The sequence below is a fragment of the Tachypleus tridentatus genome, chromosome 6, assembly GCF_004210375.1.
Source record: "Tachypleus tridentatus isolate NWPU-2018 chromosome 6, ASM421037v1, whole genome shotgun sequence".
NCBI classification, from domain to species: domain Eukaryota; kingdom Metazoa; phylum Arthropoda; class Merostomata; order Xiphosura; family Limulidae; genus Tachypleus; species Tachypleus tridentatus.
Window position 1 is genome coordinate 37,837,420 of NC_134830.1, and position 72,089 is coordinate 37,909,508.

General features: G+C 33.6%; 2 protein-coding genes across 2 annotated transcripts; both read right to left on the reverse strand.

Annotated features, from left to right (window-relative positions):
• Positions 1 to 19,329: 19,329 nt before the first annotated feature.
• LOC143251585 (sodium- and chloride-dependent GABA transporter 2-like) lies at positions 19,330 to 27,715 on the reverse strand. Its single transcript, XM_076502856.1, has 9 exons — positions 27,671 to 27,715; positions 24,067 to 24,211; positions 23,829 to 23,960; positions 23,479 to 23,704; positions 21,276 to 21,408; positions 20,734 to 20,868; positions 20,028 to 20,131; positions 19,707 to 19,837; positions 19,330 to 19,421 (listed from the first exon to the last, which is right to left on the reverse strand). The coding sequence occupies exons 1-9, from the start codon at positions 27,713 to 27,715 to the stop codon at positions 19,330 to 19,332; spliced, it is 1,143 nt and encodes a 380-aa protein (XP_076358971.1).
• Positions 27,716 to 29,261: 1,546 nt separating this feature from the next.
• LOC143254522 (sodium- and chloride-dependent creatine transporter 1-like) lies at positions 29,262 to 29,971 on the reverse strand. The gene is made up of 2 exons (XM_076509697.1): positions 29,882 to 29,971; positions 29,262 to 29,555 (listed from the first exon to the last, which is right to left on the reverse strand). The coding sequence occupies exons 1-2, from the start codon at positions 29,948 to 29,950 to the stop codon at positions 29,403 to 29,405; spliced, it is 222 nt and encodes a 73-aa protein (XP_076365812.1). The 5' UTR covers positions 29,951 to 29,971; the 3' UTR covers positions 29,262 to 29,402.
• Between the last annotated feature and the right edge of the window lie 42,118 nt (positions 29,972 to 72,089).

The following is a 72,089-nucleotide window of genomic DNA, read 5'->3' on the forward strand; positions in this document are numbered from 1 at the left end:
AAGTGTTATATTGACATGAGTGTCTCTTGTTCTTTGAACAAGTGTTACATTAACACGAGTGTCTCTTGTTCTTTGTAACAAGTGTTACATAAACATGAGTCTCTCTTGTTCTTTGTAACAAGTGTTATATTAACATCAGTGTCTCTTGTTCTTTGTAACAAGTGTTACGTTAACATGAGTGTCACTTTTTCTTTGTAATAAGTGTTACATAAACACGAGTGTCTCTTGTTCTTTGTAATAAGTGTTATATTAACATGAGTGTCTCTTGTTCTTTGTAACAAGTGTTATATTAACACGAGTTCTCTTGTTTCTTTGTAACAAGTGTTATATAACATGATTGTCTGTTATTTCACGAGTTTTTGTAACAAGTGTTACATTAACATGAGTGTTCTCTTGTTCTTTGTAACAAGTGTTATATTAATATGAGTGTCTCTTTCTGTGTAACAAGTGTTACATTAACATGAGTGTCGTATGTTCTTTGTAACAAGTGTTATATTGACATCAGTGTCTCCTGTTATTTGAAACGTGTTAGATTAACATGATTGTTTCTTTTCTTTGTAACAAGTGTTACATAACACGTGAGTGTCGTATGTTCTTTGTAACAAGTGTTATATTGACATCAGTGTCTCCTGTAATTTGAAACATGTGTTAGATTAACATGATTGTTTTTTTCTTTGTAACAAGTGTTACATAAACATGAGTCTCTCTTGTTCTTTGTAACAAGTGTTATATTGACATGAGATTTCTTGTTCCTTTTAACAAGTGTTACATGAACACGAGTGTCTCTTGTTCTTTGTAACAAGTGTTATATTAACATGTCTCTTGTTCTTTGTAAGAAGTGTTACATAAACATGAGTATCTTGTTTTTTGTTACAAGTGTTATATTAAGATGAGTGTCTTTTTTTTAGCAAGTGTTATATTAACACAAGTTCTCTTGTTCTTTGTAACAAGTGTTATATTAACACGAGTTCTCTTGTTCTTTTAACAAGTGTTACATTAACATGTGTTTCTCTTGTTCTTTGTAACAAGTGTTATAGTAACATGAGTGTCTCTTGTTCTTTAAAACAAGTGTTACATTAACACGAGTTCTCTTGTTCTTTGTAACAAGTGTTATATTGACATGAGGTTTCTTGTTCCTTTTAACAAGTGTTACATGAACACGAGTGTCTCTTGTTCTTTGTAACAAGTGTTATATTAACATGTCTCTTGTTCTTTGTAAGAAGTGTTACATAAACATGAGTGTCTTGTTTTTTGTTACAAGTGTTATATTAAGATGAGTGTCTTTTTTTGTAGCAAGTGTTATATTAACACAAGTTCTCTTGTTCTTTGTAACAAGTGTTATATTTACACGAGTTCTCTTGTTCTTTTTAACATGTGTTACATTAACACGAGTTCTCTAGTTTTTTAACAAGTGTTAGATTAACATGAGTGTCTCTTGCTCTTTATAACAAATGTTATTTTAACACGAGTTCTCTTGTTTCTTGTAACAGGTGTTACATAAACATGAGTGTCTCTTTTTCTTTGTAACAAGTGTTACATTAACATGAGTGTCTCTTTTCTTTGTAACAAGTGTTACATTAACATGAGTGTCACTTTTTCTTTGTAATAAGTGTTATACAAACACGAGTTCTTTTGTTTTTTGTAAAAAGTGTTAAATTAACACGAGTGCCTCTTGTTCTTTGTAATAAGTGTTATATTAACACGAGTTCTCTTGTTTTTTTAACAAGTGTTAGATTAACATGTGTGTCTCTTGTTCTTTTTAACAAATGTTTCATTAACATGTGTGTCTCTTCTTCTTTGTAAAAAGTGTTATATTAATATGAGTGTCTTTTTCTGTGTAACAAGTGTTACATTAACATGAGTGTCGTATGTTCTTTATAACAAGTGTTATATTGACATCAGTGTCTCCTGTAATTTGAAACGTGTTAGATTAACATGATTGTTTTTTTCTTTGTAACAAGTGTTACATAAACATGAGTCTCTCTTGTTCTTTGTAACAAGTGTTATATTGACATGAGATTTCTTGTTCCTTTTTAACAAGTGTTACATGAACACGAGTGTCTCTTGTTCTTTGTAACAAGTGTTATATTAACATGTCTCTTGTTCTTTGTAAGAAGTGTTACATAAACATGAGTGTCTTGTTTTTTGTTACAAGTGTTATATTAAGATGAGTGTCTTTTTTTTTAGCAAGTGTTATATTAACACAAGTTCTCTTGTTCTTTGTAACAAGTGTTATATTAACACGAGTTCTCTTGTTCTTTTTAACAAGTGTTACATTAACATGTGTTTTTCTTGTTCTTTGTAATAAGTTTATAGTAACATCAGTGTCTCCTGTAAATTGAAACGTGTTAGATTAACATGATTGTTTTTTTCTTTGTAACAAGTGTTACATAAACGTGAGTCTCTCTTGTTCTTTCTAACAAGTGTTATATTGACATGAGTGTCACTTTTTTTGTAATAAGTGTTACACAAACACGAGTTCTGTTGTATTCTTTGAAATAAGTGTTAAACTAAGATGAGTGTTGTTTTTTTGTAACAAGTGTTATATTAAGACAAGAGTTCTCACGTTCTTTGTAACAAGTGTTACATTAACATGAGTGTCACTTTTTCTTTGTAATAAGTGTTATACAAACACGAGTTCTTTTGTTTTTTGTAAAAGTTAAATTAACACGAGTGCCTCTTGTTCTTTGTATTAAGTGTTATAGTAACATGAGTGTCTCTTGTGCTTTAAAACAAGTGTTACATTAACACGAGTTCTCTTGTTTTTTGTAACAAGTGTTAGATTAACATGAGTGTCTCTTGCTCTTTGTAACAAATGTTATATTAACACGAGTTCTCTTGTTTCTTGTAACAGGTGTTACATAAACATGAGTGTCTCTTGTTCTTTTTAACAAATGTTACATTAACATGTGTGTCTCTTGTTCTTTGTAAAAAGTGTTATATTAATATGAGTGTCTCTTTCTGTGTAACAAGTGTTACATTAACATGAGTGTCGTATGTTCTTTGTAACAAGTGTTATATTGACATCAGTGTCTCCTGTAATTTGAAACATGTGTTAGATTAATAGAATTCTTTTTTTTCTTTGTAACAAGTGTTACATAAACATGAGTCTCTCTTGTTCTTTGTAACAAGTGTTATATTGACATGAGATTTCTTGTTCCTTTTAACAAGTGTTACATGAACACGAGTGTCTCTTGTTCTTTGTAACAAGTGTTATATTAACATGTCTCTTGTTTTTTGTAAGAAGTGTTACCTAAACATCAGTGTCTTGTTTTTGTAACAAGTGTTATATTAACACAAGTTCTCTTGTTCTTTGTAACAAGTGTTATATTAACACAAGATATCTTGTTCTTTGTAACAAGTGTTATTTTGGCATCAGTGTTTCCATCTTTTAAACATGTGTTATGTTAACGTGAGTGTTTTTTGTTTTTTGGAACAAGTGGTATATTAACATGATTGTTTCTCGTTTTTTATAACAAGTGTTATATTAACACGAGTTCTCTTGTATTCTTTGTAATAAGTGTTACACTAACATGAGTGTCTTGTTTTTTGTAACTAGTGTTACATTAACACGAGTTCTCATGTTATTTGTAAAAAGTGTTAAACTAACACGAGTGGCTCTTGTTCTTTGTAATAAGTTATATTAACAAGAGTGTCTCTTGTTCTTTATAACAAGTGTTACATGAACACGAGTTCTCTTGTTTTTTGTAACAAGTGTTAGATTAACATGAGGGTCTTTTGCCCTTTGTAATAAATGTTATATTAACACGAGTGTCTTGTTCCTTGTAATAAGTGTTACATTAACATGAGTGACTTATTTTGTAACAAGTGTCATATTAACACGAGTTCTCATGTTATTTGTAAAAAGTGTTAAACTAACACGAGTGGCTCTTGTTCTTTGTAATAAGTTATATTAACATGAGTCTCTTCTTCTTTAAAACAAGTGTTACGTGAACACGAGTTATTTTGTTTTTTGTAACAACTGTTTGATTAACATGAGTGTCTCTTGCTCTTTGTAACAAATGACATATTAACACGAGTTCTCTTGTATTTTTTGTAATAAGTGCTACACTAACATGAGAGTCTCTTGTTCTTTGTAACAAGTGTTATTTTGGCATTAGTGTTTCGTTCTTTTAAACATGTGTTAGATTAATATGATTGTTTCTTGTTCTTTGTAACAAGTGTTATATTAACATGAGTTCTCTTGTTCTTTGGAAAACTGTTACATAAACATGTCTTTTGTTCTTTGAACAAGTGCTACAGAAACATGAGTCTCTTGTTCTTTGTTACAAGTGTTATATTTACACGAGTTCTCTTGTTTTTTGCAACAAATGTGATATTAACTCGAGTGTCTTGTTCTTTGTAACAAGTGTTATATTAACATGAGTGACTTTTTTGTAACAAGTGTTATATTAACACGAGATATCTTGTTCTTTTTAACAAGTGTTATTTTGGCATCAGTGTTTCGTTCTTTTAAACATGTGTTATGTTTACATGAGTGTTTTTTGTTTTTTGGAACAAGTGGTATATTAACATGATTGTTTCTCGTTTTTTGTAACAAGTGTTATATTAACACGAGTTCTCTTGTTTTTTGTAACAAGTGTTAGATTAACATGAGTGTCTCTTGCTCTTTGTAACAAATGTTATATTAACACGAGTTCTCTTGTTTCTTGTAACAGGTGTTACATAAACATGAGTGTCTCTTGTTCTTTTTAACAAATGTTACATTAACATGTGTGTCTCTTGTTCTTTGTAAAAAGTGTTATATTAATATGAGTGTCTCTTTCTGTGTAACAAGTGTTACATTAACATGAGTGTCGTATGTTCTTTGTAACAAGTGTTATATTGACATCAGTGTCTTTTGTAATTTGAAACATGTGTTAGATTAATATAATTGTTTTTTTCTTTGTAATAAGTGTTACATAAACATGAGATTTCTTGTTCCTTTTAACAAGTGTTGCATGAACACGAGTGTCTCTTGTTCTTTGTAACAAGTGTTATATTAACATGTCTCTTGTTTTTTGTAAGAAGTGTTACATAAACATGAGTGTCTTGTTCTTTGTAACAAGTGTTATATTAATATGAGTGTCTCTTTCTGTGTAACAAGTGTTACATTAACATGAGTGTCGTATGTTCTTTGTAACAAGTGTTATATTGACATCAGTGTCTCCTGTAATTTGAAACGTGTTAGATTAACATGATTGTTTTTTTCTTTGTAACAAGTGTTACATAAACATGAGTCTCTCTTGTTCTTTGTAACAAGTGTTATATTGATATGAGATTTCTTGTTCTTTTAACAAGTGTTACATGAACACGAGTGTCTCTTGTTCTTTGTAACAAGTGTTATATTAACATGTCTCTTGTTGTTTAAAACAAGTGTTACATTAACACGAGTTCTCTTGTTTTTTGTAACAAGTGTTAGATTAACATGAGGGTCTCTTGCCCTTTGTAATAAATGTTATATTAACACGAGTGTCTTGTTCCTTGTAATAAGTGTTACATTAACATGAGTGACTTATTTTGTAACAAGTGTTATATTGACATGAGATTTCTTGTTCCTTTTAACAAGTGTTACATGAACACGAGTGTCTCTTGTTCTTTTTGACAAGTGTTATATTAACGTAAGTGTTTTTTGTTCTTTGGAACAAGTGTTATATTAACATGATTGTTTCTCGTTTTTTATAACAAGTGTTATATTAACACGAGGTCTCTTGTATTTTTTGTAATAAGTACTACACTAATATGAGAGTCTCTTGTCCTTTGTAACAAATGTTAGATAAACACGAGTTCTTTTGTTCTTTGTAACAAATGTTACATAAACACGAGTTCTCTTGTTCTTTCTAACAAGTTCTTTATTAACGTGAGTGTTTCTTGTTTTTTATAACATGTGTTATGTTAACATGATTGTCTCTTGTTCTTTGTAACAAGTGTTTCATTAACACGAGTTCTCTTGTTCTTTGAAAAGAGTTACATAAACATGTCTTTTGTTCTTTGTAACAAGTGTTATATTGACGTGAGGTTTCTTGTTCTTTTTAAAAAGTGTTACATTAACACGAGTGTCTATTGTTCTTTGTAACAAGTGTTACATAAACATGAGTCTCTTGTTCTTTGTTACAAGTGTTATATTTACACGAGATCTCTTGTTCTTTTTGACAAGTGTTACATTAACATGAGTGTCACTTTTTCTTTGTAAGAAGTGTTACCCAAACACGAGTTCTCTTGTTCTTTGTAACAAGTGATATGTTAACATGAGTGTTTTTTGTACTTTGGAACAAGTGTTATATTAACATAATTGTTTCTAGTTTTTTATAACAAGTGTTATATTAACACGAGGTCTCTTGTTTAAAACAAGTGTTACATTAACACGAGTTTTCTTGTTTTTTGTAACAAGTATTATTTTAACACGAGTTCTCTTGTTCTTTTTGACAAGTGTTACATTAACATGAGTGTCGTATGTTCTTTCTAACAAGTGTTATATTGACATCAGTGTCCCCTGTTATTTCAAACATGTGTTAGATTAACATGATTGTTTCTTTTTTGTAAGAAGTGTTACATAAACATGAGTCTCTCTTGTTCTTTATAACAAGTGTTATATTGACATGAGGTCTCTTGTTCCTTTTTCAAGTGTTACATGAACACGAGTGTCTCTTGTTCTTTGTAACAAGTGTTATATTAACATGTCTGTTGTTCTTTGTAATAAGTGTTACATAAACATGAGTGTCTCTTTTTTTTGTTACAAATGTTATATTAACACGAGTTTTCTTGTTCTTTGTAACAAGTGTTATATTAACACGAGTTCTCTTGTCTTTTTAACAAGTGTTACATTGACATGAGGGTCTCTTTTTCTTTGTAACAAGTGTTATTTTGGCATCACTGTCTCGTTCTTTTAAACATGTGTTAGATTAATATGATTGTTTCTTGTTCTTTGTAACAAGTGTTACATTAACATGAGTGTCACATTTTTTTTGTTATAAGTGTTACGCAAACACGAGTTCTCTTGTTCTTTGTAACAAGTGTTATGTTAACATAAGTGTTTTTTGTTCTTTGGAACAAATGGTATATTAACATGATTGTTTCTCGTTTTTTATAACAAGTGTTATATTAACACGAGTTTTCTTGTATTCTTTATAATAAGTGTTACACTAACATGAGTGTCTTTTTTTTTTTGTAACAAGTGTTACATTAACACGAGTTCTCATGTTATTTGTAAAAAGTGTTAAATTAACACGAGTGGCTCTTATTCTTTGTAATAAGTTATATTAACATGAGTGTTTCTTGTTCTTTTTAACAATTGTTTCATTAACACGAGTTCTCTTGTTCTTTGTATAAGTGTTACATAAACATGTCTTTTGTTCTTTGTAACAAGTGTTATACTGACGTGAGGTTTCTTGTTCTTTTTAACAAGTGTTACATTAACACGAGTGTCTCTTGTTCTTTGTAACAAGTGTTATATTAACATTTCTTTTGTTCTTTGTAACAAGTGTTACAGAAATATGAGTTTCTTGTTCTTTGTTACAAGTGTTATATTTACACGAGTTCTCTTGTTCTTTGCAACAAATGTTATATTAACACGAGTGTCTTGTTCTTTGTAACAAGTGTTACATTAACATGAGTGACTTTTTTGTAACAAGTGTTATATTAACACGAGTTCTCTTGTTCTTTTTGACAAATGTTACATTAACATGAGTGTTTTTTGTACTTTGGAACAAGTGTTATATTAACATGATTGTTTCTCGTTTTTTATAACAAGTGTTATATTAATACGAGGTTTCTTGTATTCTTTGTAATAAGTGTTACACTAACACGAGTGTCTCTTGTTCTTTGCAATAAGTGTTATATTAACATGAGTGTCTCTTGTTTAAAACAAGTGTTACATGAACACGAGTTCTCTTGTTTTTTTTAACGAGTGTTAGATTAACATGAGTGTCTCTTGCTCTTTGTAACAAATGACATATTAACACGAGTTGTCTTGAGTTATTTGAAAGTTATATTAAAATCATTGTTTCTTGTTCTTTGTAACAAGTTATTTTAACACGAGTTCTTTTGTTCATTGTAATAAGTGTTCCATTTGCACGAGTTCTCTTGTTCGTTGAAACAAGTCTTATATTAACATGAGATTTCTTGTTCTTTGTAACAAGTGTTACATTAACACGAGTGTTTCTTGTTCTTTGTAGCAAGTGTAATATAAACACCAGTTCTCTTGTTCTTTGAAATTAGTGTTATATTAACATGATTGTTTCTTGTTCTTTGTGACAAGTGTTACATTAACATGAGTGTCTCTTTTTTTCTAACAAGTGTTACATTAACAAGTTTCTCTTGTTCTTTGTAACAAGTGTTATATTCACATGAATGTCTCTTGTTTTTGTAACAATTGTCATATAAACACTAGGTATCTTGTTTTTTCTAACAAGTGCTATAATAAAGTGAGTGTTTCTTGTTCTTTGTAACAAGTGTCATATTAACATATTTCTCTCTTGTTCTTTGTAACAAGTGTCATATTAACATATTTCTCTTTTGTTCTTTCTGACAAGTGTTACATTAATGAGTGTTTCTTGTTCTTTGTAACAAGTGTTACATTAACAAGAGTTTCTCTTTTTTTTCTAACATGTGCTACATTAACAAGAGTTTCTCTTGTTCTTTCTAACAAGAGTTACATAAACAACTCTTTTTCTTTTCCTTTCTTTGTAACAAGTGTTACATAAACAAGAGGTCCTTTGTTCTTTGTAACAAGTGTTATATTAAGATGAGTGTTTCTTGTTCTTTGTAACAAGTGTTATATTATCACGAGTTCTCTTGTTCTTTGAAACAAGTGTTATATTAGCATGAGTGTTATTTTCTTTGTAACAAGTGTTACATTAACACGAGTTGTCTTGTTTTTGTAACAAGTTTTATAATATGAGTGTTTCTTGTTATTTGAAAAAGTGATATTAAAATGATTGATTCTTGTTCTTTGTAACAAGCGTTACATAAACAAGAGTTTTTCTTTTGTTTCTAATAAGTCTTATATAAACTCGAGTTTTCTTGTTCTTTGTAACAAGTGTTAGATTTAGATGAGTGTCTTGTTCTTTGTAACAAGTGTTACATAAACAAGAGTTCTCTTGTTCTTTGTAACGAGTGATATAATAACGTGAGTGTTTCTTGTTCTTGTAACAAGTGTTACATTAACATGAGTGTCTGTTCTTTGTAACAAGTGTTGTATTATCAGTAGTTCTCTTGTTCTTTGAAACAAGTGTTATATTAGCATGAGTGTTATGTTCTTTGTAACAAGTGTTACATTAAGATGAGTTCTCTTGTTTTTTCTAACAAGTGTTATATTAACATCAGTGTCTTATTCTTTGTAGCAAGTGTTATATTAACACGACATCTTGTTCTTTGTAAGAAGTTTTACCTGAACATCTGTGTTTCTTGTTCTTTGTAACAAAGTGTTATATTAATATGATTGTCTCTTATTCTTTGTAGCAAGTGTTATATTAACACGACATCTTGTTCTTTGTAACAAGCGTTACATTAATACGAATTCTCTTTTAAAGAAGTGTTACATTAACACGAGTGTGTCTTATTCATTGTAACAAGTGTTATATTAACATGAGTGTCTCTTCTTTGTAACAAGTGTTATTTTAACACGAGTTTTGTTCTTTGTAACACGTGTTATATTAACGTGAGTTTCTTGTTTTTTGTAACATGTTATATAAACACGACTTTTGTTGTTCTTTCTATCAAGTGTTACATTAACATTGGTTCTCTTGTTCTTTGGAACAAGTGTTACATTAACATGACTGAACCTTGCTCTTTAACAAGTGTTACATTAACACGAGTTGTCTTGTTTTTTGTGACAAGTTTTATAATGTGAGTTTGTCTTGTTCTTTGAAACAAGTGTTATATTGACACGAGTTCTATTGTTCATTGTAATAAGTGTTCCATTAGCACGAGTTCTCTTGTTCTTTGTAACAAGTGTTACATTAACACGAGTGTTTCTTGTTCTTTGTGGCAAGTGTTACATAAACAAGAGTTTGTCTTTTTTTCTAACAAGTCTTATAAACTCGAGTCTTCTTGTTCTTTGTAACAAATATTACATTTACATGAGTGTCTTGTTCTTTGTAACAAGTGTTATATTATCACGAGTTCTCTTGTTCTTTGTAACAAGTGTTACATTTACATGAGTGTCTCTTGTTTTTGTAACAAGTGTTACATTTACATGAGTGTCTCTTGTTCTTTGTAACAAGTGTTACACTAACATGAGTGTCTCTTCTTTTTTGTAACAAGTGTTATATTATCACGAGTTTTCTTGATCTTTGTAACAAGTGCTATATTAACGTGAGTGTTTCTTGTTTTTTGTAACATGTGTTATATAAACACGAGTCCTCTTGTTCTTTGTAACGTGTTTCATTTACACGAGTGTCTTGTTATTTGTAACAAGTGTTACATAACACGAGTTTCTGAATCTTAAAGATTTATTTGTATATAGTAATAATATATATACATGTGTAATGTATTAGAATTGAATGTGATTGTATTATATACAAAATACTGGTCCTCTAGAACACAAGAAAAATAGTTGCACTTATTAAAGGTCAGTTATATACTATTTTATATCAGCTGTGTTTGTGCAATATGCACTGATTTGTGTATTAAAAATTAATGTGCTGTAACATAGTTAACACTTTAGATGTTTAACTTTGTTGTAAACTTATAATCAGTTAAACTACTCAACACTTTGTGTTATATTACTTTCATTGTTTAATTTACCTGTAACTACACTGCTAGTAACTTTAATAACAAAATGAATTAAATCGGCTACAGAATTCTTACGAGTAGATCGTATGAGTTATGATCAAGTGATTTCAAAGACTCTCCTTATTATTAGTAAGGTGATTTATATAAAAAAATAACAGTTTATGATAAGCATTTAAAATTTTGTAATTAAAATGCTCTGTTACATATGAATACATATATATATCTTATTTGTGGTAATGGAGGGTAAAAGGGATCCTGGATAATACAAAACAAAGAAAACTTGTATATCCGTGTATTTCTTAGCAAGATGAAAGTACTAGAAATTTAGTTTGACCTGATATTCAGCCTGACAGATTTCACAATATTCATTTAAATTCTCCTTTTGTTTTATTTGAGTTTTTGAATGGTAGAACACAGAATGTAAAAACTAGTTCTGAAGTTTTGTATAACAACTTGTGAGATTCTCAGGATTCTTTTAAAAGATAAACTGGATAATCTGTCCATGGATGACTGAGTTAACTATAGCTTCATGTAAAAAGATAATACTCTCTTTCTTTCTTGTTTGTCTGTAGGACACCCAGTTGAAAATCCCTTCCATTTCTTTCTCCACTCACGAACAAGTTATTTGAAACTGTCTGTGGTCTGTCATCTTGTGGATCAACTATATTCAAGCCTTAGAACAGTGGAAACAACCTTATCGTAAGGTCAAAGGTCAGTAATATATATATAAGTTATAAGCTAATAACTTTTACATGAAAAAGTAAAATAAATGTTGTAAAATGCAACAAAAAATTAAAAAATGTGCCTCATATAATTTTCTATGGATAATAACATCATATGTTTTATATGTGTCAGAATACAGTGTACCTTGGAATCTTTTTAATGTATTACTTCCCCCTGGAAATGCATCACTCATTTTGTCTTTATATTTGATAACTTAATGTTCTGGTAATCTTTACTTTTTGTGGTTTACCTTTAATTGTATGACAGAGTTAAATGTTCCTGGTATTGATTAAAAGTTAGTTACTATAATGCTTAAAACTCAGTGATGTTGAGAAAACCCACTTGTAGAAAAATATATATGCAAAAACGGCTTGTTTGGGTTGAGAAAATATTTTATGCAGAAGAGCGAACAACGTTTCGACCGAGAACCGAAGGGTTCTCCAGCCACTTCACCTACCCGTTCTTAAAAATGGCCACCTTGATACAATGGAACTGTCGAAGTTTACGTTCTAATCTAGATGATATCAAAACGCTGATTGCTTCCAACCATCCTGTTTGTCTTTCAAGAAACATTTCTCAAAACTGCTGATACTGTCTCCATTCGGCAGTTTTCTCTGTACAGAAATGACAGGTTGTGTGATGGTCGAGTACATGGAGGGGTGGCATTGTTGGTTGATCAACACGTGCCCACCCTGTCTTTGTCACTCAACACACCATCACTGTTTCTTCTCTGTACCTGTCCCCTGGAGAGACATATGATCAATCAGATCTTGATGCTCTCGTTGAACAGTTGCCATCTCCATTTCTAATCTTAGGGGATTTTAATGGACATCATCCCCTCTGGGGAAGTGCTATTATTGATGGGAGGGGCTCTGTAGAGCGGATGCTCTCTGATCACAATCTTTCTCTTTTCAATACTGGTTCTTCCACTTACTTTCATGCACCTAGTCAGTCCTTTACTGCTATTGATCTCTCAGTTTGCTCCCCTTCATTATTCTCCCATTTTTCATGGAGGGCTGACAGTAATCAACTAGGCAGTGATCATTTTCCGATCCTTTTGAGAGAGACTGGCCGTGGTCGATGCCACCCTACCCGCGTGCCCCGGTGGAGGCTGGATCAGGCAGACTGGTCCACTTTCACTGCTCTCGCAGAACTTGATCCTGCCATCGTAAATCAGCCATCAATAGACGACTGTGTAGCAGCGGTAACTAACTGTATTACACATTCAGTTGCTCAGTGTATTTCTAAAACCTCGAAACGTTTTCCACGATATCCTCGTCCGTGGCGGAATCCTGCTTGCCACTTAGTACGGAAGGCTCAAAAGCGGGCCTGGGATACTTTTCGTAGATATCCCACACTTTCAAACCGGGTTGCTTTCCAACGGGCCCATGCACATGCTAGGTGGGTAAGACGTCAAAGCCAGAAGGAATCTTGGATTAAGTTTACAACCAGCATATCTTCTACCACCAGTTCCAAGATCATGTGGGACAGGATTCGAAAGGTTAATGGGCACTACAATTCTGTCCCCCTCTCGACCTTACTCTCTGATGGTTTAGGAGGTGACTGATGTTCGGAACATCGCTAACACTCTAGGTGAAAGCTTTTGCCGGGTATCTAGCACTTCTGCTTGTTCCTCCACCTTCCTGGCCATCAAGACTCGGGCAGAGCGATCACCTCTTTCCTTTCGAACTGACTGTTTCTTTGACTATAATTGTCCCTTTACCCTGGTGGAACTAAAAATGGCCCTTCATCGGTCTGCCAGTACGTCTGTTGGACCTGATGATATTCATTATGACATGCTGCACCATCTATCTCCTGCTTCTCTTGATGTCCTTCTGATTGTTTTCAACCGGATCTGGCAGGAGAATGTTTTTCCTGATGCCTGGCGCCAGGCTATTATTTTACCTTTCTCTAAGCCAGGGAAAGATCCCAAGATTCCTTCAAACTACCGTCCAATTGCTTTGACGAGCTGTTTCTGTAAGACATTAGAAAGGATGGTTAATGCTCGTCTTGTTTGGTTCCTTGAATCAAACAACCTCCTCTCGCCCACCCAGTGTGGGTTCCGTCGACAGCACTCCACCACAGACCACCTAATTCGTCTTGAAACATCTATCAGAGAAGCCTTTCTCAACCGCCAACATTTTGTATCAATATTCTTTGACATAGAGAAGGCTTACGACACAACATGGATGTATGGCGTTTTGCGAGACCTCCATACATATGGGTTACGTGGCCATCTACCCATGTTTATTAAAAAAATTTTAATGGACAGGAGATTCCAAGTTTGTGTGGGTTCGACACTTTCCCGTTTTTTTGTACAGGAACTTGGAGTCCCTCAAGGCTGTGTATTGAGTGTTACACTCTTCAGTATAAAGATAAATGCCATCACTGAACAACTTCCTCTCACTGTTGCGAATGGGCTGTATGTCGACGACTTTCACATCTCATGTCAGTCATCAAACATGAGATATATTGAGCGGCAACTACAAACTGCCCTCAATTGTGTACGGAAGTGGACTCTGGCGAACGGTTTAATTTCTCTCTCTCCAAAACTGTATGCATGCACTTTTGCCGTCGACGGGGTATTCACCCTGATCCTGAACTTCATATCGGTGAAGTTTTGCTGCCAGTGGTCCCGGAGACCAAGTTCTTGGGGCTTATCTTTGATCGTAAACTGACCTTTATACCACACTTAAAGCAGCTTCGGGTCAAATGCACAAGAGCACTGAACATCCTCCGCGTTCTCTCTTCTACCAGTTGGGGGCAGATCGCTGTTCAATGTTAAAGGTATATCGTGCTCTTATTTGATCGAAACTCGATTATGGATCAATGGTCTATGGCTCTGCCAGACCCTCGGCCTTAAAGATGCTGGACCCCATTCATCACCAAGGACTTCGACTCTGCACTGGGGCTTTCCGTACCTCTCCAGTTCAAAGTATATACATTGAATCTCATGAACCTTCTCTACACCTTCGCCGTTTGCAACTATCTTTACAATATACTTCGAAACTTCTTTCCTTACCAAAGCATCCCACCTGGAAATGTGTTTTCCTTCCTCGGTGGGCAGTACTTTTTCAGAACAGACGATTTGTCATTGCTCCGTTTGGCCTTCGCATCCGGGCGCAATTGGATGAATTGGGTCTGTCCTTGGATAACATTGCAGATTCCACAGGTCGGCCCATCCCACCATGGCTTATTACAACCCCCAAATGTGACCTTTCTTTCAGTCACCTAAAAAAGGCAGATACTCCAGATTGAAAGTACCGTATTTTATTCAGTGAATATCTTTCAAACAATCATTCAGTTCCCATTTATACAGATGGTTCCAAATCAAGTAACTCAGTGGGCTCTGCTATGGTTTGCTATGGGTCAGTAGTTGCGCGCAGAATCCCTTTTACAGCTTCTGTGTTCACTGCTGAACTGTATGCCATATCTCTTGCCCTGGATCATATTGCAGCTGAGCAGTACTCCAACTGCACTATTTATACTGATTCGCTTAGTTCTATACTTGCCTTGGAATCGCTACACGTTAGCTCACATCCTATTCTCGCTGATATTCGAAACCGACTGGCCCATTTCTCATTAGCAGCTACTTCAATCCAGTTTTTCTGGATACCAGGCCATGTTGGTATTCGCGGGAACGAGCTTGCAGACATGGCAGCTAAATATGTCTGCTTCAGCAACATCACTCCTATACCTATTCCGTACATGGACTATGGTGTTATCTTCAAGGCTCGGCTCCGTGCCAGCTGGCAGTCCACTTGGAGTGAGCAACGCAACAACAAACTTTTTCAAATCAAACCCAAACTTGGACTTTGTCCATCTAGCTTCCGTATAGCTCGGAAGGAGGAAGTTGTTCTCACTAGGCTACGCATTGATCACAGTTTTTTAACTCAACATTTTCTTTTATCTGGAACTGATGCACCAATGTGTAGTTTGTGTAACACTCAAATCACTATCAGCCACGTTTTACTTTCTTGCCATCGTTACAATTCTCAACGACGGCAATATTTTAAACATATTTTTTCCCAGGGTTAGTCTGTAACATTGGACAGAGTTATTGGTGATGGTGACTCTGTCCACCTTGATAATGTTTTAAATTTTAATGGCCATTAATCTTTTTAATCTCATTTAAGTGTTGCATATTTATTCATTACACCTTTTTAATTGTGGTCCTTTTTTTACAGTTTTAATCTCTCTCATTCAATTTGACATTGGACAATGGCCAGAACATTAAATAACTTGACACCAGGACTGGAAAGGCCAACTTCAGGTGACTAACGCTACTGTTTGAACTGCTCGTTAGTCGTCCTGGCGAGTTGTTATACTTTTGCTGCATATCATTTCACACTTTTACTACTTTACTTTTTAGTACTGGCCATATTAACTCATAACCCGGAAACAGGACTGGAAAGACCAACTTCAGGTGACTGACGGTGGTTTTTATACTTACCTGTTAGTCTTCCTGGCGGGTTATGATCATTACCATTCTGCTACAGGTAGTCCTTTACAACTTTGTTGACTGGATGTCAACATTGGTTTTTACGCCATTTTCTGTTTTAATTACCGTTTTGCTTTTATCTTCAATTACTTTTACAAATTTTACTCCATTTACTTGACTTTTATCTTTTTACTAAGCATTTGACTACTCATTATTACGATTTTGCGGATTGTCTTTTAAAACTTTTATTCTTTTACATTTTGATAATAGCTGCCATGACACATAACCCGGAACCAGGACTGGAAAGGCCAACTTCAGGTGATTGACGGTGGTTCTTGAACTTACCTGTTAGTCTTCCTGGCGGGTTATGATCATTACCATTTTGCTAGAGTAAATACCTTACAACTTCTTATACTCTGCCTTCTATCTTAACATTGTAGACTAGGTGTCAACATTGGTTTTATACTCTTTTTGTTTTACCTTCATTTGCATTTATGTCTATTACTACATTTATTTTTTTATTTATTTTTTTTACATTTTTACCGAATGTCTGGCGCAGATAGTCTCGCTGCTTTGTGCCATAAAACACTAAATCAATCAATCAATCAATGACGCACAGAAATCAGACATTTTGAGACTAAGAACAGCAGGAAAAGCAAAACGTTTCATTGAGGCATTGCGTGAAACTGTAGATTTTCAGTTTGTAACACGTATGCTGACAAAGGAATATGGTAAACGAGAAAGGCCAAGCACAATCATGGCACAATTACGAAATATGAATCAAGAAAAAGGCGAGTCTGTTCGAGTGTTTGGACATAAGCTACAAGAGCAAGGTAATAGATTACGTAGAACTTAGAATAGATGATGATCCAAGATACACTAAAGTCTGAGTATGAGCGAAGGTCGCTTAGCGATAGAACTCTGAGTGATGTTAATGAATCCAATTCCCCACGAGCAACCTTATTAGATTTAATCAAGGAAACAAGAGAGCAACAGATATACAGGCACAAGCAGTCTGTAATAAGTATGATAAGTAAGAATACAAATGAAAAAGTAAACTGGCGAAACGGACAAAATAAGTGCGAGGACTTGTAGTGTTTTAAATGGGGTAAGGTTGGCCACATAACAAAAAATTGTTTTATAAAACAAAATGAGCCTGTAAGTTGTTTTGACTGTTGTATTTTACGTTCTTCTGTAAAAGTAAAACTGCTGTTGCAAATTTCTTGATCCTGAGGGATATGGAACGAGAATTTTAAGTGGTCAGCCCAAGAACATTTCGCCGACGTTGAGCAGGAGGATTCGACGGGTTGTCCGGCAAGACAATAGCCGATCGTCGAACCAGATTAAGGTTTTAACGGACAGAGAATGCAGCTCAAGAACAATAAGACGGCACCTACGAGAGAAAGGCTTTAAAAATGATAAACGTCTTCAAAGGCTACGCCTCCTTCCACACCACGAAACGCTCGGTTAAACTTTGCTGAGAAGCACCAAACACGGGTCGTAGAAAAGTGGAAGAATGTTTTGTTTTTCGATGAGAAAAAAGTTAACCTGGATGGTCCAGATGGCTTCCAACGTTGCTGGCACGATAAGGATATCCCACCGGAGAAATTTTCTACACGACACATTGGAGGAGGTTCCATCATGATCTGAGGTGCTTTCTTCTTCCATGGAACAATAGAGCTTCAGGTTATACAGGGGCGTCAAACAGCAGCTGGCTACATTGGCATGTTGGCGAGAGCAATTTTATTGACTGAAGGCCCCCGCTTGTGTGGAAATAACTGGATCTTTCAGCAGAACAACGCTGCAATCCACAATGCCCGTGATTTTTTGGGACCATCCAGCGTATTCGCCCGAACTGAACCCAAATTGAAAATATTTGGGGGTAGATGACAAAGAAAATCTATAGAAATAGACGTCAATTTCAAACAGTGCATGATATTCGTAAAGCCATCTTCACGACTTGGAGCAGTATACCAGCCAGCTTTCTGCGAAGTCTCATATCGACCATGCCAAAGCGAATGTTTGCAATTATTCGCAATGACGGCCGTGCAACTCACTACTGAGGCCTCTTGTTGGGCATTTCCTACCCTGTTTAGGACTTCTTTTTGGTATGGTCTTAAACTTTTGACCAGCTAGTATTTAGGTTAATTTCATAGTGTTCACATTTTCCCTCTTAAATGCTAAAAAGTTTTTTATTTTTATTTTCCCTTTTCTTATTTTCATCTTCTGAAACTCTATTCAAATAAGTGGATTTGTCTAACAACGCAAAATGCATATATTTTCCTTATGTTCATTGGCCTTAAGATTTCGGTCAGCCTTGTATATATATTTAGTGAATTAATGTTTTATATAATAAAGTTTCAAACACACGTGTTATTATTTAGTTTGATAACGTAATACTTCATCTTGCGTGAGAGGACGTTTTAAGTTATAAGTTTCTGTGTGTTACACGCACACCAGGGAATAATATATGGGAGTCATGGAGTAAAACAGTTCGTAGCTTCTACCGTTAGCTCATGTTGCTACTCAGGTGTCAGTGCAATTAATGACAATGATATCCTTTCATTTCATCAACTACAAGTTTCACAAATTTCACGTACTAGCCTTACGTTCATTGAGGGATTGGCAGAATTTCTAAATCCCAAAAAACAGTCGCAACTTGCTAATTGTTTTCCCCTTACCTATCGGTTCTCTCGTATATCTCTTGTTCTTCGTTGAAATGTGTAATTGGGTAAAATGTACCGGGCTTACTAAATAACACCCCCACGTTAACGTTACTCACGTTTTAATACTGCTGAAATTGTTTATTTCACTTCCAAGGAAATTCCATACGTTGAGCCACGCACAAGACGTTAAAACTCCCACCAAGCAAACGATAGCAGAAACGTATAAATTTGAAACAAAAACGAAAGACAGTGTTTAGTCTCTGAATATTTCACAATGTTGACGTACATTAACACACATCAACACATTATATGCTCACCTAGCTATCAAATAACACACATCAACATATTATATGTTCACCTGGCTATCAATTAACACACATCAACATATTATATGTTCACCTGGCTATCAATTAACACACATCAACATATTATATGCTCACCCGGCTGTCAATTAACACACATCAACATATTATATGTTCACCTGGCTATCAATTAACACACATCAACATATTATATGCTCACCTGGCTATCAATTAACACACATCAACGTATTATATGCTCACCTGGCTATCAATTAACACACATCAACGTATTATATGCTCACCTGGCTATCAATTAACACACATCAACATATTATATGCTCACTTGGCTATCAAATAACACACATCAACATATTATATGCTCACTTGGCTATCAAATAACACACATCAACATATTATATGCTCACCTGGCTATCAAATAACACACATCAACATATTATCTGAATTAACAGAATGAGGAAGAACACAATTGACCATAAAGGGGAGGTGGCAACTGTAGAACAACTTCTGGATAAACAAGGAAAGCCAACCCTGGACCTGAAGAAAATACACCATGTTAGATTATATTTGAACAAAGACCGTGTTTGTACTCTGAAAATAACACAGCAGGTCACTGTCTGATAATAACTAGTGTAAATTAAGATGTTGACATACTGTAACTTACCAATAGACGTTTCATTTTAAATGTTTTAGAACCAAGATTCAAGAAAATATTAATAAAGTTTGTTCTGAAATATTCTGTTACACGTTGATTTTGTACAGAAACAGAGCTTTTACTATTTATATAAACAACTGAAGCACTAGAAGACTGAATTATCTTACCGGACTTTACAAGATCAGCAACTTCAGTCCCGTCGCCTTTCAAATATGCCATGTGTCCGAGGACGGAAAATACAACGCTACCAGCAAATATACTGATAGCAGGATTAATAACACAAAGAATATATCCGTCTCTAGAAATAAAGATACAGAAACAATAATGAATGTGTGCAAAGTGTACAATAATATCCATGGAAACAGAAACACTGAAACAATAAGGAATACAGAGTATAGAGAATTATTACATGAACATTTTTGTGCGAATCATTGTTAAATAATTAAATTAACACATAAGAAAACATTTCTTAAGAGTTTGTTTGTTACCGGAAGAAGTTGTGGCTAAACTTGTTGTAACTTCCAAGAGTTACGACAGAACCGAAACCAATACCAAAGGTGAAAAACACTTGCGTTCCTGCTATCACCCAGATCTAATAACATTAATACAATAAATTAATACTGATTACAAAGAGTTCACTTCTTTAAATTTAACACTAATTTAGTTTCGTTTCGTTTTGATTAAAGAATTATTAACTAGTATTAAAACTTGATAGCAAATAAACGAAAAAAAAAGTCGCTTGACAGTTACTGATTAACAATGACACTGTTTTCACTAAAGACTAAACTACAGTTACATTAGATAGGAAGTTTTATTTGTTGTCCAGCCTGGTTGTTTGTGTTTGTTAGCGTCAGGGGCATTAAAATATACGGTTAATCCCACTATTCGTTGGTAAAAGAATATGCCATTGCTTCTGTCCAACAACCTTTAACATCTAACATTAATATTTACTAGTGTTTATATCGTATATGAATGTAATAATAATAACATTAGTATATTAATATAATGACAATAACATTTACATATGAATACAATAACAATAACATTAGTATATGAATATAATAACAATAACATTAGTATATGAATACAATAACAATAACATTAGTATATGAATGAATTAACAATAACATTAGTATATGAATATAATAACAATAACATTAGTATATGAATGTAATAACAATAACATAAACGAACCTTGGGATCCAAAAGTTTGTCGAATTGAGGAGTAACGTAAAAAAGTAGTCCGTCTCCAGCGCCCTCTAACGCCACTCCACGAATAAGAAGAATGATTCGAATGACGTATGGAGTGACTGCTGACACCTTAATAATCTGTAAACAATGAACAAATAATGAAGTAAAACAGTCAAAAGATATGAAATAATTAATGCTAGAAACATTAAAGATTATTGGATTAAATAAAAGGTGATGTTTTCTTATGATTACTGTAATGGTGTTTTATGTCATTAGGTGATGTTTTCTTATGATTACTGTAATGGTGTTTCATGTCATTAGGTGATTGTTTCTTATGATTACTGTAATGTTGTTTCATGTCATTAGGTGATGTTTCCTTATGATTACTGTAATGGTGTTTCATGTCATTAGGTGATGTTTTCTTATGGTTACTGTAATGGTTTTTATGTCATTAGGTTATCTTTCCTTGTGATTACTGTGACACTGTTTTATGCAATCTTTTCTTTTTCATTTGTTTCGAAGTTTTATTTTAGTTTATATCTCACCTTGCCACTACTCTGTAGTCCTTTCAAGATGACCAAATAAACTAGAAACCAGGCAAGTAACAAACACAAACTCAGTTCCATGTTCACACCTCCCAAGTCATGTATTTCTGAAGTAATTTGTAATGTTCGATGCCTTCAAAAGAGTAATAAATACTGTTTTATTGAAATGTACTATTGAACCAACTTCAGTCAGGGTTTCATAATTTTTTAATTTTTGAGTATTAAATGATAAAACTGTCTACTATGGTATTATAAGTACCTTTCAAGTCAATAATAGAAACAAGGAAGGTTATTTAAAAACCAATTATACCTAGAAATATATGTCCTAAAATTTATCTTACAAGATTAACAATAACGAGGTTAACTGGGTCACAAGGTACATGGTGCATCATAAACTGGCACATAAGGTGTCCATTATTATTACAGTCATTGTTAGTTAAGCCTATTCCTAGATGTAGCTGCAGTAAGCATCATCTGTTTTGAATAGAATTCTACACACTGACACATATTGTACTGAAATCACTGAGCTCATATTGTGAAAAGGAAGAGAAACAAAGGCAATGGTAGTTTGTGAGAATAGTGACTCACATGCAAAATAATTTTGAAACACTATTTCTAAACTTCCCTAATTAAAACATGTGTACCTCTGGAGGAAGTGTGCTTCCCCTGGAACAATTACCTTTTTACGTATAATGACTTTGAATGATGTGCTTGTATTTTTAACCAACTTCTACAAAATATACGTATAACAAACATTATAACAGAATTAAAATTAAACAGTTATTTTGAATTATCTATCTTATTTCTCAACCATGAGTCACAACAAATAATGTAAGTGGCCATTACATTATGTTATCAGACAAAATCCAGACACTGATGTCAGACTAGTCAGCAGGTATGTAAAATCATTTAAGGTTAGAATTTGAGTGCTTACAAACGTAATATCTCAACTCCTACTGCCTTTCATAGGGCTGCAGCCAATTGTGAGAAGGCAGTTACGCTTAATATTCAGATACAACCTTAAAAGCATCCTAAAAATTCTAAAAGTTGAATCTTCCAACCTCCACTCTTTTACTTAAAAAATGATATTAAACAAAATGTAATCAAATTTAAAATTAAACTTTTAATAGAAAGATGTTTGAATTCAAAATTTAACAATTATTTTACAAATATTTAAATTTTCTATCATTTATATAAAAAACAACTTCTATTATTATTAATTTTAGCTGTTAACATATCTGCTAAAAGAAGTATCTTACATTCTCATACAAATTATCAAAAGCAATCAATTTTTTTTTTATATTTTTACCTTTAACTTTGTCATTGTTAGTAGCTATTAAGCACAAAGTTACACATTGAGATATCTGTTTCTTGCATTATAAGTCTTCAGACAAACCGTTATGCCACTAGGAAGCCACCTTTACTTCTTTTTTTTTACTATTACAAGTATTTATTTCAATTAAAATTCTAATACAAATAATTTTATTTAAAAATCAGTAGTTTTGTTTTGAAAATCATTGTATAATTCATAAGAATAAGGAGTTTTTTCTTCAAAATATTTTCCTCTTTTTATTAGTAGATTTACATTGTATAATTTTCTAAGATAGTTATTTTGACGTTAGTTTGTTGTTGTTTTTAATTTCAAAAGCTAGATAGTTATTTTGACATTAGTAAATGAATGTTTGTTAATGGGATCAATTTCAATTACGACAATTGGGAGTAAATGAATGTTTGTTAATTTTATTTCAATAGTGATCTTTATTACTCTGAGATTTACCTAGATTGAAACTTAAATGTAAAGGATTAGTTGTTTGTTCTACACACTTAAACCACATATATTATAAGTTAATAAATAAATTATATTATCATTTTACATAGTGGTATATCTTAAAATAAATGTTGAAAATCCACTGTGGCTGGACAAGTTAAACATTTTGGACTATCGATAATATATTTTTCATAAATTAAAGTAGAAAATATAAATTACTGGTAAACAGTTAACTGGACTAAAACCAGTGTACAAATGTGGAAAATGAATAAATAATAACATTATGTCGATAGAAAATAGTTATATAATTGTACTATCATTGTAATATATGTAATACATAGAAAACAATATTTTGAAAACACTAGATCCAAATACGACTTTTATTTATTGATCGAAAATAAAAGATTAATCTGAAAAATAAAAAATTAAACCTACTCCCAGAATTCGGTTACAGGTGATTTTGCTTCGGTGGCTGTAATATTGAGATTCGTGATGTTGGTTCCCTCTTTCATACAGTATTTTGTGTTCCACCAATTACCACACGATTCCCAAGGCAGTGGTGACGTCATTGAGGAAAAGAAGTAGAATATAGTCCAAGCTATTATCACCACGTGGTAGATGTTATAAAGACAAACGATGGTCATTGAAGCAAAGCCAATTCCTAGTGAAAAGTGTAGATTACATAATATAAGAACTGTTGACATATTTGAGACACAAGTATGAGTTATATATATCCGGAAAAGGTGAAAAATACTAAGGCACTAGAAGTAAACAAAAATAGCTACCTTTAAAGATAGGAATCAAATTCCAGACCCCGATACCACCAATGCTGAGGTACTGACCAATGGCCACTTCCAGGAAGAATAGAAGAACAGCACACAAGACTAAACAAATGAGGTAGGGAAACAAAAATGCCCCTAAGTAACAAAAAACAACATATAATCTATCAGAACCATCGATTTAACATTTAGTAAGGTAAAGGTTTCATGTATATTATGTTGGATTAAACCACAAGACACATACCTCCACCATTTTCATAACACAAGTATGGAAATCGCCATACGTTGCCAAGACCGACAGCGGAGTTTATAGAACTTAAAACAAAGTCCAGTTTTCCTTCCCATTCCCAACGTTCTGGTTCTTTCTCCTTATCTGGACTTGTTACCGACTAGTTCATTTCACCAGCTATTGTGATCATTTCTACTTCATTTTCTACACTGACGGTTTCTAATATTTCATTGTCAGGAGATACTTTATTCAAGGACATAACTTTAACACAAACAAGTGCAAATTCACTGTCAAGATATATATGTATATATATATAGTTGAAAAAGCATACAGTTATATACATGTGTAGTTGAAGCGATGAAGAAATAAATACATCTAAGAAAACCAGTAAAATAAATTTGTTTAAATGTTCTGTTTCATTTAATCCATTAGACACAACTTCTATGTGCACCCACACCCTAAATTGTATCATTTAAAACCATTTTCATGTGCACATATACACAATAATTTATCTATGGAGACATTAATTCAGTACAATCAAATGCATTATGTAACTGTACGTTCCAAGAGATGTCACTTATGTATATTTACGTTTTATTCAAGTAGATCAATTTTTAAGTTTCGTTTGTTAAAATTTTTATATTTTAAACTGCCACAATTTCTTCTTTGTTTATATAGTTTTCTAAATTTCTTAAACAAACTTTCAAGCATAAAAAACCTAGAAATGAAATTCAGAAAGATAATATTAAAACTGACAATATATTTAACAAAATAATTCCAACATTGCATAGTCGTTGTTATCCTTATGTACATTTATTAAAGCCAGGATTGGTCAGAAATTAGGATATTTCTTCGTTCTGCACTTTTTTGGTTGATTTTCTGTTCACCCTTTGATTTAATAAAATTATGCTAGAGGCGCTTCCTACTGAATGGTTGGTTGTTGATTTGCTGCCTCAAGCAGTAAGTAAAAACCATGAACAGTAGAGTAGAAAGGTGTTTTCTGTTGTTTGTTGTTCGGTTGCTGTGTGAAGTTCATGTCCCGTGCTTCAAACGTCCACTCTTTTCCTAAGTTAGTTAATACAGTAGTCCTAAATATCCTAAAGTGAGTTTTGCCTCGTACAAATTTTTATTTCCTTGACGTCATGACAGGTCTGTTAAAGAAATGTTCGAATACCAAAAACCTGAAGGTCGTTTCGTCGGTCAGTTCTGTTTGTGTCTCAATAAAACGTACATCACAAATCTCACTCCAGTTTCCTTATTTTTATAAACATCAGTCACTTAAAAACCTCTTGGTGTTAAATGAAAAAATTAGTTACTTGCGATGCGATGGTGGTTTCCTCATTTTAAAATAATCGCGTAAGATATAATTTTCACCTTCAACTGTTATAACAACAACAAAAAACATTTACTTATGATTTGATAGTTCCTTCCATATGTTAGGATATCAATAGGTAGTCGCTTAAGGTGTAGTGTTCACTTCCAACCGTTATAACAACAACAAAACAACATTTACTTATGATTTGATTGTACCTTCTACATGTTAGAATATCAATAGGTAGTCGCTTAAGGTGTAATGTTGACCTCCAGTTGTTTGGAGAACAAAAAACAGTAATCTGAGAAGTGATATTGGCTATGTGTAGAGATAAAATATTCATTCAGTGTTGAGTTTATCAACAAGTGCGAATAATGAATGACGTGTAGTGATGTGTTTATAAAAAATGCGACGATTTGTCCTGATTTCTTTGAGTGTTACAATTTGAACAATTGTCAGTCAAGTCTAGCTATTCGACACTTGGAAATGTGTTTACAGTTATGAAACTTGAAATAGTGGTTATAAAATAAATTGAAACACTTAAAGTAAGTACATGTACCTCTTTTACTGTTCTGTGTGTTTTAGGTTAAGGTTAAAACATAGCCGGCTACCTTTCGATATTAACTGTGAATCGTCTTTGATTAACAGAGATATATAAAATAAACACGTCTTTCGCTTCATAACAAAACCTGTCACGTCATCTAATACATGGCCTCAAATGAAAATCTGGTGGACAAAAAGAATGGTGTGTCTTACTGTTAGACATACATTAATACTAAAATGTCACTTTTTTCCAGCTGATGTAATTAATACCATTTCCTTTCGTTTTAAAAAAAAAAACGACTCACTGAGCTATTTCCCAACTAAACAAAAAGCTGATTCATTAAAATTATTCCTACATAATGTAGAGAATGAACTTCGAAAATGTTAAACGACAAGATATCTGTAAAACAAAATTTGGCACAAGCAGGAAGGAGATGTTTGTTTATAGTTAACTTTGTAGGTCAGTATCAGGTAGGCGGTTTCAGGCGTTTTAAGTCCCCAGCCATACCTAGGAAGCCAGACGAAAAGCCTGACACTTCTTAACGCAAATTAAATCAAATATCTGTATCGATATCTGCTTATCTCAAATAAAAGTACATAACGTTTCCACTTCCATCATAAGTTGTATAATAGCATTTAAGGTAAGAATTACAGAGAGACTTCACAGTAAGATGTAAATGGAAAGACTGGTTGCGAAGAGACAAACGAAATAGTTTGATTTGTTTGTTTTGAATTTCGCGCAAAGCTATAACAGGGCTATCTGCGCTAGTCGCCCTAATTTAGCAGTGTAACACTAGAGAGAAAACAGTTAATCAGAACCACCCACCACCAACTCTTGAGCTACTCTTTTACCAACAAATAGCGGGATTGACCGTCACTTTATATCTCTCCCACGGCTGAAAGGGCATGTTTGGTGCGACGGGGATTCGAATCCGCAACGCTCGGATTACCAGTCGAGCGCCTTAACCACCTGACCAGTAGTAGAGAACACAGTGTTAACACTTGCATATCGTGTATAATAGTATAGAACACCGATATAACACTCGTGTGCTGTTTATAAATAGAAGATAAAGATTTAAATTTTGTGTATTGTGTATAACACAAGACAACACGGGTTTAATACTCGTGTGTTATATAATATTCTAAAGGATGCTGACTGAACATTGTTTATTTCTTAAGTTATTAATATTGGATTGTATATCCATTTGATATTATTTCGTGATTTATATTTTTCTATATTATACTGCTATTAATTGATAATAAAACCTGAAAACTGATCTTTTAATTGAAGTAATTATTTATACTATTTACTCCGAAGGCCTCCTTGGTTTACTCGACAATTTATGTTCCAATATAATATTGTTGTTATTACTGATAGTTATTGATAATATTTACTCTGAAGGCTTCCTTGGTTCACTCGACAATCTATGTTCTAATATAATATTGTTGTTATTACTGATAGTTATTGATAATATTTACTCTGAAGGCTTCCTTGGTTCACTCGACAATCTATGTTTTAATACAGCATTGTTCTACTATACTACTGGTAGTTTTTAGTATAGGAACTGATTTCTGTTTGTGATAGAGGAAAATCAGACTGTGTTCACCGTGGGAAATCAAAACCCGAATTTTAGCTCCATAAGTTTGTAGACTTACCGCAGAACCTCCGGAGGACACTAGACCAGAAATCTACATTAAAGACTCATCGTAAAATTAAATTTATTGTGATTATTACCCGCACGTGTACGAAGTCAAATCACTCACCGTCAATTCTATCTGTATATGGAATCTACATGGTAGTCTTTGCATTACATATACAGAGGATGAAATACACAAACACACAGTAGCTACAAATATTATTTAGAAATAAATCATTCCATTGTTTATTAATATGCATAGAAGTATGCTCAGAAATATGAGGTTAGTACTTTCATATTTTGTGTTAGGAAACTACATTCTTGAATTGTAAATAAAACATAACCTTTTATTACACATCTTGGCTTTTAAACGTAAATAAAACATAACATCTTTTGTTACACATCTCGGCTTTTAAACATTAATAAACTATTTATTTATTGTCCGTGTAAGGGTAAATTGCAATATCAGAAAATTATTAAATTTATCAAAGATTTTCATAAACGTGAAGTGTTCAGTAATTACTAATATAATAAAGGTAAAAAATTGTATTTACATACTATTTATAAGGTTTGAAAATGTAAAAAAAAAAATGTTCACTGAACACTAAATTACAAGTGTGTGTTGATAATAGACATATTTATGCAAAACAAATCGTGTTATTTCTAATATTTCAATATTTTCTTTTCTAATTATCACCTAACGTCTTAATTAAACTCAAAGTACAGAACCATTTGTATAAAATATACAGTCAAGTGTGAAATTAATATAACGAATAAATTCTTTATGACATTTTGAAGGGAGTTACAAATAATTCACTTTTATTTTACCTACTTTAATTGTTGGTTTTACTAGTAAACTAACTATCAATCATAACGACATAATATTTACAAATGTGCTAGAAAAAAGGGTAAAATGACATACGTTACATCTGTTGTTTATGGTAAACTAGAAACAATAACAAACATTGAACATAAACAATTGGATGCAGCTTGAGTAAGGCTTAATACACCTATGGCCATAGGTATTGTATCATAACTATCATAATTATAATCTAGTTCATCTTTACATGCTGTGAGTGTATTAGAGTCTAGTTTCCTCTATAATATAATATAAAACTTGCTTTTCTGATTTCATAGTCACCAATATTAAGTGCACAATAAAAACAGTTTTGGTGAGGTTTATACAGAAGTTTGATTATTTCAGTTTGTGAGAACTAAATATAATTAGTTTCATGATTTAACTCTTTTTTTTTTTTTGGCTTACATCACAAATTGTTATCAGATTTCTTAAAGTAACTTGGTATTGGCTCTTTATGAATAAATTTTTTATGTACATCTTTTGAGCTCTGTTTTTTAACTGTTGTTATTATATTCTGCTGTGCCTAAAGAAGGATCTAGTGTTAGTAATATGATCATGTACTAAAAGAGGATCTAGTGCTTGTAATATGATCACATAGACTTTTTAACAGTTAAATATGAAGTATGTCTTGGGCTGTCGACTTATAATCTTCAGAGTCTGCTGACAGTTTATTCTTTTTACTTCTGGGAAGCTCGTAATCTTGACCAAGTGTCTTGGTTAATTTCTGTTGAGGTATAAATTTCAAATCTGATTGTTAACTTCATTTATCATCGTATATATCATATATGGAAAGAATAACATACATAATGTTATATGTAAAAAAAAACTGAAGTACTTTACTAATATCTTGTTTGCAAATTTTAAGACTGTCTCAATAGTCAATACAAGTATTGAAAATTACTACAAAGGTAACAATAACCTAGTGTTGAGTTTCAATAGGTTTCAGTCTGAATAACTTGTCAATAATCTTTAAAATTTTACTTTTGATAAAGACTAAAAGCTACTCATGTCCTTCAGAGAACCTGGTGTGACTAGCATGAAATAAACAGCATAGGACGGAATCCACACCATGGAAGCCTAAGAGTTCTCCCCACCAAGGATAAACGTTAGGCTCTGCATACACCAGACTCATAACTGAAAACAGGAATATTCCCTAAAGGGAATATATATTTAGAATTAGAAATAGCATTATCTGAAAGAAACTGAAATAAAATTGAACATCATTTGTATATATATTAGGTACTGAAGATAAGATATTTATTTATATTATTTTGATACTGTGAGAAACGTAACTGAGTAAGTAGGATAAATGATCTGTTCTTACAGTTAACGTATAATATTCTCACGTGCTGCAAGTTCGAAGGCCACTTCATGACTTACAGAGAACCTATGTACAGATCCATGTCTTCCATTACACTCAATTATTTATTTAATTAAACCGTTGGATATTCTTTCTTTAAAACACAGCATTAAACTTACCAAACAAACGGCTGGAGAGACAAAGACCCAGGTGGCAAGGAAGTACCAGTTGGGCCGATGTCCTGTCATCTCTTCAATGTTGCTAGAAAACTTTTTACACCTGTAATAATTTACTAGTTTTATAAATTTGTTGGTTTACAAACTAGAATTTTCATGTGAAAAAACACTTGACATAAAACCTGAATTCAAAAGACAAACAAATCTACAAATTAAATGTCCAATTGTTAATTAATAATACTGGCTTACACTGAAAACATTTGAAAATCCCGCAATAAATGAAAAGAAATTAAATTGTGAAAAGTATTGGCTATTGAGTACAATAATACGCGGATTAAAGGTAATGAATAATTAAATAAACCTCCAAATAAAACAATAAAACACCATCTTCTAGAGTTAACCTGAGAATAATACAGCCCATTTTAGGGATAACTTGCATATAGTATAACAGTACGTTATTGAGTTAACTCGCATATACCATCTATTAGGGCTAGCTTGTGTACAACAGATCCCCGTACGTATAACACATCACCACATTTAACATAAAAATCTTACACCATAGAAATAAACAGATGTATTAGAAGTTGGAAGTGATGTATAAAACAATGGTCTATTTTATCAATGAAGGACATGCCATTTGAAACTTACCATAAACCCATGTAATAACTATAGTTTGAAAGAAAACAGTGAACACTAGAGTCATTCCACTGGCAGAATAATAATCCATCAGATGAAATATGTACATGCCCCTGAAAAGTAAAAAGATTATTTTAGTAAATAATACGATCAGTTTAACAAAATCCAGTCAGAATTATTACTTAACAGTTTCGTTTTTATTAAATATATATTATTACAAGTTACAGTCTCCATATTCTAGATACAAGATAACACCATGGTAAAGCCACAGAAATAAACAGATATATTAGAAGTGGAACGTTACTGAATAAATTTTATAGTATTGGGAGTTGTACTTATGGTAAGTTTTATTTATTTCGTCATTTTTACAGTAAATAAGATTTGATTTTATGTATGTTTTGAAAACAAATCTTACTGTAAAAGATGAAACGTGTAATAAAATATAATTATTACGGTACTGGTAAAAAATAATTCATCAACTGAAATGAATATAAGACCCTAAAATAAGAAACAAAAGAAAACAAGAAAGGTAATTAGTTTTAACAATAAAACTAAGGGAAAAATCAAACAAATTCAGGTTATGAATAACTGAAATATTATTGGACAGTTCTGTCATCAGTAAAATCATGAACATATACCTTGACCACAACAAAGAAACTGTTATTGTCTTGATATTGGGTATTTTACTAATTAAAATTAATATATTGGTAATTGACACTTGCTTGGTTAAACATTGCTGTTTTCAAGTATTCGCATTCGTATCCTAGTTCATTTTATTGCCATGATATAAAAGACTGTCTAGTTTCGATAATAGTAATTTTGTTTAGTTTTCGAAAGAATGTTTTAATGATTGTTTAGTTATTTACTTTTAATTACTTTATAAGAGATTTAAAAACAGACGTGTATTGGGTGTTGTGTTTATAAATCATTGATGCAGAGAATCAATGCCGTTTCTAATTTAGTAGTGAAAGACAAGAGGGAAGGCAGCTAATTATCACCATCCACCACCAACTCTTGGGCTACTCTTTTACCAACAAATAGTGGGATTGACCGTCACATTATAACGCCCCCACAGCTGAAAGGGCGAGCATGTTTGGCGCGACGGGGATGCGAACCCGCGGCCCTCGGATTACAAGTCGCACGCCTTAACACGCTTAGCCATGCCGGGCCCTGTTGAAATTTCTTACATATTAAAATACTTAACCAGCGATAAACAGTTAAACAATATGTGGTTACGCATCCATTCTTTGATTTGTTAGATATAAAATAGAACATAATAATGTAAGCTCAGGTGACAAGTGGAACACTTGTAGCATATAAACACATATATCAAGTAACGGTTGAAGGATATAACAATTTGAAGCTAGAACTACATTTATGTGACAAACATACGTAGCAGGTGTCAACCATATAATGCATAAGTGATTTATGACAAACAAATGTAGTACATTACAAAAAACGACAGCATCTGTTAACTAGTTAGTTGGTTATTGCCATGAGTAACAGATTACGCAAATGTAAAAGATTATAAAAATATTATTACTGATGCATGTAACAGGTATCGGAGAAAAGGAGCAGACAGCAACAAAGTAGCTGGTTGCCAGGATAAGCAGCATGCAAGAATATAACTACTACGACGTGCAGAAAGCATGCAAGAGTCCCGAATAGTCTTTTACTGCGAAAAAAACATGCACGCGTGTAAACAACCATGTTGCCATGCGACGCGTGGCTTGTGTCCTAACAAATAATAAGGCGGAAGTGGAAATAGAATCTTTGATAATAATAACATATCAGAAGGTTGTATTTTGTTGACATTAGTTAACACCACACATTTTGAGGTTAACTAAATAAGAAATTAACCACTAACTGCACGTCACATGATCATGTACATACGATTCTTAGATCAGAATTGTCCTTAGCTTCTGACACTGTTAACAGTATTGTTTCATAAGCCTCTGCCACTGCGCAGGTTTTGTTTGGTAAAACAATGAAGTTCAACACATTTAATAACAATGAACTGTATTATTTCTCCCATTACTAGTTCCACAGATTTCATGTACTAACCTTATATCTATCAAAGACAGGTCTAATTTCTAATAACACTAAACTGTCAGTTACTTGTTAATCTTTTTCTCATAGTGTTTCTCAAACTAATAAACTCACTAACTTAGTAATTAAGTGCAAACGTCACAGACTTATTAAATATTCAATTGTTGAAATGGTTAAAACGTGAAAACTCCCTCCAGATAAACAATAACACAAACGCGTAAATTAAAAAAAAATATAGTCTTCAAAAGTATTTTGAGCTCTGAAAATTTTCTCATTTTTAAAAGAATATTTGTGTCATTAAATGAAAATGAGAATACAAAATATGTACCTGGCTATCAAATAACACACATCAACATATTATATGCTCACCTGGCTATCAAATAACACACATCAACATATTATATGCTCACCTGGCTATCAAGTAACACACATCAACATATTATATGCTCACCTGGCTGTCAATTAATACACATCAACATATTATATGCTCACTTGGCTGTCAATTAACTCACATCAACATATTATATGCTCACCTGGCTGTCAATTAACACACATCAACATATTATATGCTCACCTGGCTATCAATTAATACACATCACATCATTATATTACCTGTTCAAATAACACACATCAACATATTATATGTTCACCTGGCTGTCAATTAACACACATCAACATATTATATGCTCACCTGGCTGTCAATTAACTCACATCAACATATTATATGCTCACTTGGCTGTCAATTAACACACATCAACATATTATATGCTCACCTGGCATCAAATTACACACATCAACATATTATATGCTCACCTGGCTATCAAATAACACACATCAACATATTATATGCTCACCTGGCTATCAAATAACACACATCAACATATTATCTGAATTAACAGAATGAGGAAGAACACAATTGACCATAAAGGGGGAGGTGGCAACTATAGAACAACTTCTGGATAAACAAGGAAAGCTAACCCTGGACCTGAAGAAAATACACCATGTTAGATTATTTCTGAACAAGGACCGTGTTTGTACTCTGAAAATAACACAGCAGGTCACTGTCTGATAATACTTAGTTTATATTAAGATGTTGATACACTGTAACTTACCAATAGACGTTTCATTTTAAATGTTTTAGAACCAAGATTCAAGAAAATATTAATAAAGTTTGTTCTGAAATATTCTGTTACACGTTGATTTTGTACAGAAACAGAGCTTTTAGTGTTTATATAAACAACTGAAGCACAAGAAGACTGAATTATCTAACCGGACTTCACAACGTCAGCAACTTCAGTCCCGTCGCCTTTCAAGTAGGCCATGTGACCGAGGACGGAAAATATCACAGTACCAGCAAATATACTGGTAGCAGGGTTAACAATACATAGAATATATCCGTCTCTAGAAATAAAGATATAGAAACAATAATGAATGTGTGCAAAGAATAACATCCATTGAAAAAATAACGAATACAGAGTATAGAGAATTATTACATTGAACATTTTTGTGCGAATCATTGTTAAATAATTAAATTAACACATAAGAAAACATTTCTCAAGAGTTTTTTTGTTGTTGTTGTTGTTACCGGAAGAAGTTGTGGCCAAACTTGTTGTAACTTCCAAGAGTTACGACAGAACCGAAACCAATACCAAAGGTGAAACACACTTGCGTTCCTGCTGTCACCCAGACCTAATAACATTAATACAATAAATTAATACTGATTACAAAGAGTTCACTTCTTTAAATGTAACACTAATTTAGTTTGGTTACGTTTTGATTAAAGAATTATTAACTAGTATTAAAGCTTGATAGCAAATAAACGAAAAAAAAAAGTCGCTTGACAGTTACTGATTAACAATGACACTGTTTTCACTAAAGACTAAACTACAGTTACATTAGATAGGAAGTTTTATTTGTTGTCCAGCCTGGTTGTTTGTGTTTGTTAGCGTCAGGGGCATTAAAATGTACGGTTAATCCCACTATTCGTTGGTAAAAGAATATGCCATTGGTTCTGTCCAACAACCTTTAACATCTAACATTAATATTTACTAGTGTTTATATCGTATATGAATGTAATAATGATAACATTGGTATATTAATATAATGACAATAACATTTAAATCTGAATATAATGACGATAACATTTATATATGAATGTAATAATAACATTTATATATATTCGTTGGTAAAAGATTATGCGATGGGCTCTGTACAACAACTACCTTCTGTCTTTTCAACAGATTAAAATTACTTACCATAAATATATATAAACAAAAGCAATTGTTCATCTCACGAGGAGAAAGGTCAGGAAAAACTGAAGATATGTGATAAGTATTCAGGAAACATAATTATTGTGTTCAAAGTTATCAAAACATTGCTGTAGTATAGTGTAATGCATAATTAGTAATTATGTAATAACCGGTTCTATCAAGTAGAAATGTTCATTATTATAGTGTAGTGTGCTATTAAATCGAAATGTAGTGTATTTTGCTTCAGTACTGCACCCAAAGTAATAAAAAGGCTTTTTTTTTAAATAACAGAATTGAGGAAAAGTAGTAGTAGTATCATCTACTGACAATTCTCGACACATCATTCTTGTTCTAAAATTGGGATCTGACTGTCACTCTTATAACACACACACGGTACAAAAGCGTATAATGCGATTTATGATAACTTTGCGTGACTCAAAAGTCTCCGGTTTAACAGTTAGGCAAATTAACCACAAGGCCATTCTCGGCCATATGTAAAGTACTAAGGGCACGTTAACAACAAAGCCACTCTCGGCCATATGTAAAGTACTAAGGGCACATTAACAACAAGGCCACTCTCGGCCATATATAAAGTACTAAGGACACATTAACCACAAGGCCACTCTCGGCCATATGTAAAGTACTAAGGGCACGTTAACAACAAAGCCACTCTCGGCCATATGTAAAGTACTAAGGGTACGTTAACAACAAATCCACTCTCGGCCATATGTAAAGTACTAAGGGCACATTAACCACAAGGCCACTCTTGGCCATATGTAAAGTACCATCAGATTAAATTGTTCTTAATTTAATTCAGTGTCTCCCAGTGTCTGGATGCTTATAACAGTTAATCCTAAAAAAATGAGTAATTAAAACAGTTGACCAGGATCAGAGAAATACATTTAACATAATAACCTCACGATTCCCAAAACAGTTGTGTCGTCATTGAGAACACGAAGTAGAATAAAGTCCAAGCTATTATCACCACATGGTAGATATTATAGAGACAAACGATGGTCATTGAAGCAAAGCCAATTCCTAGTGAAAGTATAGATTACATAATATAAGAACTGTTGACATATTTGAGACACAAGTATGAGTTATATATATCCGGAAAAGGTGAAAAATACTAAGGCACTAGAAGTAAACAACAATAGCTACCTTTAAAGATAGGAACTAAATTCCAGACCCCGATACCACCAACGCTGAGGTACTGACCAATGGCCACTTCCAGGATGAATAGAGGAGCAGCACACAAGACTAAACAGATGAGGTAGGAAAACAAAAATGCCCCTAAATAACAAACAACAACATATAATCCATCAGAACCATCGATTTAACATTTAGTAAGGTCAAGGTTTCATGTATATTATGTTGGATTAAACCACAAGACACATACCTCGACCATTTTCATAACACAAGTATGGAAATCGCCATACGTTTCCAAGACCGACAGCGTAGTTTATAGAACTTAAAGTCCAGTTTTCCTTCCCATTCCCAACGTTCTGGTTCTTTCTCCTTATCTGACTTTCTTACCGACTGGTTCATTTCATCAGGTGTTGTAATCATTTTCACTCCTTTTTCTACACTGACGATTTCTGATGTTTCATTTTTGGGAGCCATTTCTTGAATAAAGTCACAAATTTTCTACATTTTAATAAAAAGTGAAACTGTAAAAAAACAAGAGCATAATAATGTATTTACTAAAAAATATTACATGAAGGTAAACGTAATTATTATAAGAAATAATTAATTAATAGGTTTTATTTGTATTACAGTTAGTACTTAAGAATGCTAACATAGTATTGGTGATATTAAATATGTATATATATATCATCAGAGATATTACGTAGAACTATACTGATGGAGGCATTACTTAATATCATAAGAGGTATCTATATTTTATCAGAAATATTACTTATGCAGAATTATATATTATTATAGATATGCGTAACTAATGCCAATAATAATGCAATAATTCACAGCCGTCGGCCAAGATACACCACTGATATACATTGTGTAATATTTATCAAAACATAAAAATATCCAAAAAATCCCGAAAAATGTGTAACGTAACTAAAACTAACATTTAGCCTAATAGATAACACTAAATTAACACCCTTTGGTATTTACTACCCTACTTTGCACGGCAATTATAAGCGGTATACTTCCAAGATGTTTAACGTACGCTAATAGGTCGTACTGGCTTTGTCGCACCAATCAGTATTGACACAGTCACTGTGGTCAGCCATAGCTGTATCTTACGTAAATGACATCTTCTGTCACTGCGTTTTTAAAATTGCAGTAATTATATATTTGTAATTGATGAGATTCAAACATTTGTAAACTGAATACAACACTATTTTTTATGATTCACTGAAGACTAGTTTATCTCTGGTAAATGCGCTACTGCTGTATATACCTCTATATCAGCAGATATAGAGAAGTCGGTTTTTAAATTGATATTGATCAAATTTTTATTTCCTTTCACAGTGAGGTGTGAAAGCAGAGGCATCGCTAGAAATAGGCACGTTCCCATATTCTATTTGACCGTGCCCATAATTCCTAGTTGGCGTTTTTAAAAATAAAAATTGAAAATCATGATCGACAAATTGAAACGTCAAAAATTTCTGAAGATACATATGGGTCCGTTCTAGAAATCTTCTAGACACCTAGTGATACCTGTCCAGTCTATCCATTAGTTAGTTTGATTAGTTAATATAAATGTCACAACCTAATTCATTATTGAGTCTGATCAGTTAATATAATAGTCCCATCCTATCTATTAGGGTCTGATTGATCAATATAATGACACAAACCTATCCAATAGTGAGTTTGATCACGAGAAGAGTTCGAGATAGAACTAAACATCGACCAACTGCTCGAAGCAACACAAATAGTTTGAACTCACCAATGATACTGTGAGCGAAACTAACTGCGAATCATTCAGATAACTATTAGCGCCTTCTAGTGATAAAGTCCGATTTTCTGTAAATATTTATCTATGCATATTTCGAGAAGTTGCATTTATAATGGTTAGTTTATATAACTGCTTAAAGGTATTCACGTATTTCAACAGAGTACAGTGCGATAATAATTATAAAAACTATGACAGTCCGTCTATGTCAATAAAATATTTTTTTTTTACTTTGTTGTAAATTGGTCTTTCACAATACAGGAGTGTGTATGTGTTTTCCAATAGCAAAGCTACATCGTGCTATCTGCTGTGTCCACCGAGTGGAATCGAACCTCTTATTTTAGCGTTGTAAGTCTAAAGACTTACTGCTGTCCCAGAGGGGGGATTATACATACATTATTCAGATACAAATGTAAGATGGATACAAAATAAAAATGTTTATTTTATAGTAGAATGAACCATCCTCACACTTAGAGTTGAAAGTCAAGAATGGACATCACTCTTATTAATATTTAACAATTCATTGCGTAAACAGTGTATTGTATGTTAAGTAATTGTGTGCAACATACTGTAAGCCTTATTAGTATCAAATAATACATGATGTTAAAAGTGTATTATGCGTCAATTATTCTTGTCAAAGTATAAACCTTATTCATATCTAATAATACACGGTGTTAACAATGTGCTGTGTTAAGTAATCTTGTAAAAAATACTATAAACCTAGTAATATTTAATAATACATCGTGTTAACAGTGTGCTACATGTTCACTATTCTTGTGAAACATGCTATAAATCTTTTTAATATATAGAAATAGATGCTGCTAAAAATGTGCTATCTAACCTATAAACAGAAATATTAAGTTATAAAAATACACGATTTAAATCTGTGATACTTTATTAATTTTTAAGCAGTACTGTCAATGACGAAAGTATAAATTTGACTACAGAAGCTATGAATAAAACCAAACATGAAAGTCTTCAAGGGCAATATAAAGTAGGCGTAAAAAAGTTTAATCCAGTTTATTTTAGTAGAGTCAGACTGTATAATTATTTCTGGTCAAATGCCAAGGACTGCTGGCCAAGATTAATCTATCGATTTTTCCATTGGTACTCAGTGTCTTAAGGCCATTGATTACAGAGTTAAATAGTTTCTTGTCTATGACAAAAACTCGTTTAATTCGCATGATTTTCATTAGAAAGTGATTTTAAAGAGCTTTGGAAAAATGATTTTTGATTAAAAATTATTAGAGAAAGATAGTTAGAAATATTATATCCTAACGATATTAAGTAAGGAATAATGTTATTAATATCATAATTATAGATCGTTATCCTTGACCCTTCTCTTTCTGGGACGAAGGTATTACAATCGGGTCCGTGTGTGTGTATCTGTATTTCTTTAAAACTAATAGAAAGATAAAACAAGCTGACAAATCAGTTTGGGACAGCCCCTCTTAAATTTGATCACATAAAAATCCAGGTCAAGATTCTGGATAACTTCGAAGTTGTTGGGTTTTTTTAATAGTTGGAAGATAGGGTATTTTTGCAACTTGGGGTTAATAACTTTGTGAAGTGTGATCGAATTTGTATCAAATTTCATCAGTACATTATGGCTGAGAATCATCATCACACTACAAGAAGTGATGCATGATTATGGATCTTAGAAGGATTTTCTGAGTTTTCAAAATCCCGGAAAGGGATGGGGGAAGTGCAATTTCTTTAATTGCTGTTCTTTTAATTTAGGCTCTACGCTAGTACAGCGGTATGTCTCCGGATTTACAACGCTAAAATCAGGGGTTCGTTTGCCGTCGGTGGGCTCAGCAGATCGCCCGATGTGATTTTGCTATAAGAAAACACACATTTTAATTTAGTTTACAAAAATACATTCTAATGTACCTTTAAATGTCTATAAATGCATTAGTTTTAACTGTTGTCTTTCCCCAAGTGACTCTGCGGTATGTCTGGTAAATTATAACGTAGAAAACCGAGGTTCGATATCCGCTTGGCCACTGTGTAGTTTTGTATGCTTAATAGCAAATAAATATAATTACTTGTTGATTTAGAATTTAGGTTACATGTATCTCACGTGCGTCATGACACAGTTATCTAATTCCCTGCGATGTCTGTCCACATTTTTATTCTTTATCAAAGAGGTATTGCATCTGCTAAAGTAGACTTACGTCTGGGTATAAACAATCTATCGGGCGAACTTAGTAATATCCCTGTTGGAAACTTTCTCTGTAGAGACGTAATAAAGAGAAGTAAGCTATCTTACAGGGACTAAATCTTCAGAACACAAGTACTTAAAAACCGAAAATTGGAATACGTGTGGAGCAACTTCCAAAATAATTTCTAAGAAAACCAATGTGATAAGGGGAATGGAAAAATACAAATTTATTGTAGAATTAGAAGCACGTGATGATATTATACTTACAGCGATAATGATATGATCTGATATGCACGAGAACCTAGGCATCACACTCTATTGATACTAAAGAACTGTTCATTTGTTTGTTTGTTTTGAATTTTGCGCAAAGCTACGCGAGGGCTATCTGTGCTAGCCGTTTCTAATTTAGCAGTGTAAGGCTAGAGGGAAAGCAACTAGTCATCACCACCCACCGCCATCTCTTGGGCTACTCTTTTAACAATGAATAGTGGGATTGACCGTCACATTATAACGTATCCGCAGCTGAAAGGGCGAGCATGTTTGATGTCGATCGGGATTCGAACTCGTGACCCTCAGATTACGAGTCGAGTGCCTTAACCATCTGGCTATGTCGGGCCGACTAACGAAACAGAAGAGGTGAAAAATGTATCAATAAAAAAAAACACGTATTATCAAACAAATCAAAATAATTATTTTTTATTCGAGGATGGTCACGTAAAAAACAGTATTTGAGAATATTTTGGTATGTTTCGGACTATAAACAATTTAAAATTGTAAGTCACAGCTTGAAATTGCATATTCTATGACAGTTTCCTTAGGATATCTATTCCTTGCTCATAAGGCAAATAAATGAATAGGAAAACAAAACTCGGTCACTGTGAAATAAACAACCATAAAGGGTGCTAATTATTAAATAGTTGTTCAGGATCTTCTCTACGCTATAGATACCAGTGCGATCTAAAACATTTATATAAATCAATAAAAAGTAAGCATTTGAAAGAGCAAGCTGTATAGACAGGGAAAATAAGGTATATCTTGTGGAAAGAATCACAATGTAACACCAGCTACATTATCTCAGGTATAACACAAACTCTAGATATATGGTCTAACGTACAATTCCAACAAAAAAAAACAAGTACATTCTAAACTGTAACAAAGTAACGTTCCAAAAATCAAAACTGATACAAAATTTACGAATTAAAATAGATCACAGTTACTATTTTTTACTTTATTTTTATTTCAGATTCAAAATAGTGTTGTGATGAGAAGATATTATTTAAGCGTTTTTATTTTTAAAAAAAACAGCCCCCTGGTTAAGTATTTAAAAATTATTACATCAAGAAAAATTTTAAAATTAACTATGGTGCATGGATGTTTCAGTTACATTCTAATTTATCGATTTCAAGACACTTAAAATATTCTAAGGTGGAATAATGGTTATTAAACGTCTTGTTTTAAAGAAAAAAATGTTAAATTATTTAGTACCAACATTTTAATAATTAGATAAGAGAGAATCGTTTACTTATGATTTAAAATATAAAAACATGTTAAAACAAAATACTTAAAGTCACTCACCTGTTTAATGTTACTCTTCAAAAATAACTAAATTCCGAAGTCGATGATACTGCTAATAATGAAACAAACTGGTGTAAACACTTCTTAGTTCTTATACAGCTAATATTAAAACTGGTATCAACACTTCTTAGTTCTTATACAGCTAATATTAAAACTGGTATAAACACTTCTTAGTTCTTATACAGCTAATAATGAAACAAACTGGTGTAAATACTTCTTAGTTCTTATACAGCTAATAATGAAACAAACTGGTATCAACACTTCTTAGTTCTTATACAATTAATAATGGAACAAACTTGTGTAAATACTTCTTAGTTCTTATACAGCTAATAATGAAACAAACTGGTGTAAACACTTCTTAGTTCTTATACAGCTAATAATAAAACACTTGTGTAAACACTTCTTAGTTCTTATACAGCTAATAATGAAACAAACTGGTATCAACACTTCTTAGTTCTTATACAGCTAATAATGAAACAAACTGGTGTAAATACTTCTTAGTTCTTATACAGCTAATAATGAAACAAACTGGTATCAACACTTCTTAGTTCTTATACAGCTAATAATGTAACAAACTTGTATAAATATTTCTTAGTTCTTATACAATTAATAATGGAACAAACTGGTATCAACACTTCTTAGTTCTTATACAGCTAATAATAAAACAAACTTGTATAAATATTTCTTTAGTTTGTTTTTTTAGAATTTCGCTACTCGATGGCTATCTACGATATCCGTCCATAATTTAGCAGTGTAAGGCTAGAGGGAAGGCAGCTAGTCATCACCACCCACCGCCAACTCTTGGGCTACTATTTCATCAACGAACAGTGGGATTGATCTTCACATTATAATGCCCCCACGGCTGAAAGAGCGAGTATATTTGGCGTAACGGTGAGAATACCAGAAGCTCTTTTTCTATTATTTCTATATGTGATATTCAGATATTTTCCTATACCAGAGATATATTTTTGTTATGTAGACTCATTTGTCAGAAACTTGCTTAATGATTTGGCACTGTGGAATTCATAACATTTTAGGAAGCTCTTATAACTTTCTTATTTGTTAGTGGAATATGATGAGAAATGCACAACTTTTGTATGATAATATGACAGTTAATATGTACAAATTTCATCTAAATCAAACTATACTTTTTGAAATATATGTGAAAACAAAACTTTCGTAATAATTTTGTATGCTGTATATGTTATTGCTTGTACCAGAAGCTTTTATATACATATATATATATCTTAGGATAGGATTGTTTGTTTGTTTTTTGGAATTTCGCACAAAGCTACTCGAGGACTATCTGTGCTAGCAGTCCCTAATTTAGCAGTGTAAGACTAGAGGGAAGGCAGCTAGTCATCACCACCCACCGCCAACTCTTGGGCTACTCTTTTACTACTGAAAAGTGGGATTGACCGTCACATTATAACGCCCCCACGGCTAGGAGGGTGAGCATGTTTGGCGCGACTCGGGCGCGAACCCGCGACCCTCAGATTACGAAGCGCACGCCTTAACAATGCCAGGCCCCTTAGGAAAGGAATTCCCAAACGTTCAGACCTGCGGAGTTTCACATCAGAAAATAAACAAAACATTTTGGAGCATTAATAAAAAAAAATACACTAAAAATAGAAACAATCGGTCGCTAGCTTTTAGAATATAAATTTATTAAAATATCACTATTTAAAGAAAATATTTTACTTCTACTTACTTGTTCAAAAATTTTTGCTTGAAAATGTTATATCAGTAAAAGTACAGTGTACTTATTTATTTATTAGTGGCTCCGACTGGCTCGATTTTGTTCACAAAGTAGTTCAATATTTGGAGTTATGGCTGTTACCTGTAAGCGCAGATCATCTTCAGTATTTAGCCTGTTTCTAAATTTGGTCTTTGTAGCTGTATACAGTGAAAATGTTTGCTCTCAAAGATATGTTGTTAAAAAATGCGTTAAAATTTTCAAAGCTCTGTAACTTATTTCAATGTTTCCCATGGCCATTTGAATCCAAAATTTTGTAATTTCTTTCTGCTGAAATTTTGAGTTTAGGGTGTAATGAGTTGAAATTTCGTCCTCCGCTCGTACGGCGGTAAGTTTATGAATTTACAATGCTAAAATCAGGGGTTTGATTCCACTCGGTGGGCTCAGCAGATAGCCCCATATGGCTTTACTATAAGAAAAAAACATACACACGCAGTTGAAATTTCTAAAAGCTGTTTTTTCTCTTTCAAGGACAATTATTGGTATTTGAAGAGTCAACAAAGGGATTTTGAATTCACAATATTTTTTTTTTTAATTAGAGGTGAAGTACTCCTCAACAGTTGTACACAAATCAGATACGTGCTGCAAGACTGAAACTTTTGTATCTTCACTTAAGGAAATTTCATTCATAATTAAAAAAAAAAAAGAGATTTCCGAAGCAATCAAGTTCTTTCATAAGTATACATTCACCCCAAAGTTTAGCTTACGTTGAAGCACTTTCATTTTACTCTGAACTTTGAAGTACGTTACCCTGGTACCATGCATTGTAACATTCATTTCATTTAGACAGGCAAATACATCCTAAAGGTAAGCCACTTTCTGCACCCAGCATTTGTCTCTTAATTTGTATGCAAGTTCAAAATGGCATTCAGATAAAAAGAAATCTATCTCCTCACGCAATTCGTAAAACAGAGCAAGCACTTTGCTCCGACAAAGCCATCGGACTTCAGTATGAAACAGCAAATTTTTATACAAACTTCCCATATCCTTAAAGACTAAACTGAAAATCCTCACATTGAGCGGTCTTCATTTTATAAACTTAACTATTTTTAGGACATCTCCAATACCTCTTTCAAGTATTCTGGCATTCGTTTCGTTGCAAGTACATGACTATGAAGACAGCAGTGGATACTCTGGATGTCAGCGTTTTTCTTTTTTATGTGTGCCACTGTGCATGAAAATTTTTCAATCATAGCTGCAGCCCCATTATTGAAATACTTGATCAAAGCTGCCATTGGATATCATGTTCTTCCATAAATAAATCGATCAGTTTAAATATTTCTTCGCCTGTTGTTTCAGAAGGCAAAGGTTTGCAAATTAGCATGTCTTTTTTCAAAATTAGCTTCATGAATATAGCGAACAAACACAATCAGCATCGCATAACCTGCGACATCTGTTGATTCATCCATCTGAAGCTATAAAGTTGGTCTCGCTTTTACTCGCCTTATTAACTCCGTTAAGTAATTTGCTGACATATCTTTGATTTTTCGAGAAAACGAGTTGTCAGAAAGGGGCACAGAGTTAATATTTTTAAGAAATTTCTCATCAGTCTTGCACTCTACCAAATCTTTTGCACATGGTTTTATCGAATCTTCAGCAATTGTATGAGTTTCATTTGCTTTTTCAATACGGTAATTAACAAGACATGAAGCAATAAGAGAAACTCTGTTGTCCTGATGGACAAACGAACGAAATGTAGCTTTACTTGTATTTAATCGCAAACACTTTCTTTTGAAATACTAGGAAGTTGGATTTTTTAATTGGAAGTGTTTGGTTTCTAGATGCCGTTTTAACTTAGCTGGATGCAAACTGCTGTTACTCAATACTGTTCCATATTCAACACACAACCCATTAGGTCCATCTTCATTACCTGTTCATGTGAAACCATATTGAACAAAACTTTCACCATACTTTCATTTCTTTCTTGTTTCAGTACCCCATGCATCATCCTGTATTGAAATGCTTGCACGCGACTATAACGCTGATGAATTATTATTAGGGCTAAACCTAGAAAGAATTTTACTAGTGTAAGATTTATTACTGATATTGAGCCACTAATCATTAATGACAACTAATCATTAATTATATCTTATATCTTTTGCACTTCAAACAAAAGTATTTTCACAAACACAAAATAGCTTCTTAATGAAAACTCGTTCAAGCACTTATGTTTCATCATCATACAATGACATGCTGACCTTGGATCAGTGCTGCCATAACGAAGTCAGAAATAAAGATTTGTGGAAAAAAGGCTAGACCATTAGAATAATATATTTTTCTGAAGGAAAAGGATAACCTATTATTTTTACAATTTTTAACAGACGTTTTTACACCAAGTAACAAATTACAAAGCCAGAACGAAATGAAACAAAACAAAACATGACGTCATGTGGACGTATGACGTCATGAAGCTTATTGGTACCAAGTTTGTCTAATTAAACAACAATGAATCTAACCTAACCTAATAAATACCAATTATAATTGTCATAAATATAATTATAGTTCATACAAATATACTTTGAAATTGCATCTAATTGTATCACAACGTTTCAAATTTGGACAAGTTTCAGTTATGACGTCATGTTTCACTTTGTGAAATCTACACTTGACTACGAACAGTGTTTGATAACTACGATCAAAAGAAAAGCTGTACTGAGAGTTGAAGAAAGAAGATTAAAGAGGGATTTATCCTTAAACTACAAGATTATCTTCAATGACCAGTGTTTCCTCTTTGATTGTACGTGTTTGTTTATGTGTAATACTGCTTTAACTATTATCCCCCTCATGACTACCGAATAGGTTGTGTATTGTTGTGTTTACATGTGAAATATTCCTTCGACTATTACCCCACGTGGTGACTCTACTGAATAGGTTCTGTTTTGTTGTGTTTATATGTGAAATATTCCTTCGACTATTACCCCGCTTGGTGACTATGTGAGATATACATTCCAGTGGTTTTTACCAAATTACCTAAACTTCTTGACAGACAATTAGAAACTGTGTTTTATACCATCCAGTCTTTTTCTTTGTTAGTTTATTTGTTTCTGTGAGATAAATTCTGATGTATTACGCATTTTATCCTTATGTTAAAAGCCATGAAGTCAAAATCTTCTCCATGTAAATATTGCGTGAGAAGACGCTCTGAATTAGTACTTGACTGTTATCTGAAACAAAATTGCTACGTTAAGTTATAGTTTTGGTCTCACATTTTTTCTAGCAACAACAAAACAAGGATCGCCAAAGCTACTAGAGTCTCCTAAGAGCAAGTGAGATGTGTATGCGGATAAATATGTGGACAGGAGTTTTTGTGACAAATGACTGTAACTTGTTGGTCATAAATGTTTAATAATAAATATACAACGCACGGTCCATTTGTTTTAAAATAGTAGTTATTACAATAAAACCTGCGGTTATTACATTTTAAAAGTCACCACTATACACACTTTCTGGCTGAACTCACCATCAATATCTATCTCTGTTTTTTAGTAACTTCTTATCACATTTTGTACACATACTTATCAATAGGCCAAATGAGGCCTAGAACCTTTTACACTGAACCAGATAATATATGGTTCATCAATAATCGATTACATTAATGAGAAGAATTCAGAATATTTGAGTAACCTGATCTCAGTTCACAACAATTGAACTACACGACAAATGACTAATAAACCATTACTTAATCAAACTTGCCATAACTATTGTTTACTTTAACGTTCACACAATGTAAGTTAAATAACATTTTCAAATTAAACTTAAAACGACACAGCGGTATATATCTAACAAACTGGTACTTTTATAACGTGATCACAACTGAAAATAAGGAGCGTATTGTTTGGTCGAGTTATAAGTGTAACTTTGCACCTACCAATATGCAGTTCAACACATTAACTGCGCGATCTAAGATAACTAGTACAACAGAAAGAAGGAATGTATATCTTATTTCACTCAAATTATCCATGGATAATATTGCTGAAAAATGATTATAGGTATAGACACACGTTATCCAAATGCGATACTGTTTAATTTAATTTATATGTGTGTGTAGTCGTCAGAATTTAAAGAATGTCATAATTAATGCCCTTTTAACAGGGTCATCTAGTAGCTACGCCATTGATGTAAATCAAAAGTGGAAAAGACCCGCCACCGAGCTTGTGACATTAACCCAGTTTGACTGAATTAATTTATTACACCTATGCTTTCTACCATCTAACCAGTTTTCTACCTAGTGATACAATATATTTCCTCCAACACACACAGAAATAATTTGTACAAGAAAGACTTTCATGTGGTACCATGTCAAAGGTTTTATAAATATCTTAAAATCTAAATTCACCAAATCCACACCCGTTTCCTCTTTCACATAAGCATTAACCTCTTCAAAGAGTGTCGTAAGATTTGTAAAGCAATATTTTTACCTAGTGGAACAATACTAACTATCGAATAACATTTTACACTTCGTAAATCATTTCCCATCAGACTTTCCCAAACGTTTCCCACAACTGACGTTAAAATTAATGAATGGGCTTATAATTACAGTGACAATGTTTATTCTTTCCCTAGAAAAGAGGAGTCCATTAGGTGACTTCCAATCCTCTGGTTCCTGCCCACTATTCAAGGACTTTGAAAAAATAGAAGCCAAAAAACAATATAAGTGCATTTACTTATTAACTTTCGAGTTCGTTTGATGATTTGTAAAGTCTTTTCCATCCTTTGAATCTCGATATTTACCCTCACAAATTTTTATCACAGTAAGTAAACTACTAATTGACGTTAAGGTTACTATTTCTAACTATAGTTTTGTATTTACTGTGGGAATTTCTTGAAAGAAAGTAGAGTGAAAGAGAAATGCAAACAGAAACAAGCCAATGCTATAACCTCGTGGTGGACAGAGCTCTTTGTGTAACTTTGTGGTTAACTACAAACAAACATATTATCAGGCCAATGAGATGTAGTAGTAGTCTGGATGCTTTTATTTTTTTTATCATTGCATTTTAAGAACAACGAGTACTATCGCGAGAATAAGATTAAGTGAGTGAATTATAATTATTATCGATTTTATTTACGTCACTACCGAACCTGTGAGTCAGTGACCAATATTCATAGGTTCACTATAACACATATTTAATACGTGAAGTGCTACTTTACATTTTGTCAGTCTAAAGATAATTTGCGCTATCAAACATGGTGTATAAGAAGTGTCCCATCGTACTGATATAGTTCTTTTTTCTATGCTCTCAATTTGTGCCTTTCTTCCATACTGGGGGCTGGAATATTAACCTCAGACAGAACAAGCTTGCTTTAAATATGATTGTAATACAGGTTTGAAAATATAAATCAACTTTGAATCTCAGAACTTTACAAAAGATTATTATTACATCAACAAAACAATTATCCGAAATATACTGATAGAAACAACTCACTCACCCATTACTCATACAGTAGACTTCACTCAGCAACTCACATATTACTCATACAGTAGACTTCACTCAGCAACTCACATATTACTCATACAGTAGACTTCACTCAGTAACTCACATATTACTCACACAGTAAACTTCACTCAGTAACTCACATATTACTCATACAGTAGACTTCACTCAACAACTCACATATTACTCATACAGTAGACTACACTCAGTAACTCACATATTACTCATACAGTAGACTTCACTCAGTAACTCACGTATTACTCATACAGTAGACTTCACTCAGTAACTCACATATTACTCACACAGTAGACTTCACTCAGCAACTCACATATTACTCACACAGTAAACTTCACTCAGCAACTCACATATTACTCATACAGTAGACCTCACTCAGCAACTCACATATTACTCATACAGTAGACTTCACTCAACAACTCACATATTACTCATACAGTAGACTTTATTCAGTAACTCACATATTACTCATACAGTAGACTTCACTCAGTAAATCACAAAAATTACTCATACAGTAGACTTCACTCAGTAACTCACATATTATTCATACAGTAGACTTCACTCAGCAACTCACATATCACTCATACAGTGGACTTCAATCAATAAATCACATATTATTCATACAGTAGACTTCACTCAGTAAATCAATATAACTCCTACAGTAGACTTCACTCAGTAAATCACACATTACTCATACAGTAGACTTCACTCAGTAAATCAATATTACTCATACAGCAGACTTCACTCAGTAAATCAATATAACTCATACAGTAGACTTCACTCAGTAAATCACAAAAATTACTCATACAGTAGACTTCACTCAGTAAATCACAAAAATTACTCATACAGTAGACTTCACTCAGTAAATCAATATAACTCATACAGTAGACTTCACTCAGCAACTCACATATTACTCATACAGTAGACTTCACTCAGTAACTCACATATTATTCATACAGTAGACTTCACTCAGCAACTCACATATCACTCAATCAATAAATCACATATTATTCATACACTAGACTTCACTCAGTCAATATAACTCATAAGTAGACTCACTCAGTAAATCATTCATACAGTAGACTTCACTAAATCAGTAGACTTCAACTCACATATAACTCATACATATTAAACAGTAGACTTTTATAACTCATACAGTTAAAAGATTTTTAGAGTGTAATATAAAGCTACATAATATGTCATTTCTACTTTGCTTAACGCAGGTATAGAAACTTAGGTTTTTACATTATTAACCCGCAGACTTACCATCGTGCCTCTTAGGGGGCGTTAAATAAGGAGCAGATACACTCGAAAATACGTTTTTAAAGTTCCAAGGTTAGACTCTAAAATCATCACGTTATAATTTTTATTATCTTGTCCCTGGTAATAATAAAACGCTACTTACTTAACGCTGTATAATTTAGTGAAATATATTTGTATTATTTAGTAATCAAGCTTAGAATTAGATCAAATGTTGAGATGTATGATATATCAATATAAAAAAAGTATTTTGACAACCATGTCAACATGATTTATTTGTCCTTACAGCTATTACCACTTGAGGGGGGACCTGTAAGTAAATAATTTTCCTGTAAATATTATTATAAAGCAATCATGAGGAGTCCACATAAAACATAGTGTTACACACAAGTCAACATTAGCAGAATAATAGACTGAAATATCTTTCAAATAGTTTTTTACATCTTATAAAATTAGTTTACAGCCAAAATTCTGAAAAACTTTCAATCATACGTTTATCGAAAATCAAGAAACTGTTTTTATGTAAACTCATACTTGGATACAGTTTGTAAGAATTTATTTACATTATAATATCTTTGTTGGTTGATGTAAGGTGAAGAAATGAAATAAATTAAAACATGTCCTAGTCTCTGTTTGTAAGCTTACATTTCCTCGTTAGGATGCAAAAATTGGACTGGCCTTTTGATTGTATAATATGATTGTAGTTATGAGTAATGAATATTATGTTAAACCTAAAAAATATGGCCGCAATATATGATTAGTAGACGAAAACTGAGTAGTTAACCCTCACAAATATCCAATTTTAGAGGAAGGGTGATTGATTAACCCTCACAGATATGGCCGCGGTATTCAATTTTAGACAAAGTCTAATTGGTTGATCGTCACAGAAATGGCCGTGATTTTTGGTTCTGGTGAAGTGAATCTTGACAACTTGATCATTTGTTGAAATAGACTGCAAAACATCAGTTTTATCACGGAGACAGAGTGGAGTGCGTTTCATTATGCAGTGAAAACAATAAAAATGTAAATTTCGTAAACAAAATATTCCGTTTTATTTTTAAAAAGAAACTATTAGGTTAAGGTTTCTGTAAGGTGTGTAAAAATTAGGGGGAAGAACTGGAAAAGAAATCATCCAATTTAAAGAAATAAGCTATACGAAGCCTTTAACAGTGTAAAACAATCTGTAACAGTGAAAAAACAAAACAAGTTGTAACAGTGTAAAATAATTTTGGGCATCTCGGATATGTACAGTCATGTGATAAAGTTAGAACATCCTACCCCCTAATAACTATTGTTACCCCCTTTGGCTAAAATAACTGCAGTGAGACGCTTCTTGTAGCCATCTACCAGTCTCTGACATCGGTCTGAAGAAAGTTTGCCTCACTTCTCAATGCAGGATTTTTTCAGCTGTGAGATGTTTGAGGGGTTTCTTGAATGTACGGCTCGTTTCAAGTCACCCCACAGCATCTCAGTGGGATTAAAATCTGGAGTTTGACTCTGTTATTCCAAGACTCTCCATTTTTTAGTTTTCAGCCAGTCCTTGGTGGGCTTACTTGTATGTTTTGGGTCATTGTCGTGTTGCAGGGTCCAGTTCCGCTTCAGCTTTAATTTTTGTACAGATGGTCTCACATGATTCTCAATCACTCTCAGATACACAGTAGAATTCATGGTGGATTCTATGATTGTGAGCTGTCCAGGTCCTGATGCAACAAAGCAGCCCCAAACCATGACACTTCCACCTCCATGCTTCACAGTTGGTATGAGGTACTTTTCCTGGAATGCTGTATTTAGTTTACGCCAAACATGTCCTCTGTTCTTGTGTCCAAATAATTCAATTTTGGACTCATCTGTCAAAAAAACATTATTTCAGAGGTCCTGGTATTTTTCTACATTCTCTTTAGCAAACTTCAGTCCGGCCTTGATGTTTCTCTTAGAGAGCAAAGGTTTCCTCCTTGCACACCTCCCACGCAAGTTAAACTTGTGCAGTCTCTTTCTGATTGTAGAGGCATGCACTTTCACATCAACAGTAGACATAGCCTGCTGTAGGATCCGTGATGACATGTTAGAGTCTTTGGAGACCTCTTTTAGCATTTTGCGGTCTGCTCTCGGGGTGAACTTGCTTGGACGACCAGACCTGGGCATGTTGGCAGTTGTTTTGAAAGCCCTCCACTTGTTGACTATTTTCCGGACAGTGGAATGGCTGATTTCAAAATCCGTTGAGATTTTTTAAAATCCATTACCAGACTCATAAGCTTCTACAATTTTCTTTCCGATGGCCTCAGACAGCTCTTTTGCTCTCAGCAAGGTGTTCACTCTCACTTCAAGAGTCAGGAGCATACCAAACTAAATGAGGCAAGCCTCATTCAAAATGATGAGTAACGATCTTCTAATCATGTGCACCTGGTGTGATACACCTGTATGTGAGTTGAGCCATTTTAAGTGGGAATAAATGTTGAGGTGTCCTAACTTTTTCCTCAGTTAAAATATGCATTTTTGTAGAATTACATTTACAGAAGATCTTGAAAAGTCTTTTCTTCAGTTTTAATTATTTAGTTATATTCCTATAATTTCTTAGTGTTGTTAAAATTGAGATTAAATATCTATATATTCAAAAATGTTGCAAAAAACACAGGCTTTCATAGAGTGTCCTAACTTTTTCACATGACTGTATATACATACTGGTACTTTTTTGTTTTAAATTTCGCCCAAAGCTAGGCGAGAGCCACCTGCGCTAGCTTTCCCTAATTTAGCAAAGTAAGTATAGAGGAAAGGGAGTTTAGTCATCACCACCTACCGCCAACTCTTGGGCCACTCTTTTACCAATGAATAGTGGGATTGATCGTAACCTTATAACGCCCCCGCGGCCGAAGGGACAAGCATGTTTGATGTGACGGGGATTCGAGCCCACGACCCACCCACAGATTGCAAGTCGAGTGCCTTAACTACCTGGCTATGCCGTGCCTTACGAGTAGAAAGTAGATAACTTTAAACATATCGGATATATATATGTGTATATATACATGCAGGAGTAGAGTACATGACTGAACATCTTGGATGTGAATTTTTCTACAGGAACAGATTACATAACCCTGAACATCTTTGATGTGTATTTTTCTACAGTTTTTATAAACTTTTGTTTACTTTTCTCTCTCAGTTTATGTTTTATTAGTAATTACAGGAAAATATTTGGATACAACGTTCGTAAAAATTCTTTCCAATAAACTCTGATCAAGCAAGATTCATAATTGTGTCAAAACTACAAGACATAAGTAACGTAAGGATATCCACGAAAGAGGTTTGTTTGTCATTCGTCCCAAATATAATTAAAACAACTGACAACATAACGGGATTTTTACGTAATTAGTGGAGTATATCCAACTAGGTAGTTTTTGTGTTGTTTTCGTTTTATATATAATTTTTCACAAACGCTAGAAATGTCAAGTTGAAGAGGACACACTAAGGAAACTTGGCAGTTTTTTAAGTTAGCTATTTGAACGTTCAATATTTACACATCTTTATACAATGCGGCATTGTTTGTGTAATTATTATTTACAAAGCCATGAATTGTACACGGTTTTACATGTTTTAAAACTGCTGGTCCTTATTGTTGGCTATTTTTTACATGTAATCTGTTTTGGTCGGATCACGGCAATATATTTGAAAGTTTAATTTTTCACAACACGAAGCTTGATTTTAGCTATAATTGTTATTTCAAATATCTAACATTTACTTGAACAATTTATAGATTTATCAGATGAATGATTTAGAATCTTTTGTTAAATTTAGTTTCGTAAGATTTAAGTTAAAATAATTTTTAATTTATATATTTTAGTTCTATGGAAGAAATTTGAAAAACTGTTACCAAAAAGTATTACTTATTGATATGTGCTGCCATCTTTTTGAAACTTTGCAACTAATTTTAACCTATTTAGAAGATGTAGAAGATAAAACAAATTTTAATAATAATAATAATAACGAAAATATATATTTATAAAATTATTTCTCAATATACAGGGTTGAATGCTACAAGTTGAAACAATTTGTTATGAAAATTAGCAAGATCCGTGACAACCACAGGCGATTCAAAGTCGTGGTGGAATGGATTGTATCAGAACCACATTTTGACATTTTTAGTGTATCGTAGGCAGTGAAATATCGCAGAAAACTGACCGCTTTTGGAAGGTGTATGTAATAGCTTTTCCGATATAAATATACATTTAGACTGTAAAGATGTATTCGGTTCGTGGATTTAGAATTTCCAAGACGGAGATATCCTTTGTACTTAATTACATTGGATAACAAAAGAATATGGATCAAAATGGACCCCAGGACCATCCAGATAGAGACCTGTAACAAGTCGTATCACAACCATAATGAGCAAAGTGCAGCATTTTGTAAGAGGTGAGTGTTCACAAATTCAAAAAAATTAGTCGTAAAAGCCATCCATGTGTCTCAGGCGACTACAAGAAATGTTATAAAGAAATATCTTTATCTGGAAGTTAGGCCATTTGGGTAACCGTTCACCAATATAAGGCTTAAAGTCATATTTAACGTTTAACTATCTCATATTTCAAGCGAGTTGAGAATGAAACGAGTATCGCTCTATTGCGTATGTAAACATACTGATCAAGTTGCACATACTGATTTCTGTTCCTAGAAACTGGCGTTGCAAAATCGTTGTTTTCGTAAACCAAATGGAATATGTAAACCTTTCAATGAGAATGAGTGTGGTTTGGACACGACAGTATTACGACTGAGCCTTCCGCAATGGAAACTACATTACATAACTTTTAATATTGTCGAGATTCCCTGTCGTCATGGATCTGGCAACATGGATTGTAACGACGTGGTATGGCTCCAAAATCGTTTTATAAGGCACTGAACATTCAATAGTATACTTTCCTTTATCTACTATAAGTTTTGTTTTCTGAACAAAAACAATATTTTCACCTCTGTTTGAATGGTTATTTCTCTTGATTTATTACAGATATTAAATTGTTATTTTTCTGTACGTGACGTTGGAGTAATTAATGTAACTTTAAGTATCTAGAACATCAGTGTCAGAACCTGCGGTTTGATCAAACGTTAAATTCTGTGTGCATAATTACGATAGTATTTCTAACTTGGCTGTAGTTACTTTATATATATATATAAAGTATCTTTATATACTTAATCTCAGTTTAAGCCTCGATGATTATCTGAGTCTATTAGAATAACAAGAAGAACTATTAATATTGTGACAAGGCTCGACTTTTACATGGAAGTTTCGTTGTCAAAAGACACGTGTTGGTGACTTTAATTTGCGAGGGGATTTAATAACGCATTACGATGTAAAGATTTCAGTATTAAGTAAGTCCTGGTGATTGTTCAAGACGAGGAGAAAGCTCTTCTTGTGAAAATATTTTTAAATAATGAATAATGAGATCTTTATATAACGTTCAGGAGTCTCGTAAGCTGAAAGGATCCTCATCAACTCTCCGTTTCACATCACACGTAGAATACAAGAAGAATGTTAAATAATCTTCGAACCAGCTCTCCCAGACTCATCTAATCCTTCTCTTCAGAAGAGAGGTCACAATAAGGCTATCATGACAGGCTGTTTTCATGAGAAAAAAAGGGTCAGAAACAAAATGAATGACAAGAGTACGTTCAAATACTAATAATAAAACATAATATTAAATAACTTAACATTGTGTTCGATGTTATAAATATAATTTTTATTACTTAACAATAGTATAAACAACACTATAAATACCAAGAAAAGTTCACTAGCCGTCCCTAATATAGCATTAGTTTAGTTATTAGATGGAAGGCAGCTAGTCATCACCGCCTACCGCCAATTCTTGGGTTACTCTTTTATCAACGAATGGCGGGATTGAACGTAACATTGCACCACCTCCACAGCTGAAAGGGTGAGCATGTTTGATGTGAGAGGGATTCTAACCCACGACCCTCAGATTGCGAGTTGATTGTCGTAATCACCTGACCATGCCGGGATAACCTAAAAAAAGGCAGAGACTCTCTCCTAGAACAAGCGTCTATAGCGTATAGTCATTAGTTTCGTATAAACAAGTAACACGTTTTGTTTAGGCTTGGTATGTCAATTCAGTAATAAACTGTGTGTACTTTCAATTAGAAATAGCCACGTTTAAGGCTGAATTGAGAAATAAACAAGTTATTAATTAACGACAAAAATAGCCAATTTTTATTTCCATGCTGTTGGTTATACCTAACTATTGGTAAAACACATTTAAATCTGAAGTCCTAAACACTGTTAGCATCACTGTGCATGAACATTTTCATGGAAATTTCGAGAATGTTTCTTGGAACGTTTGAATCTGGAACTATCCGGTACAGAGAAGTATCTGGAACCACGTGAAACGAAGGAGAACCGAGAACGGACCGTTCAGTATAGAAGAGCTTCTGGAACGTTTTTTTACAGGGTTGGATAGCGTGGAACAGAGCAGTATCTAGAACAATGAAGTAAAGAAGGAAAGCTCTGGCCGCACAGGTAAGAGGGGGAATGGAACTGTTCAGTCTGACAGAAGATGAACTTTCAAATGAAGTAAAATGTCTTCCCAACAAATTGCTGCTACAGCATAATGACCTCTGAATCAAGTGATTAGTACTGTTATTCTCTGTAGGGTAATAACACCCTGATATCCAGTAGTGTAACTCAATACAGCACAATATTCCTTAATACCTAATGGTGCCACTCAGTATAGAGTAATTCATACCTGGTGGTGGTGCTACTCAGTTTAGGATAACAAATCCTAATACCTAATGGTGCCACTCAATATATAGTAATCAATACGTAGTGGTGCCACTTAGTACAGAGTAATACCTCAATCTGTATCTTTTGTTAACCAATAAAAATACTTGCTGAGGTAGCACAAAAGGGCATCATAGTGGGATTGTTTTGTGTGTTATAATGGGGTTGTTTTGGTATGACTTGATATAAACAGATGTAAAGATACTCGTACAAGTGTAAAGGTGCTTGTTCAGTCCCTAATAAGAATTATACAAGAAAGAAGTAGTGAGACTTAAGAAAACGCCAGTAGGACCTAACCTCGTGTAACGATACTTGTACAGGGCTTATATGGGATATTGACAAAGTCTCCTTATATATAGAATGTTGCAGTAATGATTTTAGAAGTACTAATGAAACTCGTAGAGGTGCCTTTTGTGTTTTAAAGTATGCCGACACTCATGAACGAAACAAAGTACTTGATATGAAGTGAATACAATAGCTATACATGTTGTATTACATGATTTAAAGTTTCTCTATATCTTCCATTTGTTTTTATAAAGTGCAACTCTAGAATAAAAGAGCTGTTATAAATAAATAAAAAAATTAAATTGACCTAAAATTTACAAAATATATATGCGTATTACTTTATAATTATGTAAACAAAGATTATAATAAATTTATTCTGTTATCTGTCTGCACCTCCGTCTGTTTAATTGTCTATTTGTCAGTGCATACGCCTGTTTAATTGTTTATTTATCAGTACATCTGTCTAGTTAATTGTCTGTTTCTACATCCATCTGTTTAATTTTCTATCTGCGTATCTGTTTCATTGTGTAGCTGTACATAATCTGTTTAATTGTCTATTTGTTTCTACATCCGTTTCTTTAATTGTCTATCTATCTGTATGTCCGTGTAGTTAATCGCCTGTCTGTAATTCCGTCTGTTTAATTGTCTATCTAGCTGTCTGTTTGTCTATCTATCTAGATATTTGTCTGTCTGTCTATCTACGCGTATGTTAAAGAGTTGACATATAGTTATCATTACAGTCTGTCAAAACAAGAAACACCCAACTTGACGAATTTTTCAAGATTAAAATGAAACTTGTCTCATTATAAAATACTACATGATGTTTTTGTAAGGTTTAGTGAAACACTGCTAATGATGAAAGTTTCCCACTTCAGAACCAACAAGAATAAATGTTCTACTTTAATGATGAAACTGTTTTTCTTTTGGTGAAATTCAAAACCACCTTTCTCTCTTTATATATGTATATGATGAGATGTGTGTATTTGTATTCATATATCTTTGTCTAAAATCATTTAAGAAAAAAACTTATCACAGATGCATGAAAATGAGTCTAGCCTAGCCTGACCTTTTTTAAAATGGGACCTCAACCTACGTAACTAATATTTTATTTGGAGATAAGAAGTATAACTGTTTCACAATCAACTCCTGACAACACTTAAGTTTTATTTAAAAAATAATATGTAAAAGTGTTGGATGTTTGTACGGTTGGTATGGGTATTAAAACTTTAATTCCCATACACTGCGAGTTGTGGGCATGAAAACAACGTTGTTATGACGCATCATTGCAGAGATTTATCATTTCTTTTAAACCGAATTAATAGCAAAATAATAACAATGGGTTATAGATTAGCAAAGGTTATCTGCTGCCATCTACCGGCAAATATGCAAATTTCTCGTGTTCACAACTTCATTCAGCTGTCTGCACGTCACCCTAAGGATGAAGGTCGTTGTTTACGACATTGGTAACTACATTGACCATTTTCGTGTTCATTGATTCGTGTTCTCCTTGGTGTATTTAGTAAATCCCCAAACTAATATTGCTAGAATACCAATGTAATTCATTTTTTTACAAATAATAGTACGCTAAGGAACTTTATGATGCGTTTATGTTCAAATAAATTGTTAATGTTATTGATTATTAAATAAATATAATTGTTACTTCATTCTGAGTTCTGTGACTTCAGTATCAGTTTGTAATATTTTTAGAAGTGTTCCTACTTTTTAATAGGGCCCGGCATGGCCAGGTTGTGGAGACACTCGACTCGTAATTCGAGGGGAGCGGTTTCAAATCCCCTTCACACCAAACATGCTCGCCCTTTCAGACATGGGGGCGTTATAATGTGACGGTTTATTCCACTATTCGTTGGTAAAAGAGTTGGTGGTGGTGGTGATGACTAGTTGACTTTCATTTAGTCTTACACTGCTAAATTAGGAACAGTTAGCGCAGATAGCTTTCATGTGGCTTTGCGCGAAATTAAAAAAAAAACTACTTTTTGATTTATACCTCAAATTGATGTGATAGAAAAGTTTGTAGTCTGAAGAATAAAACCATACATGCGATAAACTTCAACATTTGCTATTAAAAACTAACTTAGAATAAACCTGAATCTAGTTTTAAACTATTCTAGCTAAACGCTTCATAACTCGTGCATTCTATGAAACTTATTACTTCTTACGAAGGTTGGTAACATTATTCTGTCTTTCATTATTTTCTTCTCTTATAATAGCTTTTATACTCAGCGATATAATATTTACAAATCAGGGGTTCGATTCCCCTTGGTAGACTCAGCAGATAGCCCGATGTGGCTTTGCTATAAGGTGACACATACACAATATTTACAAAAGAGCGAACAAGAAGTAAATATTATATTAAATGTAACATCAGAAAAATAAGGAAAAGATTAAAATATGATAGTGGAAACAAGAATCTGCATAATTTTATTCATATTTAAAACAACTATAGACGAAAATAAGTTAAGTATCTGGTTAATCTTAAATCTTAATTAGAAATTAATAAAAGTGCCTTAGGCATCGGTTCACTTTACTTACCGTGATGTTATGGTTTTGAAATAGTTCTCTTTCGCTGTTTTTATATATAGATGTGGTATAAATATTTAAATACGCCAGCTTATAACCGTATGAAATATGTTTCGTAGATAAATTGGTTAGCTAGCTCAACTTAGAGAAGGACCCGGCATGGCCAGGTGGCTAAGGCACTCGACTCGTATTCCGAGGTTCGCAGGTTTGAGTCCCCATCACATCTAACATGCTCACCCTTTTCAGCCGTGGGGGTGTTATATTGTGACGGTCAATCTCACTATTCGTTAGTAAAAGAGTAACCCAAGAGTTGGCAGTGGGTGGTAATGACTAGCTGCCTCCTTTCTACTCTTACACTACTAAATTGGGAACGACTACCGATAGCCCTCGTGTAGCTACGCGTGAATTTCAAAACAAACCAAACCTTACAAAGAAGTTAGTAAAATACTATTTGTTTCAATTTTCATATAATTCATGTTTTGCTTTGTATTCATTGTTGAGTACGTTATATTAAAATAGTTTTAAATATGCAAATCACCATTCATGCGAAAACTATAATCAATATAAAATTCCGGTGAAACGGTGTATAAAAAATTATTTGGCGTTATGTTGTATTATTACACGAAAAACAGGTCACTTTCAGTAAGGGTACGTGACAATCTTTTAAGACTTAAAATGTTTATACAACCATATCATGTTCAGAATAAAGAATTTTTTATTTTCAAAATGGATATATCCTTTGTTCTTAAGGACATTGTAAAATGAAAACAATATGGATCAGCTTAGGATACCAGATCCATCCAGAAAAAAGTCCACAACAAGCTGGGTAGCCATGATAAACAAAGTGCTGCATCTTGTAGTAGTAGAGGATCAAAGAACACTAAGGTCAGAGACTATTAAGAGCCCTCTGTGTGCCCTAGGTAACAGTATGCAACATAATCAAACAGAATCTTTGTCTGGAAAACTGACACAAGTTACATGTGCACATTTTGCTTCAACGATATATTAATCGTCGTGTACCTCAAAGCAGCTATAAAATGAAACATATATTTATACTCCATATGAAGACGTAGAGATCAAATCGTTGGATACAATGCATGTAGATTTCTATACGATCAGACTATTTAAACAGACCCTAGAAAACCGTTGTTCTTACACACTGGTTGACTTATGGAAAGTTCTCACGGAGGAGTGGCAGCCTCATGACGGAACCTTTGCTATGGGAACTACGTAACAAATCTATTTTTTATGATGCATTGTGGTGAGATAAGCCGGACTGGATGTGAGTACATGGACTGTAACGGCTTGATAAGCTTCGAAAATTGATTTATTATAACATAGCAATAAAGACTGTCTTATCCACTAAATCAATCTAAATACCATCCAAGACATCATCTCAGCAGCCTTTTCAACAATCCATTGTCCTTTTCGAGGTAAGAAACTCAAGAATAAACAAAATACTTCAAACGGGACCTGACAAATGATACAAACAATGGCATTATAATATCTTTAGGCTTGTATGCAGTATTTCTGTACATACAAAATCATGGTTGTTCAGCCACTAGCGACAACACATTGCTGGATGTCTTTACAAACTGATCAACCAGATCCTTTACTTTCATACCACTGTTGAGACTATTCTATTCATAGTTATACTCATAATTTACATTATATTATCTCAAGACCATTTTTTCTTTTTAACAGCTTTTTATCGAAATGGTCTTGGGCTCTTTAAACAGTTCATCCGTCTTTATAATTTAGTATGTAATTTTTATTCCTATGAAAATTTTATTTATGATAATGCCATTCGAAGAACACCATAATTTTGTTTGTTTGTTTTTCTTATAGCAAAGCCACATCAGGCTACCTGGTCAGAACACCGAGGGGAATCGAACCCCTGATTTTAGCGTTGTATATCTGAAGACATACCGCTGTACCAGCGGGTGGCCACCATAATTTTAAAAAATAAACATTTATTTATACATTAATTACAACAAAAGTATATTTTTATGTAATTTTGATAAGTTAAAATCGTATTCAAGAACACTTCTCTGGTAAGTACAAATTTATATTTTTTCCTTTTTTTGTTTAAACAATAATTTCAGTTCTGCTAGAAAGTAGCTAACCAAAAATGCACGTGTCACATAAATAAAAACAAATGTGGATCACAAGCATGCACAAAATAATATTTCAGAATAGTACTACCTATGTTCTACACATTAACGATTACAGAATTAATGTGTTCAACATACAAATATTTCACTCAAATGCTGTGATAACTTTGCTCAGTAATTCTTTCGTGCATTGTCTTTAAGTAAATGCTTTAACTGTGACAATCAGTAACATGTTTCAGTAACAATCTAAACAAACTAATCTGTAATAATCTAAATTCCAAAGTTTATCGCAAGCTGTGTAGATTTGAAAGTATCAAATCAGAACCCAGCTAACAAATCGAATTCTCAATCCAGATTCACAATCGAATGAATCTCAAAGCTTCTCATGGTCCTACCTCATACAATATTCTTTATTGTAGCCCAAGAGTTGGCGGCGGGTGATGATGACTAGCTGCCTTCCCTGTAGTCTTACACTGCTAAATTAGGGACGGCTAGCACAGATAGCCCTCGAGTAGCTTTGTGCGAAATTCAAAAGAACAAACAGAACAAAACTACAGAAGTATTAATAAAATTTGTTTGTTTTCTGTTTACTTCCACTTAATTTAATATCGATAATTTCTTGTGTTTACACTTTTGAGGTTTAAACTTTTCTTACTATTCGAATTATTGTTCTTTTTCGAATTTCCGTTATGTTGTTACGATACAGTAACGCTTAACAATTGTTCTTGGACTATCAGTTATTGCACGTGCGGTGGTTGTTGAACTAGAGTTATTTATTAACCAATAGTTCAGATTTTGTGATAATTTTAAAATAACTTTAATTTTTTTAATTATTTTTTCTTTAATATGTAAATCCTCTTATATACAATTACATTTTTTATTATTTTTTCAGTCATGGGGACGTTCCGAGTAACCTTTCTTTTTCAAGACAGAAACAAGCCTTATTAGTTAACGAGAAACTCATAAGGAACATTTTGAAACGAAACAATATTATATATAAATATAATGTAACGCAGACAGAGCAACAAGAATTAACCAATGCCAGAGTTTGCACTGATGATGATAATGTTTTTATTAACGGTCAGGTTTGAGAAGTACTTGGTGTCGCTAACAAAGTTGTAACTGTTTCATTATTTCAAGTACAAGAATACATAACGAAAAATCATATTAAGGACAAATTAATCGAACAAGGTTGCACTCTAAAAGGCCCGATTGTGTGGAAACGTATTAATGGTATCTATACAGGTATGTACGCGTTCAGTTACCAACAGGTGTATCATCTCTACCGTAGGTTATCAAAGAAGGCTTATAGATCCAGTTAAAAAGGCTGCATTCTATCAGATAAAACACAATGATCAGGTAAAAGTGTCTAATAGATGTATGGCCGATGATCATTTGTGCAGCAGGTGTCCTAAACGTAAATATCAGAAATGTGGAGAGATCAGACATTTTTCGCGAGATTGCACTAACGATAACAATCAACTTACTAATATCGAAAAAGAAAAGCTTCCTGAATTCACCGACACCCCCATCACGTCGGGAGTAGAAGTGGACTCGCCTGTTTTAATCACTCAAGTTACCAACGTACAATCGTATGTTGAGAACACGAGACAAGAAAAACCGTTGGAGAGTGTTCCCGCCACTGTTACAGAATCAGAAGATAATGTTATGAACTACGCGAATGCAACAAGAAAAAGGCTATCGACTGAGAAAAATGCCCACAAGAAAATACAAAATAAAACAGGTTCGTCTCAAGAATAGCTGGAAACATAATCAGAAAGATATTACTAACACAATGTAATTTTCCAGTTAAAATTATGCACTGTTAATGTTAACGGGTTATCTGATATGTTTAAGCTAGAAAAAGTTTTAACCTTTCTTAAAAAGAGAAAATATGATATTATTTGTTTACAGGAAACATTTTGGTATGATACTTTTTTTGATCAAGTTAACTTACATTGGGGAGTGGATATTATCTCTGACCATACTGAATTACATAAAAAGGTGTTGCGATTTTTATTCCCAGAGGTTTAGATATTAGTGATATTAATTATCATATTAGTGGAGTAGGTCGTACGATAGTTTTATCATTTATTTATAGGCCCGGCATGGCCAAGCGTGTTAAGGCGTGCGACTCGTAATCTGAGGGTCGCGGGTTCGCATCCCGGTCGCGCCAAACATGCTCGCCCTTTCTACCGTGGGGACGTTATAATGTGACTGTCAATCTTACTATTCGTTGGTAAAAGAGAAGCCCAAGAGTTGGCGGTAGGTGGTGATGACTAGCTACCTTCCCTCTAGTCTTACACTGCTAAATTAGGGACAGCTGGCACAGATAGCCCTCGAGTAGCCTTGTGCGAAATTCAAAAACAAAAAACAAACTAAAGTCAAAGTTACGTAGGGAGAACAATTACTTGGCGAGAGACGCTCAGCGTGATCCTGAGTAGGCCTATTACTTGGAACAAGGTCTCCAAACTTTTTTCACATGGGGTCAGATTACTCGGGGAATGAGAAGCGCGGGCCACATGATCATTATGTTCAATACTCATAAGCTAGAACGAAAGCTCTCTGTAAAAGACTTAACACTAAGTTTAGGATGCACATTAGCCACGTGGGGGTAGCATGCAATACACACATATAATAAAAAAACAAACAGAAATACAACCAACATTTTTATTTACCAAAACGTTATCAAAGAAGGTCACATTAGCAAAAGCAATTGTCACATCGCATACAGTGAGTACATATCTGAATTTCACTAAGCCGCAAAAATGTTAGTGAGATTTATGAAATTGGCGTTTGCTTTCGAAATATCTTCAATATTCGGTTTTGAATTGCTATATCTAATCATTAGAATTGCTTTCAAATGTTCATCAGTGAACCTTGATCGAAGTACCGACTTCACATACTTCATTTTTGAAAATGCTTGTTCGCAGACATAAGTTGTTCCGAACACTGATGCCATACCAGATGCGAAATTCTTCAGCTTTGGAAAATCATCTTCAGGTATGCAGTTGTAAAATGCAATAAGTTGTCCCTCTCTGTGTTTTGCTTTCAACAAGTCATTTCCTTGCAAATCGATGACCTCCAGCTGAATTTCCACTGGCACGTCATCAATGACACAATCAAAAGGATTCTGAAAAAGGAGAATGTCACTTTCGATTCTGTCGAGATCCGAAAATCTCTCTAAAAATGCTTATTTAAATCACCAATAATCTTTTTCTGAAACTTCAGGTTTACATCTTCTGTAATTCCAGCATGAAACTCATTGAAACACTGAAAATGAGAGAGGTTTCCTCCTTCCAAATGTGCTTCAAACAATGACAGCTTTTTCCGAAATTCTTTAATGATTCTATAGAGATCACAGACAAGGTTATTCTTTCCCTTTAGTTTCAAGTTCAATTCATTCATGTGATGTCAACCAAAAATGACAACTTTGACAACCAGATTGGATTCGACAGAAGTGGATCGGCTGTGTATTTCTCTATAATAAATATATATATTTCTCTTCTCAGCTTATAAAAACGAGGCAAGACTTTACCGCAACTGAGCCACCTCACTGCCGTGTGATAAGGCAAGTCACAGAAATCCGAATCAATTTCTTCAAGAAATGCCTTGAATTGGTGATGATTAAGTGCATGACTTCGAATGCAGTTCACTGCAGAAATGACTGGTTTCAGTACGCAAGGATATCTAAGTCTTTTCTACAGAGTGCTTGCTGATGTATGATGCAGTGTATGAACAGAGCGCTTCAGAGTTGAAGATCTTCCAACTGTTTCCTGATCAGACCCGTCTTTACTCCAGCCATGTTTCTTCCTCCATCAACTGTAACACCTCTAAGCTGATTCCACTGAAGGCTATAGTCTTTCAAAGTTTTATGCTTCCATGAAAATGTTTTCTCCACTTGTTCTTCCGTGCTTGCTGCAAACTGATGCCAACTCTTCCGTGATCTGAAAGTCCAAATTAACTCCACGAATGAACACGAGAAGTTGTGACATACTCAAGAGATCAGTAGACTCATCTAGTGCCAAATAATACCATAGGAAGTTACTAGCTTTTTGGCGTATCTGTAATGCGATGTTTTTTCCAAGTTCTTCTGCTCTCCGTACAACTGAAGTTGCTGAAAGGCTGATACTTTCAAAGAAATTGGCTTTTTCAGGACACATCTCATTTGCTGCTTCCATTCTACACTCTTTGATGAAGTTGCCGTCAGTAAAAGGTTTTCCTCGCTCTGCCATTCTATGCACTATTTTGTAATTTGTACGAGTGACAGATTCATTTTCAGCAAACTTTCTCGTGAGGAGAGTTTTTCGAGATTCAAAAACACGTTCCATGGATTCAGATGTCTCAGAAAGGAAATTTACTGTACTTTTCAACTATGTTGATAGATGTTTTGTTTCATAGTGACGCTGAAGATTGTACTCTCTCAAAACCGCAACACTTTCTGTGCATATCACACAAGTAGCTTTCTGGCTTTTTGTTTCCACAAAGTACTTTCCTCCCCATTCTTCATTGAAAGCACGCCACTCAGAGTCCACTTTTCTTATTTTAAAAGCAGCCATAACGATGGGTGAAAAAAAAAACAGGATCTGAAGATGAAAACACAGAGCGCTGTGAGAAAAGTATTGTACTGTTCCAAGAACGCACAAACAAAATATATTGAAACGTCCGTTTGCCACGACACTTACCTGAGAATGAGTTACGAAAAGCGCATAACCGAATACTAAAAGAAATGAGCTTGCTGAAGCGGTAACCCAAGGCCGCTGAATTTACAAGACGAGTCGATAGGACGAGGGTTAAGTCTGTTCTTGTTTTCGAAATCCTAATGCTTTCATAGATACGTGCTCCGATATAAATAAACGGGAAGCAAGGATGAAAGAAGAAGTTTCCTATTAGTTAAAAAAATGCGCGTGACAGCTTTGTTTTTATCATAACGTCTTGTGTTTGCCAGCTTAAAGCGACCATCGGTGTGATTTATTTCGTCATGACAGTCGGACATTTGATGAAATGTCACTTTTTATTTCCAAGCGGCTAGCTGCTGGCGGGCCGGACAAAATGACGTCGAGGGCTGTAGTTTAGTGACCCTGGTCTTGCCGATGGAAAACAGGATTTATCTGACAATTAAACATGATATTTTACGGTTCATATGGGATGGTGGAGTACATAAAGTGCATTATGATATTTTGGTATCTTCGAAAGACAAAGGTGATCTCAATTTAACAGACGTCAAGATGAAAGAGGCGGCGTTTAGGTTTAAATGGTTCTTCAGATCAACAGATTATAACACACTTCCATCTCTGTTTATCCTCTTTGCCCATCTTTTAAGCAAATATGGTGATTTAAATCTTGGGCACGGTGTGTGGTATTGTGACATTCTCCCACAACACAAGATGAATGTTCCTACATTTTACTGAGAAGTATTAGAGTCATGTAAAACGCTCGATAGGTGTCGTCGAATCTTCCCAAATAACACATAAATTGTTTTCCGGAAACCACTGTTTCTCAATGTTTTTGTTCCCACTATGAGATTAAGCACATTCTATAATAAAAAATTTATTAGCGCGAGACTAATTCGCTTAAGGGACTTCATTTACGAATTTGTCCCTCGTTGGTTTCCCTTAAAAACTATTGTCAGGATGTATCTGAAAGTGTGATACCTGTTCACGTTAGACAGTATTACAAAAAGTTATATGATGCTATTCCAGAAGAATGGGAAGACTTGGTTGAAAGAGAGGTTCACACAATTACAGGTACGACAAAATTTATTTTTGAGATGTGTGATTCAGATGGTGAAAATGTTATCCACTTAAATGATCTTCCTGTTAAAAAACTGATTAAGTTAATGTACCAGAACTCCATCCCCGCTACTGATGAAATTACTGCATGGAAAGATATTTTAAGAGATACCAACTGGAAAAAAATACATAAACATACTTACCACCTATTCAAAGGCTTGTTTTGTTGATGTAGATTATTTATTTTATCACAATGCTTTAATGACGAACAATAAACTTGTTCATATGAAAAACATGATACTGGCTTATGTACACTTTGTGGAAAAGAAACTGAAACAGTGAGACATTTATATTGCCTGTGTCCAATGGTTCAACCCTTATGGACATTAGTATTCGACACTATTTCCTTTATCATACAAAAAGTAGTACAAATGAATCAGAAACGACGAATTATTGTACAGGGCTTCCTAGAAGGATTAAGAAAAGATGACAGCCTACAGTGTAAGTTTTTGATTACATTAGCTAAATATTGCATTATGACTGTTAGGAAAATTTATTTAGCCAAAAATACCCATTTAAATCTGTTGTCATTTTATAAAAGTCAGTTAAGAAAAAAAATAAGTTTTGATTATTCCAGATATGTTATTCATAATGATGTCAATTCTTTCTTTCAATTTTATTCTAAACTTGTTCGTCCTTGTTCATGACGTTACATTATTGTGTGTCTTTTAATATGAGCAATTACAGATAGTATTAGGTGCATTCAATTGTATGTAACTGTGTATTTTATTTTTGTATTTGTTTTGTATGTAATATATGTGATTATGAGGCCTCTTCAAGAGGTTTGTAAATTGAAAAAAAAAAGTTTGTACTGTTACATACTACAATTTTATTTCGGACAACTCTCCGATTTGTCAACGACGGCACCATTTGAAGACATATTTTGTCCCAAGGTTTATTCCTGATAATGAAAAGTGTCATTAGCAATGATGACAATGTCCATCTTACAAATGTTTTTAGTGTTTTTAAGGTCATTGGCCTTTTAAACACTATTTAAGTATTCACAAATTAGACTGTTTTTTTTTTAACATGATGTCTTTTTACGATTTAAAGTAAAACTAGTTCGATACAAAATTAGAAAATGGCCGTGACGCCAAATAACTCGAAACCAGGACTGGAAAAGCCAACTTCAGATGACATGAACCAGACATGAACAGATACTTTTATAATACAGTTACCAACTTTATTGATCAAAACAGAAGCATTTTTACACCTAAATTTCCAGTCAACACTATTACACACCAAGAAAAAACAAAAGACTGGAGCACTCATCAACTGATAAAACATATCACTGCAACAGAAGTCGTAACTGCTATTAACAACACAAAAAACAAAGCCCCTGGAGAAGATGGTATTCAAGCTATCTTCCTTAAACAAGGCACTCAGAGATTATATGAACACCTAACAGCGTTATTTAATCTATCACTATCAGCAGGATATATCCCCGTTTCTTGGAAGGAAGCAATAATATTAATGTTCCAGAAAGAAAGAAAGCCAGCGAATAAACCAAACAACTACCGCCCGATTAGCTTAACAAGTTGTATTGGCAAAGTATTAGAGAGGATAATTAGTAATCGTCTGTCAGTTTACTTAGAAGAAAATTCAAAATTACCAGAAATTCAAAACGGATTTCGAAAAAAACTGCCAAACTACAGACCACCTGATTCGACTTACAGCATTAATTACCGACAGTTTCAACAAAAACAAATGCACTGTAGCTTGCTTTCTCGACCTTGAGAAAGCTTTTGACACAGTGTGGCATAATGGTTTACGCCATAGATTACTTGAGATGGCATTACCCCAGGAAACTATTCGCTGGCTGTCTAACTTCCTGGAAAACAGAATGTGTAAAGTAAATGTAACGGGGCCCACTCAGGGGCCTTTTCACCCGAAGCAGGAGTCCCGCAGGGAGGGGTTGTTAGCCCTATATTATTTATCATGTACGTGAGTAATATGCCTCTGTCAGACCTAAATTTAGGTTATGCATCACAGTTCGCTGACGATGTAGCAGTCTGGAAAAGTGCCCCCACTCCGTCAATAGCAGCAACGAACCTTCAACCAGTCCTAAATAACATCGAAGAATACTGCCAGAAATACAGAATCAAAATCAATATTCCAAAAAACCCAAGTCATATTATTCAGCAGACTGAATAAGCTGAAAAAAGATCCACCAAAACTCTATATGAATGGATCACTTTTACTGACTGCTACTTCTGCTAAATTTCTAGGTCTAACCTATGATTTAAAATTAACGTGGTTACCACATATTAAAAATATACTGATATGAATCTGGAAAAGAGCAAACTATGCAAGAAGTCTTTCAGGTAAAATCCAAGGAACAACACCAGACAACATACTTAAAATCTACAAAACGCACATTAGACCAACAATAGAATATGCATCACCTGCCTGGATTAACATAGCACCCACACATGTACAGAAACTTCAACGTTTACAAAATTCAGTACTAACTTCGGCATATAAAGTACCACGTAGCACCTCAACCACATTCATGCACAAGTATGCAAACACAGACACAATATCTGAAAGACTCTTGCATAATTCTCTAAAATATTTCAATAAGAATTGGCATAAAAATGACTTAATGTGTGATCTCGACAGACATCACGTACATGATGGAAAAAGTCCAAAAAACCTCTCCCCTTTTAACATATATTTAAGAAATGTAACACAAGCTGGCCACTATGCACTAGACACTTAGTCCTTGTTTCTTTTTATTATTATAATTATTATTATTACTTTCTTTTTTGTGTGTGTGTGTTACTACAAGTAGTAGTAGCATTCTCTCTATAAAGAAAAAGGAGAAAAATACAAAATATATATATATATATATATACGAAAATACAAAAAAATAAAAAAATGAAGAAAAAAAACACAAGAGAAATAATAAAAGGGGAAAAAAACAAAAAACTTCTTGGACTGAGCTCTGAAATGGGCCTGAGTATGATGTTATACTTTTACTCTGGGCCAAAGCTATATAAAAAACAAAACAAAAATAACCCTATAATCGTTCGGCAGGGAGGAAAAGGTCTAATGTACCTGACCCTCCTGGGTATTCAACATCAATACCCAAACACCGACACAGTGAAACAGCCGTCGTATGATGTTGTATCTATTCACGCAGCTGTACCATTATCCTTACATTCTACTGTGTCTGGTCACTACGCTGTACAGTTAAACTATAACATCACTATAACATCCTTACCTACTAATGTGTTTGGCCAATAAACTATACCAGGGGTCACCAAACAACGGCTCTCAAGGTCATTTTGTCCGGCCCGCTAGCAGCTTGGAAATAAAATGTTTGTTTGTTTTGGAATTTTACACAAAGCTACTCGAGGGCTATCTGTGCTAGCCGTCCCTAATTTAGCAGTGTAAGACTAGAGGGAAGGCAGCTAGTCATCACCACCCACCGCCAACTCTTGGGATACTCTTTAATTAACGAATAGTGGGATTGACCGTCACATATAACGCCCCCACGGCTGGGAGGGCGAGCATGTTTAGCGCGACGCGGGCGCGAACCCGCGACCCTCGGATTACGAGTCGCACGCCTTACGCGCTTGGCCATCCCAGGCCGGAAATAAATAGGGGCATTTCATCAAATATTCTACTGTCATAACAAAATAAATCACACCGATGGTCGCTTTAAGCTAGCAAACACAAGACGTTATGATAAAAAGAAACAAGGCTGTCACGCGCATTTTATTAACTAATAGGAAAATTCTTTTTTCGTCCTTGCTTCCAGTTTATTCATATCGAGGCACGTATCTATAAAAGCATTAGGATTTCGAAAACAAGTACAGACTTAAACCTCGTCCTATCGACTCGTCTTGTAAATTCAGCGGGCTTGGGTTACCGCTTCAGCAAGTTCATTTCTCTCAGTATTCGTGTCATGCGCTTTTCGTAACTCGTTCTTAAATAAGTCTCGCTGAGCGGGTATTTGGGTGTTGATGTTAAATACCCAGGAGGGTCAGGTACATCAGACCTCTTCCTCCTTTCCGAACGTTGATGGCGTCTGTCTTTCAGGGATTAGTTTTATAATAGCTTTGGGCCAAAGTAAAGTATAACTCCATACTCAGGGACATTTCAGGGCACAGTTTATGCATGGACGCGCAAGAAAAGTTTTTTTTTTTTCCTTTAGTTATTTCTTCCTTTTTTTTATACATTTTCTGTACTTTTTTTGATTTACATTTTGATTTTTTGTATTTTTCATATATATATACACACATATATATATTTCTTTTTTTTATTTTCCTTTAATATACATATTTTTTGTATTTTTCTCCTTTTTCTTCTTTTTGCTTTTCTCCATAGAGAAAATGCAACTACTACTAGAAATAACCATTTAAAAAAATAAATAAAATAAAATGAAAAATAAAAATAAAAAAAAATAAAAAAATGAAAATTCTCAGGTAAGTGTCGTGGCAAACGTACGTTTCAATATATTTTGTTTGTGCGTTCTTGGACCAGTACAATATTTTTCTCACAGCGCTCTGTGTTTTTCATTTTCAGATCCGGTATTTTTTTCACCCATCGTTATGGCTGCTTTTAAAAGAAGAAAAGTGGACTTTGAGTGTCATGCTTTTAACGATGAATGGGGAGAAAAGCACTTCTTTGTGGAAACAAGAAAACAGAA

Coding starts and splice junctions, on each gene's coding strand:
- LOC143254522 (XM_076509697.1), bottom strand. CDS start 29,950: ATGACAGGACATCGGCCCAACTGGTACTTCCTTGCCACCTGGGTCTTT. Junction 29,556..29,881: donor TCTCTCCAGCCGTTTGTTTG/GTAAGTTTAATG, acceptor TATTCCCTTTAG/GGAATATTCCTGTTTTCAGT.
- LOC143251585 (XM_076502856.1), bottom strand. CDS start 27,715: ATGCAAAGACTACCATGTAGATTCCATATACAGATAGAATTGACG. Junction 20,869..21,275: donor GACTACAGAGTAGTGGCAAG/GTGAGATATAAA, acceptor CATTGTTTACAG/ATTATTAAGGTGTCAGCAGT. Junction 19,422..19,706: donor TGCTGATCTTGTAAAGTCCG/GTAAGATAATTC, acceptor TATTTTCTTCAG/GTCCAGGGTTGGCTTTCCTT.